The sequence below is a fragment of the Colias eurytheme genome, chromosome 25, assembly GCF_061535395.1.
Source record: "Colias eurytheme isolate Ceu_HAF_F1 chromosome 25, ilColEury1 Martin Lab GWU primary, whole genome shotgun sequence".
Taxonomy (NCBI): Eukaryota; Metazoa; Arthropoda; class Insecta; order Lepidoptera; family Pieridae; genus Colias; species Colias eurytheme.
In genome coordinates this window covers 1,780,114-1,852,202 of record NC_143004.1, presented here as the reverse complement: position 1 = coordinate 1,852,202, position 72,089 = coordinate 1,780,114, and the positions used below count along the sequence as shown (strand labels likewise).

General features: G+C 33.4%; 1 protein-coding gene across 1 annotated transcript; it reads right to left on the bottom strand.

The window, feature by feature from the left end:
* Window positions 1–38,848: 38,848 nt before the first annotated feature.
* Window positions 38,849–71,283, bottom strand: LOC149897454 (facilitated trehalose transporter Tret1-like). Its single transcript, XM_090116459.1, has 7 exons — window positions 70,966–71,283; window positions 60,328–60,533; window positions 53,814–54,125; window positions 51,965–52,097; window positions 40,652–40,860; window positions 39,518–39,706; window positions 38,849–39,107 (listed from the first exon to the last, which is right to left on the bottom strand). Exons 1-7 carry the CDS (start codon window positions 71,042–71,044, stop codon window positions 38,871–38,873), a joined length of 1,365 nt encoding a protein of 454 aa, XP_089972585.1. The 5' UTR covers window positions 71,045–71,283; the 3' UTR covers window positions 38,849–38,870.
* Between the last annotated feature and the right edge of the window lie 806 nt (window positions 71,284–72,089).

Here is a 72,089-nt window from a genome sequence, read left to right as displayed (position 1 = left end):
CATAATACATGTCTCACTCATGTACTTCGTAATAACAACTGCCGATTAAAATATAAAAAGAACGATCAGCCACGACGCTGAATGGTGCGTGACTAAGTGAAACTCGGGCACTTAGCTGAGTTTTTTCTTGCCAAAATAGAGAGCGGGTAACGTACTTATCTAGCTTTTTTATATATGTATCATAGGGTATAATGGTTATTAACCTTTTTGAATCTCAATAAAAATATTTACAATCGACATAACACGCTATACTTCGTTAATCTATACTTAATATTATAAACTGCTGCTTAAGGGCTTGGTCTAGTAGTGCAAACAAATGCATCCTGTCATCCTATATGTAAATAATACAAATGTACTAAGGGAAAGTTGCTCCACTTAATTTTTAAAAATTAAATCATTCGTATAATTTAATATTCGTAATAAGTACCAAAAATGACAATTTGAAACAATTTTCGTGAAAATTACACCGGGTGATTTTTTTTATCAGTACACAAAATTTGCGAATACTTTCTATTGATATCTTCAACTTCATGTTTATATAACTGATCAACTTTTACAAAGAAATTTGGACGAAATATAAAAAAAATAAGCTTTCCATACAAAATGCATAACTCTATACATTTTTTTCGACCTAAGTTTCTTAGTGAAAGTTATTCAGTTTAACTAATAAAACGGATAAACAAATTTTGTATTTAATAAAAAAAATGTAATGTTTGTGTTAAAAAATTATAAAATAGAAAAATACGCACATGAAAACAAAAGATATTTATTACTGACTAGCTTCCGCCCGCGACTCCGTCCGCGCGGATGTCAGTCTTCGCGTCTTCTACAGATTTATTATATTATGTATAATATATAGATTAATATTAATAAACCTAATAAATCTTTTGCTAGCATTCTGATGCTTTATCGGTTGCACTGGATTAATCTCTTTTTTTTCAATCGCTTGAATGATATAGGATGGGTCCTTGATGGGCATCGAATGCTGAAGTCTCGAATCAATCAATTCTGACAGTAGGCAATTTATGTAAAATCTTGATAATGGTCCATCATTTTATTTTGCCTAAACGTTACATACTTTTTTATATATTCTATTTTTAACGAATAATTCACTCCAGTCCAAACAGCAAATAAGCAGACTTCTGCTTCTGCAACGTTTAGTTGTCCCTGAATTTGAAAAAATAGTCATGATTCTTATCTATGACAAAAGTGTTATTTTTTGCATTGTATTTCAAATATTAAATTTTTTTTAACCGCATCTTCCGCATTCATGTCTTTTGCCGGAATCAGACATTTAACTTCTACTAGTCCCATTTTCCCTTTTTGATATGGGAGTGTATGAAGTAAATTTTTTAGATATTTCTCGTTATACTTTTAAAAAGTTATTATTGTCATTTTGCTCATTAGGTAAAGTAATTTCGATATCAGTTTTAAGTTTTTTGATACCTGCAATAATAACGTCATAATCGCCTGCACATACTTATCGATTACACCCTGTATACAATCCACCATCCACATTCATAATGTTTTCCTGTCCTCCTCTCCTTTACGCTGTTCACCGATACATTTTAAATGAGTAAATCTGCTACCACTGAAGGACATTTATCATTGTGATCAGCAAATTTTCACCACTGTTGTCGAATATTTGTTTTTCATTTTTAATCAGCAATTGGGAATTATCAGTTTTGTTTTTTGCAGATTGGTGATGTACCCTAACAATACGTCGAAAAGGGAAAGCATCAACGAATTATCGTTTTCGTCCTCTTTTTTTATTCTTCGCGTCTCTGTTACTTCTGTTTGTTTAGTTCTCAACCCCACTGAATTTTCTATGTTATTGTGATCTTCCATTACATCTGAGTTTTGATGATGTGATGATAATCCATTCGTTTTAATATTGGTACTTAGAGTTGGTAGACTAAACTAGAAATGGTGGACTAAATTTGTCAGCGCGTCTGTAAGATCAGAATATAAAACCAACATCCTGTATTTAAGTTACAAAATTAATAATCAAACAACATGCCGCTACGTTGAAAATGACTAGAAGAAAAAATTAAAACACCTCGGATCAATTTTGGAGTAAACAAATCATTTTCCCCGTATGGGGATTTCCCCGGATGAACTTGGGAAGTTCAAGTTCTCAATACAAGTTTATATTATATTTCGTATTTCTCAAACGAAAAATAAACATTTTTGGAACTTCAAAAAAATTATATTATAAGAAAATTTATGAGCTTACTTTAGTTTTAAAGAAATATACATCCCTTTACTGACACCCCGTAAAATAAAGAAATTGTTACCAATCACCTTTGCAATCTATTTGGTTTCATTAACTTTATGTTCGAAGATAATTTTTTTTCTAGTAGTTACACGCGTATTTTTTTCGTTTATTTTCCATATCGAAATCAAATGTTTAAAAATACGAATATTTGCACAAAACTAAGATAAAAATAATCAATTAACAAAAATATTAAATTTAATGAAGTAGAGCAACTTTCACTTCGGTATGAAGGAAAATCGAGCGTAGAGCACACGTCAGAACGCTCCGGCCCAAGGAGCGCGACTAAAGAAATTCGCTAGGATTTTTACTTATTATTTTAAATATTTTTTTAATATTTAAAGAATTATCAAAATTCAAAAAAAAAATTTTTTAAAGGATTAATACTCATTGGTCTTCAACCAACTCGAATAAATTAATGGAAAAAATAACTTTTAGCAGTATTTATCAATCGATTTTGTAAGGCAAAAAATGGGAAATTTAATGAATTTATAACGTCCTAATTAAGAAAATCATAAGTTTTTCGGCAATTGTATTCAGCAGTTTTTAATAACGACTATATAAGGATAATAATGCGCTGATCAGATTGTGTAAATTGTAATCGGTTGCAACGTAGTGAGTGCACAAACTTAGCTCGAAATGTCTTTGGGGGAAAGAGACTTATCTTTAAGGCCTGATTAAGGTAACATAAAGTTACTTTATAAATGTGAAAAAATTCACGCGCATTGCGTATATAACACTAATTGATAAACAAGAAAAAAAAATTCAGTTTATTATTTCATTAGCCGGGAAAAAATTGTCAAATAACTTGTTGAAAACGCAATTTTGCTAGACTGCAGCCTTAAGCTATACATAAAGTGAAGAAGTTGGTTTTAAATTTATTTAACTGTACCTACAATATTTTGTTTTAAAACATAAAATGTACCTATGTACATGTTTTCTTTGAAAATATATATGAACTTTGTATCGGTTATTGAAACAGCTTGTTATTTCAAGTAGAGCCAATTCATGAAAAAGAAAAATATAAACAAATATTTTTTCACATGAAAAATCTCGACTATTTCTGTATTCCCTTTATTCGTGGAATGCTTCTCGAAAGTTCTAGGTAATTTATAGTATTGATATTGTTATTTTTTATTCAATTACTGTTTTGAATTTCTTCACTGATTGGATAAATAGTGATGTGAATAATCTATACTAATATTAGCTGAAGAGTTTGTTTGTTTGAACGCGCTAATCTCAGGAACTACTGGTCCGATTTGAAAAATTCTTTCGATGTTAGATGTCTCATTTATCGAGGAGGCTATATTATATCATCACGCTAAGACCAACAAAACCGCGGAGCTAGTGTACCTACAGATAAATTAAAAAGCGAATGAAGCCGCGGGCGGAATGCTAGTTAAAAATATTTATTAGCACTAATTTATGTTAATAACTCATTTGTATACTGTATGAATCAGCTTAATGGCTTATCTTAACTTATGTATTAGACTCCTAACTCCTAAGTAGTAGTAAGTAGTAACTATTTAGTAATCTGTGTTAGTAGGTACGTAGACTATTAATAGTATAAGAGTAATCCATACTAATATTATAAATGCGAAAGTAACTCTGTCTGTCTGTCTGTTACTCAATCACGCCTAAACTACTGGACCAATTTGCATGAAATTTGGTATGGAGATATTTTGATACCCGAGAAAGGACATAGGCTACCTTTTATTGCGAAATATGTACCACGGGCGAAGCCGGAGCGGACCTCTAGTGATATATATTTTCATGAACCTATTTTTTTTTATATTTACGTTCATCTCTGTTACTGAAATAACCATTACCTACTTACAATTATTAGTATAAAGTAATTCTTAATTGTTATCGAAAAATTATTAAAATTAACTATTACAAATTACAATACAAAATTATAAATTCAAATAAAAATCTGTTAAAATTGAGTTGTCATAACGGTAAATTGGATTCCCGCCAAAACGAAGTCATATCTCTTCATGTAGGTAATTATTTTTATCTATAATGCGTTCTGAAATATATGAATGTCGTTTTATTTTAATCATTTTATTTAATTGAATATAATATGTTGCAATTATATTTTTCTACACATCATTTTTGATCTGTACTGAATTTAATGAAATTATTGTTGTATGTTATTCATTGCAATGACATAATATAAATTAATATTATAATATTACTAGCGGTCCGCCCCGGCTTCGCCCGTGGTACATATGAAAAATAGATGTTGGCCGATTCTCAGACTTACCCGATATGCACAGAAAATTTCATGAGAATCGGTCCACCCGTTTCGGAGGAGTATGCAGACTAACATTGTGACACGAGAATTTTATATATAAGAAGAAGATGTCATTGCAATTTGCAATGAACACATATTATACAACATAATATTATAAAAGTCAACGTAACTTAAAAAAAAGAACTTCATTTTTTTTTCTCTACATCAAAAGTGTTACTATTTTTGTAATACCTCTTGAATAACTTAACAACATTCGATGATATTTTTAATATCTTCTATCTGTATCCTTTGGTCGAACCTGAAATGATAGTTTTTATCTTGATAAAATCGGAAGAAAAGAAAAATATTGTATAAAGTGGGACTTGTTCAACTTTAATTATAAAAGTTATTAGCAGTTTCACTGAGAGGTAACAATTCAAAGAAGAATACTCTAGAGGTGAGTAAAGATTATAGAATGAACATAAAAATTAACAATCCTCTCTTATGAATTCATAGTTATAATGCTAAACAGTTTGATAAAGCGCATTGTTTCTAGAAACTGCAGTCTCCACAAAGCAAATCTATATTTGAGTTTTTTTTTGTATGGCATTACGACTGATAATTCTAAAAAAAGACAATGAGAAATGTTACATAATGGAAAATAAATATTCATTGAAAAAACAGACGAAATTATGTGTATCAGTCTTATTTAATTTGAGAAAAAACCCGACCTATATATGAGCAGAATTCCCAACTTCAGACTACAGTAGAGTTAAATAATATATGGAAAAACCAATAAAATAAACCGAGATTTGAATAGAACGTAGATCTTAACTAGTCTCACTTGCATGACCTACGGTAGTTTCTGACAGCCAATAAGCCATGCTCCTTCACGCAAAAAACTGCTGAACGGATTTTCATGGAATTTGACACACACAGAGATCATATGTGTGTGTCAAATATGATACAAAAAAAATACATTTTGTAGATAATACAATGCACTAATCTCCACACTAGGCTTCCCTGTGTTGTGGAGAATAGTCTCTTCCAGCTTACATCTATTTACACAGTTTATACAGTAAATTCTTAACTACGAAAATACATACAATATTCTAGTTGAATAAATTTCTGAGAGTGAATGAGATAGGATGGATACCTTGAGTGAGTATGTAGTTTGTAATATGGATGGATTAACACATAATTTTTAAAATTAATTTAATTAATTTTTGAAATTCACTGTTTAACGGGCCTTTGACTACGCGGGCGAAGCTGCGGGCGGAAAGTTAGTATTATAGCGCACGATAGAGCAAAATTGAACTTAAAATCAAAGAACACTAAGTTGAAAATGTATAAAACTCAATCTAACTGTAATTATTGAAAATTGAATCGGACCTATATCGACTCTTACTTTGCTTAAAATTGAATGAAAGGTTATTTGATTTGTGAGAATACGAACGTATAGTCACGGTGTAGGTTTAACCGACTTGTAAGAAAGATATTATTATTTCAGAAGTACGTAAATATTGATACTATAATATAGTTAACTCATCAAGTAATACTTTCACGTATACATACTTAATTTTTACATTAGGTATTCTATGAAATGCATAGTACAAAAGTTAGGTTAAAGAAGGTACTGTAGTAAATAATAGATTATACTACCAATGAATCTTTTATGCATAAGTATTAGTGTTTTTAGATTATGAAAAAATAGTTATAGAGGTATGATAAAATTTTATGGTGTTGACTTAATAGTAACCTATCTAAAAAACACGTGGATTCGACTGTTCTCTCAATGAAAATAATAGAGCTAAAATAAGCTCTATAAAAGGTTAGGATAGCAAATACTATAGTTTAAAAACTTTCATTGTAATCGAGCAGTATCGCATCTTAATCTTAATCTTAATCTAGTCTAGTACTATTATAAAGGCGAAAGTTTGTATGGATGTATGGATGTATGGATGTTTGTTACTCTTTCACGTAAAAACAACTGAACCGATTACAATGAAATTTAGCACACATATAGAGGGTAACTTGGATTAACACATAGGATAGGTTTTGTCCCGGAAATCCCACGGGAACGGGAACTATGCGGGTTTTCCTTTGAAAACGCGGGCGAAGCCGCGGGCGGAAATCCAGTATATTATAAAGGCGAAAGTTTGTAAGGATGTATGGATGTTTGTTACTCTTTCTCGTAAAAACTACTGAACCGATTACAATGAAATTTAACACACATATAGAGGGTAACTTGGATTAACACATAGGATAGGTTTTATTCCGGAAATCCCACGGGAATGGGAACTATGCGGGTTTTCCTTTGAAAACGCGGGCGAAGCCGCGGGCGGAAATCTAGTATTTAATAATTATTATTATGTGCCATCTTATAAACACAGTGCCATAGTCACTACCTACTATTCTTTATTAAAAATCTTTAATATTTCCATCCATATCGTGACTATAAATACGTGCAGCACTCAAGTCTAACACAAAAGAAGAACATCAAAGGGGTTTGAGTAGTACAGTATTTCACAGATTCCTGCATATTTGACGAGAAATCTGGAAAATTCTTAATGCATGTATGTTGTATAGTTTCTTTTGACTTTGAATGATAAAGGTTTATGAAATGCAGTTGAAGTTAGAGACTTTGATTTAAAATTCTGAACAAGTTTGTTTTAATGAGTGTAATTTTTATGAATTAACATTGTATTATGTAATATTTTTTTAATTATATCTAATAAGTCTGCTTAGAAGCGCTTAAACCTATACAAATAAACAATCATGGAATTATAGCTGTTATAATACGTATTCTATTACTAGCTGTGCCCCGCGGTTTCACCCGCATTGCTCCGCTCCTGTTGGTCTTAGCGTGATAATATTTTATAGCCTTATAGCCTTCCTCGATGAGGCTATGTAACACCGAAAGAATTTTTCAAATCGGACCAGTTCCCGAGATTAGCACGTTCAAACAAACAAACAATCAAACTATTCAGCTTTATAATATTATCTATTAGTATATTAGTATAGTGTAGATTTTAGCTGATAGATAACCAAAAAAGAACTTTTCCATACTTATGATTCTAATCGCATTGGACATGCCCTGTAATGACAATGATGTTTGAAATAACTACCTATATAGTCATAATTATATTATTATTAGAAATATTCAGTTGTAAATTGCAGTACTAGTGTTTACTTCTACTGAAGTCTGTTCAGAATTTACGTAACTTATAACATAGCTTAATTAATGTTGAAACTTGAACCGAATCCGTATTTCTAATTACAAATTGTATGTTTAGGATACGAATAGTTTGGTTGACATTGTTTGCAGCTATTCCTTATTGGGATGCTAATTTGGCTGGCTTTTTGAATGAAATGTGATATATTTTGAGAAGTATTCTTACTTAGATTACGTTAAAAGAAATAGCCATATAAAAAGGCAAATTATTGCATGTTTAATCCTATCCTACTTAATATAATAAATGCGAAATTTTGTGAGGATGGATGTATGTGTATGTTTGTTACTTTTTCACGCAAATATCCACTATCTACTGAACTGATTACAATGAAATTTAGTTTCCATATAGAGAGTAACTTGGATTAACACATAGGATAGGTTTTATCCCGGAAATCCCACGGGATCGGGAACTATGCGGGTTTTTCTTTGAAAACGCGAGCGAAAGCGGGGGCGGTTAGCTAGTTGTTATATAAACAAAAAACTAAACCACTTTCAAGCAGACAGAACTGGACAAAATTTAAATTGGGCCAATCGCAAGGCACCAGCTTTCAAATAAAAAAAGTATCTTCAAAATCGATTCATCCAGTCGAAAATTATGAGGTAACAAACCCAAAAATATGCAGATGAATCGAATACCTCCTCTTTTTTTGAAGCCGGTTGAAAAGACGGCAATAAAAATTAAATAATGCATTGGTTATTTACACAACAACAAAAGTAGGCTACATACAATCATGTAAGATCATATAGCTATATATTAGTTATTTCTTTGTTTTATGCCACTGAGGGACGAAAAAAATTAAATGGATCGTAAACTATTTTTACACCCCAAGTGATAAGGGTATCCTTGTAGAACGATGTTTGGCGACCAGATAGTAGAGACCACAGATAATAAATTAATAAATATATAATAGCAAGAGAAATAAATTTTAATGTTTAACAAAATATAAATAAAACCTTTATTAGCATTTAAACATTTTATTTTGATATATATAAATGTGTTACAACTTACAATATTACAACATGTTTAGCTGTTATTAAACAGCATGCAAATTATTTTATAATATACTAGCTGTACCGCGCGGTTTCACCCGCATTGCTCCGATCCTGATAATATATACAATTCCTCGATAAATGGGCTATCTAACGACCGAAATAATTTTTTAAATCGGATCAGTAGTTCCTAAGATTAGCGCGTTCAAACAAACAAACAATCTCTTCAGCTTTATAATATTAAGTATAGATTAAGTGACATTTACAGATATACATAATAAACAAAAATAGAAGCATAGAAGCAGATAATTTAATTCGTAATGCCCATTTAAAACATCCAAAAGAGAAATAATCGTGTAAAAGCGTCGTAAATATTAAACAAAATAACACTGAAGATAAACGAAGTTAAATTTATCAGTTTAGTACCATTAATTCGGCCATTTTGTTTCTTTAACTGAAGAGAAATTGCATTTGCTATCTTTTCCTTGTATTTTTGCGATAAGTACATATTTTTCGAGGTAAGGAAATAAAGTTGTAAAGGATCGACAAGTATCTATTTAAAAATATTAATTTTGATTTTATTTATTTTAAATGTACCTACCTATAAACTAAATTAAAAAAAGAGCTAACGATATGTAGGTACTAGGTACTTTTAATTAATTTAAATAAAACCAAATCATTGCTTGATGTTTGTAATCATTTAGGTATCAATTTATGTGACCACAACTTAATATTGTGATCTGAAAATGTGTTGAACGAACGATAAATCGATGTTTTGGATTTGGAGATATGTATTTGAAATGAAAATAGTTGAAGTAGGGATGAGATTTTTTGCTCTTGGTATGACTCGCGCGCGCGGTTGTAAACGCAGGGCACGGCGAATTTCCATGGGAATTTCCTTAAACTATACGCGGGCGAAGCCACGGTTGGAAAGCTAATATATAAAAACCGGCCAAGTGCGAGTCGGACTCGCGCACCGAGGGTTCCGTACAAATAAGTTTAAAATTATTAAAAAAAAATTATTATGTGATGTAACTAAAAATTTATGGTTTTCGTAATTTTTCCTTTATCTATGCTATAAGACGTTGCTTCGTACCAAATTTCAAGATTCTAAGTTCACGGGAAGCACCCTGTAGGTTTTGATTCCCTGGCAAGTGTCGAAAATTTGCGGCATAAACGGCTGTATCTTTTGATTGCGTTGGCTTAGAAGTTTGATTTTTTCACAGCTTCAAGGGACAGTAGACCTGAGTAATTGATATAAATTTCAGCTTCATACTTCCACGCGTTCCTGAGAAAAAGGGTCTTGACAGACGGACGGACGGACGGACGGACAGACGGACAACAAAGTGATCCTATAAGGGTTCCGTTTTTTTTCTTTTGAGGTACGGAACCCTAAAAATGATCAAATTAGCATGTGATAGCAAAAACAAAAAAAAAACACTACAGTCGAAATGATAACCTAAAAGTCGGTTGATAATGGATGTAAAACTGTCGTCTTATATTATCCTGGTTTCTTCCACAATAACAAAGAGTAAAGATCCAATCAATCATAGGCTTCAAGTCAAACAAATTGATGGTATTTATCAATGGATAGGATGTCTTAACCAAAATTAATCAGTAACTCGAAATTTACGAAGTAATTTACTAGGGAAATTGAATGAGAGCGAAGTTTTGACAAGAGTCCGTGACATTCGCAAGGAATAACGGAAAATACGCATAAAAATATTATTACTTTAAAGGAATCATATAGCGCCATCTAGTTTCTGAAAACTGTAAACTAATTACTTACTTACTTAGAGCTTTAATTAATTTTTGATTATTTTTAAATTCGATCACGAGACCTTGCCGGAGCGGTGAAAGAGACAGATTCTATAAAAAAAGCTTGTGTGTCGAGTACACGTGTCAGAAGTGAAACTTCTTTGGCAAGATTCAAAGGTGCCAAAATCGTCGCCTTACTCCATGACGTGACGGTATTTTCACTTATAAAGTATCGCTTTATATTCGCTTAAACTTATAATTTACTAGCTGTTGCTAGTGCTGTAGCAGCCTCACCTGCGTGGTAAAAATAAATTTTCATAGTACAAACTTTCATTATATTTCATCCCCTTGGGGGTAGAAATGATCAAAATCCTTTCTTAGCGGACGCCTACGTCCTTACATCTGCCTGTTTGCTAAATATATCAGTTAAGCGCGTCACACACGGTGAAGATACTATAATATTTTATCTTAAGATACGGTAATATTTTATATTATAGTATCTTAAGGTATCCGGTATCAGCGTTCTGACCATCATTTTTATTTTTGTCATTGCGTACTAAGACCCCTGTAGAACCGCCATCCTGTTACAAATGACCCACAAAATTTCGGGTCAGTTGTAACAGGATGGCGGTTCTACAGGGGTCTTAGTACGCAATGAAAAAAATAAAAATGATGGTCAGAACGCTGATACCGGATACCGTAAGATACTATAATATAAAATATTACCGTATCTTAAGATAAAATAATATTATAGTACCTTCACCGTGTGTGACGCGCTTTAGTCAGTCAATCACCTTTGAGTTTTATATATATATTTTGATTTTCCATCTAAACATCGATGTTCTATAAGGTATTTAACATACAATTTGTCATGATAAAAACGATGATACGACACAATATTCGGCTTAAAGCCAAAACGCCCCGAATAAATATTTAGCCCTGTAACATTAGCTGAGATAGATCGCGGAGATAAAACACAAATGCCTTCATAATGTGCTTTAGTTTATATTATGTATTTAACTAGTTCTACCCGCGGCTTCTCTCGTGTGTTCGTGTGCACTTATTTATCATTTCACAAAAAAATTATAAGTGGGTATAAGAGAGGCCCTTAAGGGAGGCACATGTCCCAGCAGTGGGAACGTAGATACAGTTGAACGCATATGGGTTGATGATGATTATGATAAAAAAGAACGTGTGTGCCGAGCACATGTGTCATAAGTGAAACTTCTTTGGCAAAATTCAAAGATACTAAAATCGTCGTCGGCCGCGGCGGTATTTTGATGACGAACTTAAAATTTTACTCACAACGCACCTAAAAAGTTTCCTCTTAAAACAGTCAAATTGAGAACCTCTTTCGTTTTTTTGGGAAAGTCGGTTAAAAATACCTACATTGAAATATTAAAATAGATAACCCAAACAATTATTTCCCACCGTACTTATCTTTATAGGATACATTATCTAACAATAAACATTTTCCATAAACAACCCTAATAATTTTAATCACTTTTTACTTATCTGTGCCATCCCTTGAAATAAATAATTACTATATCTTGTATCTTACCCTAATGGTATGTATAATTTGTGACATTTAAAATATGTTTGTTCCTGTTACAATATTATATTCCCGACCCGGCTTCGTTCGTGGTCCACATACATACAGTACTTTTACGGGTTTTACACGTTTACGGCGAAAGTGAAGTCGGAGCGGAATGCTAGTATATATATCCATTATGCTTTAAATTTTTATTATTTAGCCACTTGATCATAAATAAGAAATTGATTGGTATGATTTAGCGTATTTGGTGGGGTGATTCGGGTTGGCCTAATGACCCATTTTTTAAGCATCGGGGTGTGAAAAAATTTATGACCAGATGGATTTTTGTTTGATTACAGAAAATTATATACTTATGGGTAGGTACATTAAAGAGCCTTTTTTTAAATATTCTCTATTTTCAACTTTTACATTAAATTGTAAAGAAACCGCTTATCCTGATTGGAAACAATACTGTGAGTACAACACATATTATAGGTAGGTATGTTGCGAGAAACGAACATATACACTTATAATATTAACATTTTCGAAATAAGTAACTATTGATCACCATAAACTCCCAAATGACTTAAAAAATTGCGTTTATAGGGTACCAAAAACATAGATATCAATCTTTCGTTGTCGATAATTCGCACAAACACCAAACAATGAGATCCTATAAAGAAATAAATAAATGTTAGATTCTTAAGAAAGCTCTTCCATTAAACTAATTAATACAAGTCATTCATGTTGACAAATATAGTGTTGGCTATTTGTAATTAAGGAGGTTCTAATAAGATAATGGCTTTGTCAGATAGAAAGCGTATTAAACGCGCGTCAGAGCGTTGTCACTCTGTTTGACGGCATGTTAAGGGCTCCCGAGACGGTCAAACGGTTTGATTCAAACACGTAGATTTTTTAGTCAAGCTATTATCATCGTTAACAAAGGTGGTTTGAAGCTTGTTTGATGAAAATCCACATTTTAGCTGTGTTTGACGCGCGCTTTGATCCTGTTCTTACACGTCCATACTCTTTTTCAAGAAAATCGCGATCCTCGTTCGAGGGCATCTTGTCTGCGCCACACACAAGTCCAATAATGGCGAAACGTACGAACCTGTCGTCTCGGGACTTGGGTGCCGCGTAATACACATACATTTCGACGTCATAACGCGGCATCGCAATGACGCACACTAAGTTTGCGTTCTATTTGGCAAAGCCATTAAATTCGATTAATTTTTCGACTAAAGACATTTGCCTGTCAAAGAGAAATTATTAAGACTAAATTCGGGCATTCATTTTATGATTGCAAAGTTTGCAGATGGATAAAAATAGAACTACTCTAATGGAGTTTTGAAATGATTGCGAAGAAGAAGCGTTTAGATCTTTAATCTCTTTTAGATATTATCCAAACGCTTCGTAAGCTACAATGTGTGTAGATTTTTACAAAATTAAACTAGCATTGTATTTATATTACTGTTTCTTTGTTCTTTGTTTATCTGTATTTATATTTGCATGACCAGTTTTTAATTGTTGTCCCAAATATGATAGATCTCCTATTCATATAGTTGATATTACCAATCCTACATTTTTTCATGCCATTCCGGAACAAAGACGCGGGTTCGAATCCCGCCTCTTTCTATTCTTTAAAAAAATTATATTTATAAAGCATTTGAATGCCATAAAACCGAAACATTATATAAATTATTTAAAAGCATTTGAATGCCATAAAACCAAAATAATACACTAGACACATAATACAAAGCTTTAAAGTTATTCCATCAAATAATCTTCATTTGACTTATAGTTTAATATACCAAGGGGCAAAGGTCAGACGCATTACACATCTGTTTCACAGATCGATTTACTTTATGGGCAAATAGGCAATCAACTGTGCTCTGTTAGGCTTTTTAATATTCACTTTGGATCAAATCAACGATCTGTAACGATATAACCCTTGAATTGGGTAGTTGTTATTACATAAATTAATTCAGTAGAATTATTTTCCACCTACTATAGCTTGACCAATGACCATCTCCTTGGTACAGTGGATGTCGCGTGAGCGTAGAGCCGAGGGGTCCTGGGTTCGATTCCGATGGAGACGCAGAAAAAAAAATCTCGGTCTGGCAGGACACAGAAAGCTGATCACCTGCTTGTCCCTAAATAAAATCGATCAGTGAAACAGATGTATGCGTAATGCATCTGCCCCTTACCCCACTAGGGGACACGGGACTTCACTTACATCTATTTTGTTACAGAAATAATGACTCCTTGGTGACCCCTGGTGTGATGTTTCCACCACTGCAAGGAGAGAAGAAACATTATAAGAAAATATAGTATATCTAGAAACAAACAGTTGTGACTTAGGATCTATTTTTGAAGTGAAAACTTCTTTAGCGGCGTTGAGCACTTTTTCTGTAATGGGTATAAAATCTTAAACTCGCGTCAGGACACGTGACCTGATCGAAAAAGCGTAAGACGGATGGATATCAAACATGCTCAACGTTAATAATCAAGTTTTCACTTCTGCCGGCACTCCCGGAGTGCAACCCGTCTTTTTTTTATCCCTGCAACGGAACAAGAACAAATATAAGTGATGATAATTTTGTCATAAATATGACGATGTTCAACACTTTCTCATGTAGTGTGTTCGGAATGATGGTAAAAGAAAGGACTTGCTGACGAACTTTAAAATAAATTATATGAATGTTGGTGTATTTCATAGCATTCTAGCTGCACCACACTCTGATGCAGCTAGAATGCTACTCAACTTTAAATTTCAAATATAATATAGATTATTAAGTGTAAAATATTTGTACAAGGTACGATGGGATTGTCGTAGTCGTTTTGGACAAAAATCCCTAAATAAACAAAGATATAAAAAAGTGATGATGATGATGATGATATTTTTTATCCAGCGGTCTCAAGTCAAACCCATGCCCCATTATAAAAGCAGAAAATTGCGACATTCCATCATTTGTCTCCCTCATTTATTAACTCAAAAAGTAATCAGAACAGAAAGAGTTCCCTATTATTTTTCGTTGTTTTCTGACGTTTCATTAAAACGAGTCATTTCATGGTTTTATACAGATATTAAGGGCATATTTATCAGAACTCATCTAACTTTATATGTGCGAGTGGTAACATGTTATGGAAGTTTTTTGGTTGTTTCTTGAGATAAAAATTGTTTAATTAGATTGTGAAATTCTTTAATGTATAAGTATTTTATTTACGAAACTGTTCTTTTCAAGTTTTTTTCTCCGAGGTCTTCTTCGAGAAAAATCTATACATAAATAATATGTTTAGGTTTAAACACTTATTTCTGCTTTACTCCCCTGTTTTATTTTATTTTGATGCTCTTACATTTAGTGACCGATGAAGGATAATAAAAATACTCAGGTAAAAAAATAGGTACTCATTTCTAACGGTCGCTTTAATTCGTTTTCATAAAGTACTGTACATAATATTTTAACCGATGGACGTACCGTAAAGTGCATTTTTTCGAGATCTTGCTGTCAATAATAAAATTCTATAATTAAAATGTAAAATAACCTAGTAGACTTCGGTGTCTGTTTGGCCGCCCGTAATAGTTTAAATTTTCATAGATGATGTTTTTCTGTTGCCGCTACTACAACTACCCAATAATAATAAGAAACAAAGGTAAAGCAACGGTGAATGTGGTTTTAAATTGGATGGGTGATTATTTTGCAGCTGTTGCTTTTTAGCTTATTCGTACCGAACCTTTAGTGTCGCGAGTGTGACTCGCACTTGACCGATTATTTTAATGATGAATACATGGAGTCACACAAAACGTCAATATAGTTCTGTGGTGACAACAATTATATTAGGTACCTATTTTACCACTAGTCAAACTTTCTTAACCCCAAATCCCTGATGAAATCCCTTGTATAATTAAATTATTATAACTTCAATATCGAATTAATTTAACCACGTCCTGCGATCCTTTCACAATGTATCATTTACAAGCTGTGTTCAGCGGTTTTACTCGCAGTGCTCCGCTCCTGCTGGTCTTAGCGTGATGTTAAAAAGCCTCGATAAATTGGCTAACTAACACCGAAATAATTTTTCAAAGTGGACTAGTAGTTCCTGAGATTAGCGCATTCAAACAAACAAACGATTCAGCTTTATCACTATATTGTTTAAAAAACAAAGTCGCTTTCTCTGTCCCTATGTCCCTATGTATGCTTCAATCTTTAAAACTACGCAACGGATTTTGATGCGGTTTTTTTAATAGAACGAGTGATTCAAGAGGAAGGTTTTAGGATATAATTTATTAGGTTTTAGACAAAGCGGGCGAAGCCGCGGGCGGTAAGATAGTAATATTATATAGTAAGTATTCATTAAGAGTTATTGGTTATTTTTGTAGGTAATAATCATGCCTTTGCCATGCCACTCTCTTGAGAAAAAATAAGACATTAGAATATTAATATTTAATGAATAAGTCGTGTTTTAAATCCATTGTCATTAATTATTTAATAATATTTTATTTATTTTCGTTTTTTAATAACTAACGCATACCTATACATATAGTAAAAAAAAATACGAGTTTAAAGTAAGAATATCTAGTATATAATTTAAATTGATTTTCGGGTGAGTGGGAGCCACGCTCTTGTTGGTCTTAGCGTATGATATAATATTATAGCCTTCCTTGTTCGAACAAACAAACAAACTCTTCAGCTATATAATATAAGTATAGATATTAGTATAATTTTCAAATCGGACCAGTAGTTCCTGAGATTAGCACGTTCAAACAAACAAACAAACAAAGAAACTCTTCGGATTTATAATATTAGTATAAATTTTGTCCAATCCATCAAAAGATGAAAATCACAATTCACAATGCCATTCTTACTTCACACTAGAAGACGCTTTAAAATATTATCATTACGGCCAACCAAAATGCGAAAGGCTGGTCACAGTGTGACGTATGACAAGGGTCTCCAATTATAGTGAGCAGCTTTTGATGTGATCCAACATCCTGTTAGTATTCGACACGTATGGGGAAGTCGAAGTTTCAGGGAAATTTGTAGCGGAAGAAAAACATTTATTAATATTCTTTTGTGTTTCTAAACTATGCCTGTTTTAATGCTTGTTCAAATTTCAAAAGACACATTCTGCTACATCTTCTTATATATAAAAATGAATCGCAAAATGTGTTGGTAAGCGCATAACTCGAGAACGGCTGAACCGATTTCGATAATTCTTTTTTTATTATATTCCTTGAAGTACGAGGATGGTTCTTATGTAGAGAAAACGTAAACATGTACCACGGGCGAAGCCGGGGCGGACCGCTAGTATACTATAGGTATAATATTATATATGTCTACCTTAAGGATTATATTGTAGTTGCAAATCATTAATTTAAGAGTATCTTGTAGTTTTATAATAAGCAAGAAGCTTTGACCTCACCTTCAGTAGCTACTTTCAAAATAAGTATGTATTATAGCCGTACCTAAATAATATTATGCATGTTAATTAATTCATAATTCATTCTTTTTATAGGTAGGTATGTTACCTACGAGCATCACAATAAATTATTAATATAAAAAAATAACTTCAATATTTAAAATACTACTCGACCAAGCCAACTAGACCCTTTTCAACTGTGACGTCACCCGCCCATGTCTCGGGTACAGATAGCAAAAAAAAAATATTAATAATATCACTGTTCGCTCTCCGCTATGAATAGTCTTATTTTTCCCCATTTCGAGGGCTGTCTATGAATAACAACACAGTAAAAACTTAAACAAATAACAACGAAAAACTTAACAGTCAACAACAAGCTTTAACGATTAATAATAAAAAGTACAGAAATAACAAGCGATGCGAAACGTACGAATGCGTCGATGCTGCGAACCGTACTAAGGCGAACGCGGTACCTGAGGCGGTAAGCGGGCGGGGAGGCCGCATTCCACCCGAGCGTCTAGTTGGCTTGGTCGAGTAGTACTGTGCAGTATACAATAAAAATCACTTCATCCGGGAGTTTATGTGACGTATCGTAGGTACGGTAAGGTAGGTACTAGGTAGGTACTTTACCTATTAGTTGGTTTAATGCTCTAAGACCTTAGTCTAAGACCTATATTACGTATGTCGTAGGTACTCGCTACGTCGAAAAGAAAAGTGGAATCTTCTTCTTATATATTATAAAATCTTATATATAAAAATGAATCGCAAAATGTGTTGGTAAGCGCATAACTCGAGAACGGCTGAACCGATTTCGATAATTCTTTTTTTTATTATATTCCTTGAAGTACGAGGATGGTTTTTATGTAGAGAAAACGTAAATATGTACCACGGGCGAAGCCGGGGCGGACCGCTAGTCTTATATATAAAAATGAATCACAAAATGTGTTGGTAAGCGCATAACTCGAGAACGGCTGAACCGATTTCGATAATTCTTTTTTTATTATATTCCTTGAAGTACGAGGATGGTTCTTAAATAGAGAAAACGTAAACCACGGGCGAAGCCGGGGCGGACCGCTAGTTTATAATAATTTTAGTCTGTATTCGAATTTGTATTGATCAATCCCAGTTGATCATCTAAACTACACAAATTAATATTCATTAAAAGGTTCCTCAATTTTCATCATCTGCTGCGTGTCATGCCATCCTAATTTCAAAATGGCGCATGCAAACCGCAAAATTTCATATTATCTTCTCAGTTTTTGAACTTATCTCGTTACACTTTCGATATACAATAAATTCAATTTCGTTTCAAGTTAATCCACTAACTTGTCAACTTAAGTGCATTAAAAGTTTACCATAAACGTCTTTACAGCTAACGACAATCTAATCTCTTGGGCGAGAGAAAATTTACAATTTTATTTCGATTGTCTAGAATTTATGTTTATTGATGCTAGGTTTTTCAAATTATTTACTGCCTCACACAAGCTAAAACCACACCCCGGACACTCCATACAAAATTATCGTTTTGACAGTCACACTGTAGAGACTGCAAATGTGTGTGTTAACGCTTTATGGTTGGCACATTTGTGACTAGCTTAAAAAAATTTTCTACGAAAAACGATAATCACAAATCCAAAATAATAAAATTACTATAAGTCAATTGCACGCCTCATAAGCGAAGCGTTGAGGTGGGTACTACTGTCACTTCGCGCAAAACATCTGATTTTTCAAACTTAAAATGTCTTTATGTATCATACATTGCACTTGTAAGATAATACATACACACACATATTAAGAAAAAACACTATTTTTAACGTTCATGATATTTTTGATGTCATTTTTGTTATTTAAACTAGTTAAAAAACAGTTTAAAAAAGTTCTGTCTTGGACGTCCGTGTGTCTGTATGTGCGGATCCTTTTTCTTGTTAACACGATAGCGACCGAAATACTTTACTAATCGAGTCTTTTTTTTTCTCTTACGCTTGAGTATGCTCAGGAATAGAACCCTTTCATTTTTCAGGGTCTGATTCGATGTGGTTTAATTGTTATTAAATAAACAAAAATAATAATTAATAAATATTTATTAAAAAAAAATTATGAGGCGTGCACTTTTGGATTTTCCAAATTATTTGATTAAGGTGATGAATTAATTTTTCTAACATTTACGGCCCTTTTCAAACCTTCGTAATTTTTATATTATTAAAGTTGTCGTGATGAAAATTCTTGACAAGAAAGTTCAATAGTAACACAATACGTCTACCGTTTTAGAAACATGATTCCATGATATTTTCTCGATAGAAAAAAAATACAAAGTTCTCATTGTTATTTTTTTATAATCTCTGGCATCTTCAAAATAACAAACGTAAAGTTACGACTTTTTGGATATTAACTATAAAATATACAACCTATACGTCTACCGATTTAGAATTTTGAAATATGCGATGGTTTTGAAATAAACAAGAAATACTTGAAATTAGCGTGCGACCAGCCAATATAGCGAGAGCCGCCCTGTACCTTCCTACCCCGATCGCTGCACGAGTCATTCCCGCTACGGCCGTCACACGGGGAACTTGTGTCGCTCGCGCAATCGTAAAAAAGGGTGACAACACGATAAGACAAAATGAGACAATTGGGTACAATAAAGAAAATAAGAAGAAGAAACATAAAGGTTGGAGAAAAAAGAATGCTTACAATTGGAACAACTTAATGAAGAAGTTGGTTTTATTTTAAATTTGATGATAATTGTATTATAGACGATGTTTGATATGTACCCCTGTTTTAAGTACATAACGAATGTGTAAGATTTTTTTCATTTATAGCATAGATAATCTTTTCAGAAATCCGGAATCCAGAAGGAAAATAAACCCACTGATTGTTCACAATGTGAACCCACTCCTTCGTAAGTACCTTTATTCAGTCAAAAATGTATGTTATCAACGTTCTACTGGTTTTATCGCATGATTCCATTTTTAGCAAAATGCAACAAAGTGCAAAGAAATAAAAAATCATGGTGAACTTAGTGGAAGTATGGCGGACGTGATATGGAACAGGAGCTCATTGGAGTAGTATTATATTTAAAAAAATACGAAAAAATTTCAAGAATTACATTTCTTAGTAGGTGGTAGATAAGTATGTTGTATAAAGAATTTGATGTTGATATTTATTTCATTTATACTTACTACACCTGTGCGGGAAATTGCTTATTACTAAAACAGGTTTATATTCATATTTACATAGTAATGTGAGTTTTAATTTCGAAAAATTTTGTGTAAGTATATTAAATTGAGTTCCTGGGTGATCTGGAAACACAATTGGGCCCGGAAGATGGCGCTGCAGTCATTCCTCCTAATCACATGAACCGATTTGGATGAATATTTGTGTGCACATTTCATTGTTGTGGGATGATTGGTTGATTCGTTTTCACATTAGCTAATATTATGTATTTTTGTTGTAAACTTAATTTAATGTTTATAATACATTATTATTGGTATAAATAAGCCAGTGTTCGTCTCACATTGCTGTACCTGCCTACCTACCCTACCAGGGCCTAACTTTGTTCTGGCTATTTTATTTTGATTATTTGTAATGAATAATTACAATTATAATAGAGTGCAAAAAATAAATACATGCGTCAATATATTTTGTGTTTTTTTTAAACAATTTTTCTATTTAAAAAAATATCATTCCGACCGCGGCTTTGCCCGCTTGGAATTAGGTTATATCGTGAATCCTGTTTTATCCCACAGAAGTGTTCAGTTCGGATAAAAAGTATCCTATGTGTAAATCCAGGCAATTAGCTATATTTTATCAAAATTGGTAATGTAGTCTTGACGTGATTAAGTAACAACTAACAAAAAAATATACAAATTAACATCCAAAGTTTCGCATCAGTTTTACTGTATTAGTGATATCTTCCACTCTTGACTTTGACTGAGAAGAATTAGGGTTTATAACTTCTTTCAGAAATAGTACCTTTCATTTCTGGGCATGATGTAATATCTACGTCAGCATCAAATTCTATCTAAATCAATTCAGTAGTCCGCGTTATTGATTACCATTTCATTTTTTCAGAGTAACAATATTTTTGTTATTTTAAAGATTATTATTTTATAACCTGTATTATTTTGTAATAAAGTAAACATTACGAAATAATAATAATTATTAATAATGTCTAAGTAGTTGTTGGAAAGAAGATTATTTGTTTATAAGCAAGAAAATAAAACCAATAAATCAACAATTGAATAAATGTATAACAATATTATAACTGTATGACGACTCCATACATGTTTGTCCCGAGTCGGCCAGCGGCAGCGCGGCGAGTTTGCAAGAATGACTTCGCGCACACCCGCGTTCGCGATAGCGAGCTATTAGACTCCGCCCGCCAAGCAGTGGATTTTTTTTTGTGTATCGTCTTAATGTTGTCAATCTTCGTTGCGTGTCGTCCTTGCAGAAAAATGCAGCCCATTTATAGCAAGATCGTGCGGGGTGAGGTAAGTGTTTAATTTTGGCGGGAGGCGGAGAGTGTCCGTTCTGTAGCGTTTAGCTACTATGTATTATGTATTCTGTGCTAAAACTAGTGACCAGTTATAAATAATAAATTGTTTTCATAAACATTCTAGACTCTAGTCCTACAAAAGTTACATGTCTCGCTGTATGATTACGTAAAATGGAACAAGAAAATATTACTTTATCATAACATTTTCTTACATTTCATATTATTATTAGGGTTCCGTACCTAAACAGTAAAACGTATTACTGAGACTTCACTGCCTGTCTATACGGCAGTCTGTCACCAGACTTTATCTCATGAAACGTGAGAGTCAGACAGATGAAAATTTCATGTACCTAATACACTATATGCCGCTACAACAACAAAATATAGTAAAAAAACGAGGTTAAGCACGCCAGCCTTGCGGTCATAAATTAGATGCGTTTGCTGTTTAGCTTATTTGTACGGAACCCTTAGTGTCGCAAGACCGACTCACACTTGACAGATTTTTCTACTTACCTACGTTTATTTCATTGCGTATTCATAAAACTTGAACACGCGAAGTATGTAACATGACGTTATAATTAATTATTTATTTTGTTAACATTAGACATTTTCATGGCATTTTTACCTACACTAAAAATAGTGGGTTGACGCGGCCTCGCCTAGGTAGACTGGGGTAGAAGCCTTTGAAAATAATGAAAAGATAAAAAAAATCGCAGTTGGATGAAACCCATTAGAAAAGGAGGGGAATATCATAAAAATGTAAGGAAAAATAAATTACGGTCAATCCGAGTTCGGGAAGCGGGAGGGGGGAGCTTTTAAGAGAAAAAAATGGTTTCTCTCAATTTCCGACAAAACTACAAGTCCTATAGAAAAAAGTTCTATGGCAAAGTTGTAGGTAATTAAAAGTTCTACAACTTTTGTATTCACAATTTTTTCACATAACCTAAAAATTTAGGTGAAAAATTCAAAAAACCAAGTTTTTGGTCTTTTATTTCTATCTACTTCAAAATTTATTTTTTTTCTACGAAATTTGGTGGAAACTTACTTTATTATGTCCCAAATACACTGTAATTTATTTGATCGAAAATATTTATTTTTTCGCCTTATTTTGAATAAATACCAAAAAAACAACCTAATTTTCAATCGAAAAGTCACCCGTCAAAATATAAGCTTTTTTCAAAAACTTGGGGTGCCTTTTATTTATTGAAATCTCTACTTTCATATGGTGTAAAAAAAATAAACACCACCATAGTAAATGTTCTCAGGAAATGCATACAAACAGTCTGAAAATTAGCTTTTACTAAATCAGGCACAATTCTTGAACTCTATATCTTCTCTTGTATCGGCTTTTCGGTAATATTTCAAAAGAAAAATAATTATCTGTTCTAAGTTTAATATTTTACAGCATATTCAAAAGCAAAATGGTGTCGATAAAAACATTTCAGGTAGTTCGAGAAGTGTGCCTGATTTAGGAAAAGCTAATTTTCAGACTGTTTGTATGCATTTCCTGAGAACATTTACTATGGTGGTGTTTATTTTTTTTACACCATATGAAAGTAGAGATTTCAATGAATAAAAGGCACCCCAAGTTTTTGAAAAAAGCTGATATTTTGACGGGTGACTTTTCGATTGAAAATTAGGTTGTTTTTTTGGTATTAATTCAAAATAAGGCGAAAAAATAAATATTTTCAATCAAATAAATTACAGTGTATTTGGGACATAATAAAGTAAGTTTCCACCAAATTTCGTAGAAAAAAAATAAATTTTGAAGTAGATAAAAATAAAAGACCAAAAACTTGGTTTTTTGAATTTTTCACTTAAATTTTGAGGTTATGTGAAAAAATTGTGAATACAAAAGTTGTAGAACTTTTAATTACCTACAACTTTGCCATTGAACTTTTTTCTATAGGACTTGTAGTTTTGTCGGAAATCGAGAGAAACCATTTTTTTCTCTTAAAAGCTCCCCCCTCCCGCTTCCCGAACTCGGATTGACCGTAATTTATTTTTCCTTACATTTTTATCATATTCCCCTCCTTTTGTAATGGGTTTCATCCGACTGCGATTTCTTTTTGTTTCAAAAATTATCTACTCTAGTCTAAGGTAACTTAGAATAGCAAAAATCTATTCTGTAATAAAAACGTATATAATATAGCTTCTGTTATAACCAATATGGAACTTCGTAATGAAATAATTACATTTGAGAATAGGTTGTGTATTTTTTAAGTTATTGTAATATGTATAGAAAAAAAATCTTTTGAAATATACTTAGTAGTCTGTAGTATAACTAATAAATATGACTCCTGTTAGTTTTTACTAGCAAATAAAACGTTGAGCAAAAATAACTCTATGCTTATTATTTTGTACACTATTTATGTCCTTCTTAGCAGTTTCCTACCTAAGATATTAATATAATAAAAGTTTGTAGGGAGATGAAAAGACTTTCGAATTATACCTTTATGTTTTTGCATTGTATTTTATGTTTTTGCATTGTATTCATTCATATTATTTTATTTTTGTTTCTGTAATAGTGTTAAGGAAGAGCGGAACCTCCTGACACAAGCATTTTATTTGCTTACTAGTTACTAGGAGTGTTCCAATCACAAATTTGTTTAAGACTAATGTAAAGGAAAGAAATAAATAATTTTGAATTTTGAATTTTTTTTGAATACCTACATACTAACCTATTTCAAATTGCTAGTCAATTAGCATAATCCAAAAAGGCAAAAATTCTTTGCGCAGTAAATCTATCCTCTAAAGTCTAAGTAACTAACGTCCTAAGAAAATATAGTTTTGCGAGAATTCCTAACTTTAAGGCCCTTCTCTCATGGAGCTACTCAAAAAGAACTAGTCACAAACTCAAATTACTAACGAGTTGCCTGAGTGTCACAGCCCATACATGTTCTATGGAGATTCGCACACGACGCGACTAGTTACTAACTGGTGAGTAACGCGTTAGCAACAAATCACGCGCGACGCGTCGTGTCGGTCTCCACGATACTGGTTTCCCGAGTTTCTTTGTTTTTTATGATAAAAATGAACGAGCAAACATTGACAAGTGACTGAAACCTTATAACTTGAGTAGCGTTGTATGCGAGATACAATTTGTAACTGGTTTGTAATCGTAATTACTGATTAGTTCAGTCATTTTTGAGTAGCTCCATGAGCGAAGGGCCTAAGTACTTACTGGGTTTTACAAAGAGTAAAATGTTACTAGATTTGGCATTTGATGTAAATGTTCACATAACATTTCTGACCATACAATATTGCTGCCGCCTAAACTTCATAGTTTATAATATAATATCTACTTATACACTATCTTTTAAGGATAATTACGTATTAGTTTTTGCCCGCGGCTTTGCTCGCGTTCTATTTGTAGATCTCGAATCCACCTGAAGATACACAAAAAAAAATCATTGCAATCGGTTGAATCGTTTTCAATGAATTTAGAAGAGTTCAGAGACATACACACGTACGAAGAATAGGTATATAGGTACATCCAAAGTTATATGTACCGGCTACAAAAATTATTTATATTTTGATTAATTATTCTTGTAGCACAGTGCAATAAGGTCTTACCAATAAATTATTATACCTACATAATATAATAAATTAATTTAATAATTTTTCCATATGTATATACTTTGTAGAAAACGTTTAGGTGGTAAAATAATAGGCTAAATAAATAAATTATACAAAAATGTCTTATCTAGACGTTCTATATCCATGCATTCAAACAAATAATTTTAGCATAAGGTCATTTAGAGTTTGTGAAGTTAAACTGTCTTTGACGTCCATGTGTAGGTTATTTGATGTTGGATTTCACATACTGTAGTTTCGGGATTTACCCTGAAATATCTTAATTATTTAGGTTTGATTTATACCTAAGTCTGAATTAGGAATCCATACTAATATTATAAATGCGAATGTAACTCTGTCTGTCTGTCTGTCTGTTACTCAATCACGCCTTAACTACTGAACCAATTTGTATGAAATTTGGTATAGAGATATTTTGATACCCGAGAAAGGACATAGGCTACTTTTTACCCCGGGACATAGGATAGGTTTTATCCCGAAAATCACACGGGAACGGGAACTATGCGGGTTTTTCTTTGACTGCGCGGGCGAAGCCGCGGGCGGAAAGCTAGTATCTTATAATTATCTACTCAATAGTTGAGGCCAAGCTTTTACAGGAATCTTCAGGCAACCTAATAATGATCGTTAACCATCTTATAAGCATCTGAACTTTAATTTTAAAATTATTCATTTCATCAAAAATAACATAATATTATACTCACAAAATAGAGTATTGCGATCTTGTATTCATTTAAAGTTAATTTCATAAAAAAAACAGATATAGAATCGAGGGATGGTATCTTGAACAAAATATTTAAAATAAATATGAAAACATGAAAGTAGCATTAAATGATTTTCTTCCTAATTTTTTATTAGAGAATTGTATTCTTTACGTTACTTTGCCATAATTTCTATCTAGATATACATTTAACAGTATTTTAAACTAATTCTTGCCATGGCTCTACTTGCTCGCTCTATCACATTCTAATTTCTAAAAACTACCGACCCGGCGATCTTCGCTGTGCCAGGACATCATTTTTGAAGTGAAACTTCTTTATCGGGGTTGGAAAAAAAGTTAGTATATCATTTTTTTGTTACGCGTGACATTTTTCGGTTACGCCCCATCTTTTTCTTATCCCTACCATGCGTGATTCGTCGTATTTCTGTAAAGTTGCATACAATGATATTATATATTATGTGTCTTTCTAAAACACACAGCGTTGGTGAAGAAAGCTGTCTATGAATCCTATATATCTCTATGAAAAAGGGTCACCTTACCGAATATCGATGGATCTTTCACCTCACTAGCAAGAGCGCGTCCCTAGTATGTCATCTGTCATCGCCAATTTGACATCACCTTTGAAGCGCTGTCATCTGCCTCTGCCGGCATAGCGTTTATGAATTCGTGCGCAATAACATCGCGCAGAATATAATTATTAGTATTTATCTCTAGTAAAAGTGATCAGATTAAGTTACTTTTACCTGAATAAAACACATAAAGCGTTAAATTTTAGTAGTAATTGGTTTAGGAACGGAATTAGTTCCAATATGAAACACAAAAGACCACGTTGTCGGAAGAAAATTCGAAAACCGGTGCTTTGGTATGTATAATAGTGGCGGGAACTCCTTTTCGTCCTCGGAGGACGAGAGAAGCAATGGTTCGTCACTGCCCAAGAGACCGGGAGACGAGAAATTCCGTAAGTACAATCAGACTTGTCATAACATGTCCGGACTCGTGCATAGAATTCCATGCAACACGTGGCATACATATTTTCACAGTATTTGACACAAATACATCAATATTTAGATGTAGGTAATTAATTATAAAACACAATGCATGCCTATAGTGAGATTTCTATATTATCATCGGGTTTATTTATCATACACAGGCACATTGGTTACTGTGTCAAGTATTGCTTTTAACCAGAATTGTGAGATATCGTTAGGCTACCTAGGTAGAAGGTACTTAGGTTTATGGAATCGACCGTGATCCCCTATGACTAACGAGCCCCAGCAGCTGGTAGTGAGGTATCTCAATCACTTTGACCATTCAATTGTAACTACCTCAACAAAAGTGAGTACCTACTACTTAGTGCCCACTACTACACAATTAGTTCAAAACAATTAAGAGGTACTTATATTTTAGACAGGTACAAAACCTGTCTATCACAATATTCTAAAGAGAAGAAATTGTTAATTAACTATTATAATATAATTTACATATCTATCATGTATCAAACATGTCACATATAGATTTTACATTACTTAAGATATGATATAGAATGTATAATGTGAACAACGGTCTCACACAATTTTCAGTATGAGGTACTGATTACTACAAGTTGAGATTACCTAGTTTATGGTAAATAATTCTTAACATAAAGAGCGTGTTTTCATAGTCAATTGATACCAGAATAAGCTTTGATTCTAGGGGTACTTATTTGAATAAGTATTGAAAAATCATAAGAAATAGACATGGCATATTAGGAGATGTAGATATGTTTATATACGTTATCATCATCAAGGACCCATATTTACCATATCCCCGAACAGTTGAATGATATCATTCTTGCTTATAATGTTACCGATGATAATGATGTTTATCTAGTTCCTTTCTTACTTAAGTGAAAGAGCTTGCCTTAAAATTAACACTCAGGCGTGATAAAGTTTTTATAATATCAACAGTAAAGTAACCAAAATCTTTGTATTTTTTATTTGTATCTTCTACAAAAATATGTACTGAAAATATGTACAAGGCGTCCTTAGCCATGATTAGCTTAGTATGGTTATGCTGAAAGAACTGAGGGTCCAGAAAGACACAGAAAAATATATGCCATACTTACATTCAGATATGCTTCTGGCAATAAGAGCTGATGGCTCTGCCAGGTTGATATTCAATCTGAGACACCTAAACACCTAGGTATTAACCAGGTAATTTTGATACATATCACAGGTTATAACGGTAATTAAATTTTTACAAAGCCAGGATTGGCTTGTAAAATTAGACATCATTGGTAACAGTAATGAGATTCTTCCAAGGCCAGGATTGGCTTGTACAATCAGGCATCATTGGCCTATTTTCTGCCTGCATATTGCAGCCATTTCAAATGGTCGCGGAGACCCTACAAGCTAGAGGTGCCCTCTTTCTGTTTTATTTAAGCTATTAAGTTTGGTCTATTGAGACCGTTACAAAATTAACTTCACAGGTCTTGTAGACTGTGAGGATTTTGGAAAAGCTTGATTGGCACTACAGCCACAAAGTCCATTGCCTTCTGGTTTAGTTGGACAATTATCTTTTGGGTCTACCATGACTAATCCAATTTAACTTCACAGGTCGCGGAGACCATGGAGGTTTTGGTAAAGCCTGATGGGCAGAACTATTCCAATTCAACTTCACAGGTCGCGAAGACCATGGAGATATTGGTAAAGCTTGATTGGCACTCCAATCACAAAAAGGGCCACAGCCCTCTGATTTAGTTAGACTATCAGGATTATTCTAATAATTTAACTTCACAGGTCTCGGAGACCATGGAGATTTTAGTAAAGCCACAGAATGAGCCACAGCCTTCTAGTTAGACAATTATCTTTTTGTCTACAAGGATTGTTCCAATTAACTTTACAGGTCCCGGAGACCATAGAGATTTTGGGAAAGCAGGTTTGGCACATCAATTACAAAATGTACATTGTAAACCTGGATACTTGTGCCTCATGTGTGATAGTATAGAAATGTCTGTGTTATTGCTAGTCCCAAAAGCTTCAAAGATAGAGCATACTGTGGTAGTCATTAAGAGGACCATGTCTTGCACTAAATAAGAGTTGCAGACAGTTCTAGACATCTAACACTGAGAGGACTGTACAGTTGTCGCCTCCAGGTATTTCTCTAGAGTTTCGCGCACAGCAGACCAAGAGAGAAAGGCTTTCCCTCTACATGCTACACAAGACTTACGAGCTGTGGAAAAGACTACATACACAGAAATGTCATAGTCTTTGTAAAAGAACAAGTTTGTCACTTCCTAACTACAGATACCGCGGATGCGGGCTGAGTAGGACATCTGAACAGTACTTACCTGTCAGAGAAATGGAGAGGGAAGCAGGGGACTTGGCCTTAGAATTTCTGACTTATATGTAGTGTACCATAGGTATGCAATAAAAATGCTTCTGAGTAGATTGAAAGGGGCGCACATCCTGTAGCCCAAGCAACCAATCAGACTTTGGTCGCCCACATACAAAGGTTGCTAACTCTCTTAGCCCTCACAACTGAGTAACTGTACCTAGATGAGAAGTTGAGAATAACTCTTGGCACGCTTCCAGGACGCCTAAATGGCTTTTGATTTAGATTGCCTCTCAAGAAATCTACCTGTACCGGAGTGGCTTCTCCTACCTTGTACAACAGGAAATATATTTCGGAGGCTCCTGATATGGTCCATTCCGCTATCCAAAGAGGTGCTTTAGTGCCAGGGCATATTTGCCAAAGCCTGCTTCGAATTATGCGACATCTGCAGTCGTTGATGGAGCTGACGCCTAGGCTGAATATTCCCTTCCAAGGATAATCCTCCAAGTGTACTAGCGCACCTCGCACCCCGGGACCCGGGCAGATACATAGCACCCAAGGGTGGCTTATGGTTAATATAATAAATAATAATAATATACGGGCATTTCTCCGCAACTCGATGTCAAGCGCCTAAAGATGGCTTATGGTTATTGACTATTATGGTTATATATGGTTATTGACCCGGAAGTCAGGAGCACTCAGACCATTGGTGAATGGCCTTACCCCCCAACTGCTCAGTCAGAAAAGGGGGGGGGGGGGGGGGAAAGCCCATTGTAGAGCAAAGGAGAAAGAGCAGTTAGGTAGTGGTGCCCCTCCACAGTGCCAACATATGATCCTCCAAGCAGGAGGTGACTTTCATAATGCAAAAAAAAAAAAAAGAAGAATGCATGTAATCTAGTACACAGAGACTCTATTTATCTAATTAAATTAAATTAATTAATTTTAATTAGCCTAGGTCTATCATAAGCAAGCTGACCCTATTCTCTCAGGAGCTCTTATGCTATTACTGGGGTCAGGCCGAGAAGCTCATGACATGAACATGACTTCTGAAGATCTCAAAATAGAGTTTTTTATCGCAGCAAAATAAGATTATAACCCGACCTGAATTTGGATATAAAATGGATACAACAACATATTATCCATCAGGGGTCGGTTGTGAGGACAACCAGACACATAAATATGCCCAGTGACCCATGTGGAAAGGTTGATTCAAGTAACAAAGGACTGATTTTCAGTCTTAAAAGTAAATAATTGATTCTTATCTATAGAGGGGCGGACCCTTTAAGCTTGCAACACAAACCTTTATGTCTGGCTAGATAAGATCCTTCCAGATCTTAAAGACAGTAGCAACCCTGTCCAGCAGTGGCTTCAAGAAGGTGGTAAGGGCACCAACCTGTTGAGGCAATGGAAGGACCATACGCATACAGTCCTTTATAAAGTTTTACTGTCAATCAGTCAATTTAGCCAGTGCCAGTGAGTCTGGTTTACTTTAAGGTAACCTTAAACTGTTTTATTAAAAATTTAATTAATTGTAATTGATTTAAGATCCAAGTAATGATCAATGTGTAACAAACATGCTTAAAGCTTAAGGTACAGTTGTGTTAACATTGGTATTATAGTTATTTTATATACAGATGTTATTTACTGTAGTATTTAGCCTTAGAGGCTCCATTGTTTATCCTTGATGACATTGATCTTCCTTTGAGTTATAATTTTTAAAATGTTATTTTTATCTTATTATTTGAACTTTGATTTGTTTCAAAGATACAGAGAAATAATAAATCAGTTCTTAAGTTCTAAGACTTAGTTCATTAGTATTGGCTTATGATTATCTGAGGAGAATAATTTAAAATTTAGAGGATATATGGTTAGTTCTTACATGAAAGAAAAACAATTTTTGTTGTTGCTACATAACCCCCTTGTATTGTTTTTAGAATTTAAAATATAACTTTATTTTACAATACAAGAGGTTCATTTAACATTCTGAAAGGAATGAAATTTAAGTTGTTAATACTCTTAGGTATTACAATATTAACAAGATAATTTATTTTCAACATAGCGTTTGTATGTCTTTCTTCACCAGCAGATATCAAACACATCTTCACCAACGCTGTGTGTTTTAGAAAGACACATAATATTGATGTTTTGCATTAAAACAAAACATGTATTATGTGTCGAATAAAACACACAGCGTTGCAGTTTACTGCTTGCTGATGAAGATGCTATGCCGGCAGAGGCAGATGACAGCGCTTCAAAGGTGATGTCAAATTGGCGATGACAGATGACATACTAGGGACGCGCTCTTGCTAGTGAGGTGAAAGATCCATCGATATTCGGTAAGGTGACCCTTTTTCATAGAGATATATAGGATTCATAGACATTAGACAGCTTTCTTCACCAACGCTGTGTGTTTTATTCGACACATAATACATGTTTTGTTTTAATGCAAAACATCAATATTATAGAAACAAGAGGGTTGCATATAGTAAATTATTTTTTGAAAAATAAGGTCATAAAGAAGTTTCGCTTCTTACGTGTGTACACTAGTACATGCACGCACACATTTTTTTGGCTATAAAAATTAGTTTACTACCTATTTACACAACTATTGAATATTATGTAAACAAAGAAAATCATAAAAACTGTTCGTTTTTCGGAGTTGTGTTCTGAAACACTGTGACGCGAGATTTTTAAGCTAATCCATAGCTTTTATCTCAGACTTTGAGCACGGCGACCGAATGTAAAAATTCCGTAACGAAAAAACCTAACACCCCCCACTCCAGCACAGCGATGCGATGCTATGCAATAGCTTTACCGCGGCAGTCCTCGAATGCCACACGTATTTTACACGCTTTATATTAGCTTCACCTGTATCGTATACGTAGTATATTATTATGAGTCTGTGCCTGTATGTTTGTATGTTTGTTACCGACTTCTTTGGGCGCGATTTGGACCCACTTTGAACGGACAAGAACAGATTTCGTTCAAACTTTGTAGATTTATTGAGGACCGATGACAATACACTAATTTGATAAAATTTTCTATTTTTTAGTTCGGTTTTCTATAAAAAGCGTGTTTTTTAGTTTTTTTTTAAACTATTATTATTTACTAGAGGTCCGCCCCGGCTTCGCCCGTGGTACATATTTCGCAATAAAAGGTAGCCTATGTCTTTTCTCGGGTATCAAAATATCTCCATACCAAATTTCATGCAAATTGGTTCAGTAGTTAAGGCGTGATTGAGTAACAGACAGACAGACAGAGTTACTTTCGCATTTATAATATTAGTATGGATTAATATTTCCTCCTTTCAATGTTTGTTTTAGTTACAATAAAGAGGAAAATATGAATCATGAATAATTAATAATTCATGAATTTTGTTTATGAATAATTCAATTGTATAATTTAAAGAGATCATCAGTGAGGGCAATTTTATTTAATGTGACCTAATTTTTATTAAAGTGAAACTTTTATTACATCTTCTCAAACTTTTTGGTCTGTGTAGCGCATGTCGCGTGTATCGCGGCTGCCGAGTAGGTATACCTACTCGGCAGCCGACCGACACGCGACATGCGCTACACAAAGCAGTGTTCGGAACCGTTCGAACAGTTTCACTTTTACCGTGGTTTCATAAAACCACACAACATTTTTTTGTTTTAACATTGTTTCTCCTTGTTTTTATTTCTTAGAAACTTTAATTGAAATTAGTAACAAAATTACTCATCATCATAAAAACAATCAACAATTAGACATTTGAAAGCTAGTATAGTAATTAATTCCGAAATAAAAATCAAGTTCTCATAAACTAATTAACAAAAATATAATTAATAGACGCTCTATAAAATCTTTTAGAACCAAATAATTTCGTTAAATAAAAATAACGTTGAATTCCAAGATCTTTGAGGTATTTTTGTCTCAAAATCCATCAAATGGTGAAGATAGTCAATTCTTGTGGGAGATTCAATTTTATAATTGAATTTCGTTGGAACCAAAAGGACAGATGAACTACGATATAATTTATTCAGATTAGAACCTTTTTGTGGCTAGACATTGGCTGGCTGACGCTCACACCGTTAATTGATTGGCTTTATTTTTAATATGTATTGGATTGTTGTTATAGAAAGTTCGCTTTCGTTTGCGATCAGGTATGTGTTAAGTCTAGAAAATTATGATAGAGTGTGGAAACTGATTGTATTGTGTAATAAAAACCTAGTTTTTCATTTATTCATTTTAATACGTATTCCTTTTAACTAAGCAACATATTCACATCACAACATCCAGACGTGAATACTGAAAAAATCATAAAAAAACATCACAGTAACAGGAATAATTGAAAATAAGCACAATCTGTTCAAATATTATTTTGTCTTTTCACTTATCTTCCAAATATGAACAACTAGCTTTCCGCCCGCGGCTTCGCCCGCGTTTTCAAAGAAAAACCCGTTCCCGTAGGATTTCCGGGATAAAACCTATCCTATGTCCTTTCTCGGGTATCAAAATATCTCTATACCAAATTTCATGCAAATTGGTTCAGTAGTTAAGGCGTGATTGAGTAACAGACAGAGTTACTTTCGCATTTATAATATTAGTATGGATATGACAAATATGATAAACCTGTTCCAAGAAAAAAGTCGCAAGTTTGTAGCGCTAACGAATTCGGTACAATTTTTAAAAAGCAGTTACACTACGGTGTGAGATGCGGTCGAAGCGTGAATCTCACTTCGTGGAGCCAATTTTCAAGCCATTTGCGGAGGTATTTAAATTCATTTTGAACATATTGCCTTCGATGAATACCTTTTAGATAAATTGTTCAGCTATTAGAATGGAAACGAGACGAGTCGAGTTTATTTGAATATTTTATTTGTTTTACTTGAAAAAATGGTAGTTTATGGTTTTCAGAAGGACAATACCTATAGGTACTATCCTACTAGGTACCTACGTAATATTATAAATGCGAAATTTTGTGAGGATGGATGTATGTGTGTGTGTTTGATACTCTGTCACGCAAATACTACTGAACCGATTACAATGAAATTTAGCACACATATAGAGTGTAACTTGGATTTACACATAGGATAGGTTTTATCCCGGAAATCCTACGGGAACGGAAAAAATGTGGGTTATTCTTTGAAAACCCGGGTGAAGTCATAGGCGGAAAGCTAGTACACCATATTTTTGTTAGAAGTAATAAAAAATGTTTATATAAGTTTTCATGGGCAAAGTTTTAGGAGGATGTAAAGCCTATAAAGGATGTAAACATATTATGTATATAAGCCTATGTAAATACACACGTACACACTCGCAAATAATATTCACACACATAATAATATGTGTGTATAATCTATGATATATAAAAAAGCTAGATACGTTACCCGCTCTCTATTTTGGCAAGAAAAAACTCAGCTAAGTGCCCGAGTTTCACTTAGTCACGCACCATTCAGCGTCGTGGCTGGACGTTCTTTTTATATTTTAATCGGCAGTTGTTATTACGAAGTACATGAGTGAGACATGTATTATGTCTCGTGCGTGAGAGTGAAAGAGAGTTGTATGTATTAATTACGCTGTTTTTTAGTGCAATGATGTTGGCGTATGCCGCGTCTACTAGTATAATAGAGTCATTGTGTATAATAGACCAATGAGGTAAAATCTATTCAATTTTATATTTAAACTCCACGGTTTTACCCGCATGGCTCCGCTCCTGTTATTCTTAGCTTGATGATAATTATAGTATAGTCGCCTTCCTCGATAAATGGGCTATCTAACACCGAAATAATTTTTCTAATCGGACCAGTAGTTCCAGAGATTAGCGCGTTCAATCAAACAAACAAACTCTTCAGCTTTATAATATTAGTATATATAAGAATACAAATAAAAGGAAAATAAATAAATGCAACTTGACTGATCTTTATTTTTCTTCAATACTGTAAACATTCAATATGAAAATTGCCATGCAATTTCACTATCTCAGTGACTTCAATAAATATTCCAGTGTATTGAACTTGAATAAAATATCGTTTATTGTGAGAACTTTAGTTTGTTGTACCTATAATTTTCTTGAAATAAAAGCGTGAAATCAAGTGAGAATAATTTGATAATTTGATGGCTTTAAAAAGTGATTTTATAACATTGAGATAATATTAATATGGAGACGACACCGCCTACATCACTTATGTTCCACTCAACATACGCCATGTGGCGTATGTTGAGCGGTTTTTTTTTAATGGTTTTAAAGTGAAAACATCAAATATCGTGTGTGTTACGATATTGCACAAATAATACAAATAATACGGAAAAGTGCAAAGGAATAACTTTCATCGGTAAGTACCTAACTAGATAATAATTTTTAAAACTTAGTTAGAGCAAAAAAATGGCGCACAGATATTGTTCGTGGTGTCTCCTCCATACGTAGTAATATTATCTCAATGTTTTATAAAATCAATCTATTATATTTTAACAACAATAAAAATCCATTAATTATAATATTTTATAGGTACTTGTTTAATATTATAGTGACAAATGCAGGCAAACCAGATCGATGTGATATGTATGTACTATGTACTTAGTCTAATTTGCGCAGTATTATTATTTTGTGTTTATTTTTTTTAGGAAAGCTATCACTTCACTAATAGTACCAAACATCAAAATACTAAAACGTCTTGCAATGGAGCCTAAATATTGCAAAATATAGAGATTTTACCAAAAATGTTAAGCTAGACTTTATTGCGATTTTAAATACCAAACCAAAAAGGTTTTAAATACGTTGAAAAGTAATAAATATTCTAATACGAAAAGTTGAGAATTGATTTTATGATTCAAAGGGCTCATAAAAGAACAATAAAAATAAATTGAAATCTATTCCAAATGTCATACGTTTCATATTTTACACCCGACAGGTTTATCAAAGGGATTTTATTGCTTTTATGAATATTAAATCGAAAATATTATTTACTGAAGTTCATAAATTATAGATACTGGAATTTTCTGCACTAAAAATATAAAGACAAGCCTCTTACCCGGCTCCGTCCGTGTTAACAAAGATTAGAAAAATAATAATAACCTATAATACTTGAACTAGATAATATAGTTTTTGAAGTGAAACTTCGGCGTCTTGAGAGTAAAATTTCGATACCGTCATTCGTAAGGTCGCGTCATTGCAATACCGTCATGTCATGGAGTAAGGCGACAATTTTGGTATATTTGAATCTTGCTAATCAAGTTTCAATTCTGACACGTGTGCTCGGCAAACACGGTCTTGTTTTAATTGCTAAATATATTTTAAAATCGGTCCCGTATAGTCTGAATTTTATTGTGATTATCAAACCGCATTTAATTTTTATTTAAAAAAGGTTATTTCCAAAAGTAAAATGTAGGGAAGTAAAGTGGGTAAACAGTCAATTTCCTTCAGTCTCATACATAACTTTTACTGTATAATCTTATATGTATTATGTACTAAATAGTTACTATATACCTACTTATATAACGAAAATTTCCACTTAGTAAATCTAATAACAGAACGCATAAGCGATAGTTCTAAGCAAGCTCTAAATACCATGATATCACATATCTATGTACACAGTAAAACCACAGTAGATATGAATCAGTAATAAATAAATAAATAAAAAAATCTTTATTGACATAATAATACAGGTAAAATAGTGCGTTCTTCGGCTCTTTCGGCTTCAGTATGGTAAGCCTAGTCGTAAAATAAACAGCTATGCACTGTAGAACTAGTAGAGTTAATAATTTGGAGGTGGGTATTTAAATAGTATCATGTAAGTATCTACAGTGAAAGAAGCGATAAGACAAACAATCTCTTCGGCTTTATACCTATTATTGACTAGCTGTTCCGCGCGGTTTCACCCGTATTTCTCCGCTCTTGTTGGTCTTAGCGTGATGATATAATATAGCCTTCCTCGATAAATGGGCTATCTAACACTGAAAGAATTTTTCAAATCGGACCAGTAGTTCCTGAGATTAGCGCGTTCAAACAAACAAACAAACTCTTCAGCTTTATAATATTTTTAGTATAGATGACGCGTATCGAACGTTTTATAGTAATTTACCATACCGCTCCACATTTATACTGTGGTAAAACAGCTCAAGATCTTTAGTCGGCATGCGAATATTTCCTCACGTCTTATGAGACGGGATAAATTAATTACGGCGAAGCTCTTGATGAGATTTAGACAAATTGAATCTTAGGGAATCGACTTCGAACACTATTATTAATTGGATTATAATGGCTTCGGGCATTAGCCACCTTTATGTGAGCGAACCTAAATTTGGGTAGTGATTAAAAAGATGATTTTAATCTTTAGCTGTGACTTTTTTTTGGGTTTTAGTTTTATAAAGTAGTAGATATTGTAGTTATTATAGTCATATTTGTAAAGCTTTTGCTCTTTGAATAAACATACAAAAGAGTTTATGATAGGGCTCTTAGACTATAATACGAGATTATATTATAGTCTATGGTCTATTCAAGTAATATTAATTAATAATTAAATATCTTTGTGAAAAAACTATCCAGTTTAATTAAGCGTATTCCGTAGCGTAAAAAATACTAACCTAATTTGGTTAAAATGTAGTAAAATTATAATAAAACATAAACGTTATACTTTTTGACGTAAATTAAAACTCGTATTCAATAAATTGTCTTTGAAGCTTAAATATTTATCAACTATTTTATCATGAAAAATCTTTTATAAAATTGTTTTTCAAACTATACAACTAATAATCTGTTAAAACGTTAAAAAATAGAACAATATTTTATTTTAGACATAAAAAAATATCACAAAAAGTCGTCACCTGGCGGCTCGTAAAATTTTTTACTCATAAATTGAATTTGTGAGAGTAAATTTATATTTTCTCCAAAATTAAAATATCATTTTGTGATATATTTTTGCAAGTTCTTAATTAGGATGTGACATGAATTCAGTTCTTTAAATAACACGTAATTATCCTTCAATTTCGTCTGTTAAACGAAGAACAATAGAGTGCCTAATTAATAAATTAAAGTACAATATTGGGATATGGAAAGAAAACATGCCTATTTCTTGAAAAAAATTGTGTGTAAAAAGTTATTAGATAGGTAGTGAAAATGTTTGTCATCCCTGTAAAAAAATGTAACGTTACGAAATCGCTTACTTTGTCCCTATGTGTGCTTAAATCTTTTAAACTACGCAACGGATTTTGATTCTCAAGGAAAGTTTTAGTATATAATTTATTAGGTTTTAGACAAAGCGGGTGAAGCCGCGGGCAGAAAGCTAACAAAATAAATAACAAGTCCACAGATCAAATTGTTTATTTCATAACTTCAATATCGGAACTCTTTTTAACTGCCTCTCTATCTGCTTCACATTTTTATCCTTAATATACGGAATGGCCATTGCACTGTACACCGCACCCAATAAGTTTATACCAGCGAAAACGTAGAATAGTGCATACAATCCCATGAGATTCTCGAAGTATTTAAAAGTGTGGATGTGCGTCAACCTTATGATTTGGGAAAAGGTGTACACGATGCTTATAATTGTTGCTCTGATCTGAAATATAAATATAAGTTTTAGTACTTATAAGTAGAAAACAAAAGATACGTTTTTAAGTCAGCAATGTCTTAGTATTATAATGTACCTACAGTACGTTTGAATATTGAGAATACTAGTTGTTGAATGTATTTATGTTTCTTCTGTTGAAAATTGTTACTGTGTTGAGTCCTTGCATTATTTTATTTTGAGTTCAATTAACTTGCTATTTCCAAACCAAAGCTTTTTCGAAATAAGTTGTTTCACAACTTTAAACAACTAAGAACTGTATTACATTATATAGATGTAAAAAAGTTACTCTTCATTTATGTCTACTTCTATAAGATATTATAAATTTATAAAGAATAGAAAAAAATACTATAAGATATTGTAAAGAAAAGTAACCTATATTCATTTACTAAAAAACTAACCTCAAAATTCAGCATTTCCACCATTATAACCGTGGGTAGAGCCCAGGACATGCCATACGCGAACACTAGTACACCTAGTGACGTCACTGGCAGCCATCTTAGTGACGTCACAGTCAGATCAGCCTGCGTAAATACAGCCAGCACACCCATTGATAATAGCATGAGGGAATAGCTGAATGTGAGATGCCACTGAAAGAAAACATTAATGAGTAAAAAGTCTGATTAAAAATCATAAAGAAATATTAGAATTACCATGATATCATCAAGCCGTATCAATTCCAGCGAGGGAAAGAGATGCCGCTAGATATCCTATATAGCTCTATCGTTTTTAACACTGCAATTAATATTGTTTGAAGATATCATAGAAATCACTGGTATGACAAAGATGCTAAAAATTTGATGACAACAACCAGTAAGTAATTAGTTAACCAGTGTGGATTATGGTTTAAACCGTAATAAGAGAATTGTTTATTTTTTTAAATGCACATGAACAGCAAAGGAAAAAATATAACAAAATTCAAACATAATAATATATCTAAATTTAATGAATTTAACTATAAATTTAATGTTTAGGCCGCATTATCTTTCAGATTTGTTTGCTATAAGAACACAATAATTACGCAGAACAAAACTTGTAATTAGGTAATCTTTAGTGGACACGGGAAGTTGAGCGCATACTTGCCCGTAAAGAAGATCGATCAGTGAAACAGGTGTTAAAAGTATCTGCCCTAATAATTTGTCTCTACAAGGAAATAGTTTATTATCCAAAGTGCTTTCTATAGAGACACCCTGAACCTATCTATTATTTATTATTTGACCACCTATATTAAAGGTTGTTTGTTTGATTGATCGCTTTATCTCAGGAACTACGGGTCCGAACTCCGATTTGAAAAATTATTATAGTGTTATAGTCCATTCATCGAGGAAAGCTATATATTACCCGCAGTGCTCCATTATATAGCCTGTAGCCTTCCTCGATAAATGGGCTATCGAACACCGAAAGAATTTTTCAAATCGGACCAGTAGTTCCCAAGATTAGCGCGTTCAAACAATCAAACAAACAAACTCTTCAGCTTCATAATATTAGTATAGATTTAACAAGTAAGTAATTCAATTTTACTTACATATACTCACTTTTCTATCCAGGAACCTGACAAGGACTACTCCAGCGACGCCACCAGCAAGTAAACATAAGGGAACCATCATTCTATCTGGATCTAGGTTGGTCCTCAATTGAGCTAACGTCTTCTCCTGGTCTAGGAAGATAATGCTTCCACTTAGGACAGTCACGGAGTAGAGAACGAAGCCTATTTTCATTGTATCTCGCCATATTCTGTTTCTAACTAAAACAGAAAATTATATTTAAACGTAAGAAGAAATTGTTTCAGATACCAAATTCGTCGTCATACTCCATGACGTGACGGTATTGCCATGACGGGACCTTGAAAATTTACTCTCAACGCGCCTAAAGAAGTTTCTCTTCAAAAACGTTTCAAAGGAGCTTGGTTACTGTATGTGTTTATAAATGTGGGTCGATCAACTTTTAATGGTCCGACGGTATACGCATCATGTCCCTGAACGATAATTAATAAACATGAAATCATAAAGAGTTAAATTGGTTTTAATTATATTCTTTTTAATATTTTCTAACATTATTGTAAACAATATTTTACTTGTTTTATTAATTTGTGCGTAGTTTCATGGTTGTCCAGAGACTAAATGCAATTTTCCAGTACTATCACATTTGTCCCCAAGCTACAATGCATTAAAAAACTTCGCATCACGAACACATACTATCACGACCATAAATACCAAATACACTTCTTGTTTCAGTTAATGATTATTGACATAAAAACATACAAATAATTTTTTTTTATTGGATATAATACGATTTTCAGGCATTTTACTTATGTCCCCATAAATCATCTACATGGCACAGGTCTCACAGACAACCGTAATTTAGTTATGGAAACAAAACACAGGGTGCGCGGTAGATTCCTAAACAACAAGCTAAACACAATAATTAACTGTCGGGCTCAAACGCCATTTTGATTTGTATAAAATCACGGCAACAGTCGTCCGAGCAACGTTGGTGAGTGTGGGGTGGCTTTATTGTCAGTCCGTCAGACAACTGTGATTAAAACAAAAGTACTTGATGCATTGTTATCAATTATACTACACGAGATGCGCTTTCGTCTATAATTTAGTGTGAGCTGAGATTAATATATAAAATAACAATAGTATTTGCTTGGCGGGTCAAAATTTTAAAAATGTCCCGCGGACAACCAGTCACTTGGCCAACAAAAGTGGTTGTACCATGGACAATTTGGTTGTCCCTGGGACAATAATTATATAAAACTTATACTTTAACAGTTAAATAGTTCATGTTTTGTTTATTACTCGGCTGTTTCGGGAACACATTTTTATTACGCGACTTTATGTCTAGTTTAATTGTAATTTTAACATTTCAAAAATCAAGACGACTAAGATGTCCCCATATGAAAATCAAATTATACTTGATTCATTCAGTTATATCGAGAATCAGTTCATTTTAATTAAGTAAAATCAATAATACGATACGTAACAACCTCGCCTTAATAGTTTTTTTGTAAAAAATATCACTATTTCCGCTTTACTGAAACTTTTTTATATATGAAACATTGTTTGGTTGTTCAAAAGACATCATTCGTTTCAATTTTAATAAAAATATTTCGTATTTTGGGTGTAAATAGAACAAATATCAAAATATTATTTATTATTTAATATTAGAAGAATTTATTTTAATTCTGAAGGGAATTTAACATTTAAAAAAGTACTATTGTGTAAGTTGTCCAAAGGACATTATTTCCCGTGAATAGATCGGTTCGTGAAGTTAAATCCACAAATGTATGTAATCAACATCACTGCTGCCTATATAATCTTAATCTACGAGGAATTATCTTCTAAATGAAATAGTAAAATGCTGAAAATTAAGTTAAAAAAAAAAATACGAGAAAATTATGATCGGGACCTTTAAAAATTGATTGACCCATGTTTAGTTTTCACCATATTCCGTATAAAAAATACAAAGCATTTACACCTAAAATAAACGATTTAATTACAAAGCCAAGCCAAATAACCATAGGCAATGTAGTAAATTTACTGCAAATACAGCAGCCAACGTAACCGAATTCCTCAAGAGATGGTATCTAACCAAATTATTAAGATGTGTTTTGTAATAATAGAGCTCTACAGGGTTAGTTTTCAATGACCAGCCAAAATTTAAAATTAAGATCTAGATATTAAACCAAAGGTACATTTGAAATATTATTGAATAAAAAAAAATAAAAATAGCATTCATTTGAAAATGTCTTAAAAATTTCCTAAATACGCGATAAGCTTATTGAGAATCAATGCACTTGTGTGCGTGCGCGCATCGCCAAATTTATGTGTGTGCTAACTTCTACCTATCTAGGTTGTTGAACTCAATTGTGCTTTTGTAATGTCCACACGTTTGCTTTTTAGTGGCGGACAGGATTGAAATCTAATTAAAAAAAACCTTTTTTTGTTCATTAGATCGAAAATGTTATCTATTCTGAACCATTTCTGAAAATTTGGCCGGTCATTGAAAACTAACCCTGTATAACTAAACTAGCCAGTTGTCCTGTCTTTATCCGGGTCAGCCCGACAAAAAATAGTCTGTGTTACTCATTAAAGTTATAGGCAGGTTTCTTTTTTTTAATGTTTATACATAATTTGATAAGTTCAAAATTTTAACCCGATTTCGAATTTAAATCGAAGAAAATATAAAACCACCAAACCAAAATGGTTAATTAAGACGATACACAAAAAAAAATCTACTGCTTGGCGGGCGGAGTCTAATAGCTCGCTATCGCGAACGCGGGTGTGCGCGAAGTCATTCTTGCAAACTCGCCGCGCTGCCGCTGGTCGACTCGGGACAAACATGTATGGAGTCGTCATACAGTTATAATATTCTTATACATATATTTAATTGTTGATTTATTGGTTTTATTTTCTTGCTTATAAACAAATAATCTTCTTTTTAACAACTACTTAGACATTATTAATAATTATTATTATTTCGTAATGTTTACTTTATTACAAAATAATACAGGTTATAAATAATCTTTAAAATAACAAAAAATATTGTTACTCTGAAAAAATGAAATGGTACTCAATAACGCGGACTACTGAATGGATTTAGATAGAATTTGATGCTGACGTAGATATTACGTCATGCCCAGAAATGAAAGGTAATATTTCTGAAAGAAGTTATAAACCCTAATTCTTCTCAGTCAAAGTCAAGAGTGGAAGATATCACTAATACAGTAAAACTGATGCGAAACTTTGGATGTTAATTTGTATATTTTTTTGTTAGTTGTTACTTAATCACGTCAAGACTACATTACCAATTTTGATAAAATATAGCTAATTGCCTGGATTTACACAAAGGATACTTTTTATCCGAACTGAACACTTCTGTGGGATAAGACAGGATTCACGATATAATCTAATTCCACGCGGGCAAAGCCGCGGTCGGAATGATATTTTTTTAAATAAAAAAATTGTTTAAAAGAAACACAAAATATATTGACGCATGTATTTATTTTTTGCACTCTATTATAATTGTAATTATTCATTACAAATAATCAAAATAAAATAGCCAGAACAAAGTTAGGCCCTGGTAGGGTAGGTAGGCAGGTACAGCAATGTGAGACGAACACTGGCTTATTTATACCAATAATAATGTATTATAAACATTAAATTAAGTTTACTTTCTAACAACAAAAATACATAATATTATAAATTTTATAAAGAATAGAAAAAATTCGATCACGAGGCGGGACTCGAACCCGCATCCTTCGCGCCATTCCGGGGCGGATGCCTCACCAACTCAGCCACTCGTGACCCGCCCGAGTGATCGAATTTATTCTATTCTTTCAGTTTTATGTGTCTGAAGGGACACACCGCGCGCCATCTATTGAGATGATTAACAACCATTTCAACCAATATGAAGCACTTTTCAGTGAATACAATATTGTAACGATGGAACACGACCTTTTTTTTTGTTGAATTTATATTTTTGGTTTTATGGCATTCAAATGCTTTATAAATATAAATTTATAAAGAATAGAAAAAATTCGATCACGAGGCGGGACTCGAACCCGCATCCTTCGCGCCATTCCGGGGCGGATGCCTCACCAACTCAGCCACTCGTGACCCGCCCGAGTGATCGAATTTATTCTATTCTTTCAGTTTTATGTGTCTGAAGGGACACACCGCGCGCCATCTATTGAGATGATTAACAACCATTTCAACCAATATGAAGCACTTTTCAGTAAATACAATATTGTAACGATGGAACACGACCTTTTTTTTTGTTGAATTTATATTTTTGGTTTTATGGCATTCAAATGCTTTATAAATATAAATTTATAAAGAATAGAAAAAATTCGATCACGAGGCGGGACTCGAACCCGCATCCTTCGCGCCATTCCGGGGCGGATGCCTCACCAACTCAGCCACTCGTGACCCGCCCGAGTGATCGAATTTATTCTATTCTTTCAGTTTTATGTGTCTGAAGGGACACACCGCGCGCCATCTATTGAGATGATTAACAACCATTTCAACCAATATGAAGCACTTTTCAGTGAATACAATATTGTAACGATGGAACACGACCTTTTTTTTGTTGAATTTATATTTTTGGTTTTATGGCATTCAAATGCTTTATAAATATAAATTTATAAAGAATAGAAAAAATTCGATCACGAGGCGGGACTCGAACCCGCATCCTTCGCGCCATTCCGGGGCGGATGCCTCACCAACTCAGCCACTCGTGACCCGCCCGAGTGATCGAATTTATTCTATTCTTTCAGTTTTATGTGTCTGAAGGGACACACCGCGCGCCATCTATTGAGATGATTAACAACCATTTCAACCAATATGAAGCACTTTTCAGTGAATACAATATTGTAACGATGGAACACGACCTTTTTTTTTTGTTGAATTCTATTTTTGGTTTTATGGCATTCAAATGCTTTATAAATATAAATTTATAAAGAATAGAAAAAATTCGATCACGAGGCGGGACTCGAACCCGCATCCTTCGCGCCATTCCGGGGCGGATGCCTCACCAACTCAGCCACTCGTGACCCGCCCGAGTGATCGAATTTATTCTATTCTTTCAGTTTTATGTGTCTGAAGGGACACACCGCGCGCCATCTATTGAGATGATTAACAACCATTTCAACCAATATGAAGCACTTTTCAGTAAATACAATATTGTAACGATGGAACACGACCTTTTTTTTTGTTGAATTTATATTTTTGGTTTTATGGCATTCAAATGCTTTATAAATATAAATTTATAAAGAATAGAAAAAATTCGATCACGAGGCGGGACTCGAACCCGCATCCTTCGCGCCATTCCGGGGCGGATGCCTCACCAACTCAGCCACTCGTGACCCGCCCGAGTGATCGAATTTATTCTATTCTTTCAGTTTTATGTGTCTGAAGGGACACACCGCGCGCCATCTATTGAGATGATTAACAACCATTTCAACCAATATGAAGCACTTTTCAGTGAATACAATATTGTAACGATGGAACACGACCTTTTTTTTTGTTGAATTTATATTTTTGGTTTTATGGCATTCAAATGCTTTATAAATATAAATTTATAAAGAATAGAAAAAATTCGATCACGAGGCGGGACTCGAACCCGCATCCTTCGCGCCATTCCGGGGCGGATGCCTCACCAACTCAGCCACTCGTGACCCGCCCGAGTGATCGAATTTATTCTATTCTTTCAGTTTTATGTGTCTGAAGGGACACACCGCGCGCCATCTATTGAGATGATTAACAACCATTTCAACCAATATGAAGCACTTTTCAGTGAATACAATATTGTAACGATGGAACACGACCTTTTTTTTTGTTGAATTTATATTTTTGGTTTTATGGCATTCAAATGCTTTATAAATATAAATTTATAAAGAATAGAAAAAATTCGATCACGAGGCGGGCGCGAAGGATGCGGGTTCGAGTCCCGCCTCGTGATCGAATTTTTTCTATTCTTTATAAATTTATATTTATAAAGCATTTGAATGCCATAAAACCAAAAATATAAATTCAACAAAAAAAAAGGTCGTGTTCCATCGTTACAATATTGTATTCACTGAAAAGTGCTTCATATTGGTTGAAATGGTTGTTAATCATCTCAATAGATGGCGCGCGGTGTGTCCCTTCAGACACATAAAACTGAAAGAATAGAATAAATTCGATCACTCGGGCGGGTCACGAGTGGCTGAGTTGGTGAGGCATCCGCCCCGGAATGGCGCGAAGGATGCGGGTTCGAGTCCCGCCTCGTGATCGAATTTTTTCTATTCTTTATAAATTTATATTTATAAAGCATTTGAATGCCATAAAACCAAAAATATAAATTCAACAAAAAAAAAGGTCGTGTTCCATCGTTACAATATTGTATTCACTGAAAAGTGCTTCATATTGGTTGAAATGGTTGTTAATCATCTCAATAGATGGCGCGCGGTGTGTCCCTTCAGACACATAAAACTGAAAGAATAGAATAAATTCGATCACTCGGGCGGGTCACGAGTGGCTGAGTTGGTGAGGCATCCGCCCCGGAATGGCGCGAAGGATGCGGGTTCGAGTCCCGCCTCGTGATCGAATTTTTTCTATTCTTTATAAATTTATATTTATAAAGCATTTGAATGCCATAAAACCAAAAATATAAATTCTACATAATATTAGCTAATGTGAAAGCGAATCAACCAATCATCACACAAAAATGAAATGTGCACACAAATATTCATCCAAATCGGTTCATGTCATTAGGAGGAGTGACTGCAGCGCCATCTTCCGGACCCAATTGTGTTTCCAGATCATCCAGGAACTCAATTTAATATACTTACACAAAATTTTTCGAAATGAAAACTCACATTACTATGTAAATATGAATATAAACCTGTTTTATTACTAAGCAATTTCCCGCACAGGTGTAGTAAGTATAAATGAAATAAATATCAACATCAAATTCTTTATACAACATACTTATCTACCACCTTCTAAGAAATGTAATTCTTGAAATTATTTCGTATTTTTTTTAAATATAATACTACTCCAATGAGCTCCTGTTCCATATTATGTCCGCCATACTTCCACTAAGTTCACCATGATTTTTTATTTCTTTGCACTTTGTTGCTTTTTGCTAAAAATGGAATCATGCGATAAAACCAGTAGAGCTTTGATAACATACATTTTTGACTGAATAAAGGTACTTTCGAAGGAGTGGATTCACATTGTGAACAATCAGTGCGTTTATTTTCCTTCTGGATTCCGGATTTCTGAAAAGATTATTTATGCTATCAATGAAAAAATCTTACACATTCGTTATGTACTTAAAACAGGGGTACATATCAAACATCGTCTATAACACAATTATCATCAAATTTAAAATAAAACCAACTTACTTCATTAATTTGTTCCAATTGTAATCATTCTTTTTCCTCCAACCTTTATGTTTTTTCTTCTTATTTTCTTTATTGTCCCCATTTGTCTCATTTTGTCTTATCGTGTTGTCACCCTTTTTTACGATTGCGCGAGCGACACAAGTTCCCCGTGTGACAGCCGTAGCGGGAATGACTCGTGCAGCGATCGGGGTAGGAAGGTACAGGGCGGCTCTCGCTATATTGGCTGGTCGCGCGCTAATTTCAAGTATTTCTTGTTTATTTCAAAACCATCGCATATTTCAAAATTCTAACACGGTAGACGTATAGGTTGTATATTTTATAGTTAATATCCAAAAAGTCGTAACTTTACGTTTGTTATTTTGAAGATGCCAGAGATTAAAAAAAAAAATAACAATGATAACTTTGTATTTTTTTTCTATCGAGAAAATATCATGGAATCATGTTTCTAAAACGGTAGACGTATTGTGTTACTATTGAACTTTCTTGTCAAGAATTTTCATCACGACAACTTTAATAATATAAAAATTAGGAAGGTTTGAAAAGGGCCGTAAATGTTAGAAAAATTAATTCATCACCTTAACATTAAATTCTAACCGTAGTTATTTATAGTTCAATTTGCCACAAATTATATAAATATAATTAATTTATATTCAACGCAAAGGCCGAAAGATTTAAATCAGGGCAAGCTGATTCATTGCTTCGTAGTTCTAATTAACTTGTTATACCCCCGACTTTGTCTAAGTTGTATGAGGTAAAGTATCTTTATATCTAGCCAGTTGTATAAATGAAACCCCGTTTCGCGTTGTCACGGCATGACGCGTGAACGGGTGGACCGATTTCGATAATTCTTTTTTTATTATATTCCTTGAAGTACGAGGATGGTTCTTATGTAGAGAAAACGTAAATATGTACCACGGGCGAAGCCGGGGCTGACCGCTAGTAACTTATATTATACCTTAGAAACTCCAATAACATACAACAAAAAATGAGTGTTGGTTATGATGTTATTATTGTGTTAATAGCACTTAATATAAAATCAAATAATGAGCATATTATATTACAGTGCAACCTTAATATAACGTACCTCAATATAACAATATATTTCCTTGATTTAACAAATTTTTCGTAATCCCCTTGAATTGTCCATAAGATTCAATATAAAATATCCCTTTACATTACGAACATTTTTTGCGAACGACCTCTTTATAACGAATTTTTAACTATCAAGAAAAGTATAAATACCTCTAATTAACGGATTTCGTCAACCTTTATATAAAGTTCCAACCAATGTAATGATTTTTAATCTCATAGTATGTGATCAGGGCATGCAGAACCGGATCCGGTTCCAAGTTTTTGAAACCCGGTTCCAAATCGAGCTCAGAACCGGGTAGAACCGGGTTACCCGGTTCTTTTATAATACTTCGGAAAAAATACGAAATTAAACAAAAGTAACTGTAAAAGTACCTGATATGCCTTTATTTTACGCGGCTTATTTTATTAAATTAATAAAGAAACAAAATTTCAATACTTCTCTTTATTTATCAGTCTTATAAAAGTACCTTGGCCCTTAGTCAAACGTCAGTATCGCCGAGGAATAGAAATTGCTAACGCTAATTATTGACATAAGCATTAAGCTCATGATATTTTGGTAATGGTTCGGTCACACTACCAACGACGATGACGACCACGACCAAAATTCAAATCTTGCCAAAATTTATTCAAAATAAAATATTTAAATCTCCCGTCATTACGGTACTCGGAAAAAAATTAATTCGAGGTCAATTAATAAAAAAATAGTTTTTTTTTGCGATTTTCGCCGAGACCGTAAGTTTATCATACAATCACCTGGAACCAAAATTGTACATCATAAAATTATCTATAAAAAAGGTTAAATACATTTTTTTCTAGGAGCTACCGTTTCTACGAAAAACCTATTTTTTTATCAATTGATCTCGAAAAAATTTTTTTAATTGTGTTTTGCACAATTTATTTAATTTCGACTGGATGAAAATTTTGTTCGTGGTTGTCGTCGTCGTTGGTAGTGTGACCGAATCCTTAGGCAAAACATCATACGCTTATATCATGTATCGATAGCGTACCTATTCTATTCCTTAGCGTTTTGACCACAGTTTTGACGGTTGTCTCGGCGCTCTTGTTATCATAATATCACATAAAAACATGAAAAGTACCCAGCTGTAGGTTTTGAGTCCCATGCGAATGTCGAAATTTTCGAAAATTTTCAGCATTTACGGCTGTATCTTTTGATGCGTTAGCTTGTGAGTTCGACTTTTTCACATAAAAGGGACCGAAGACTTGAGTACCTATTCGATATAAATTTCAGCTTGATACCAAAAACAAAAACATGACTGGATCATTAAATATGAATCAGTAAAATTAACAGCTTTTCAAATTCACGAGAAATCTAATAAAAATATTTCTGTAGCCTAATTTTTGTCATTTTCGAAGCCTAATTTTTTTTTTGGTAATACAATGAATGAATGAATGAAAACGCTTTATTGTACACCATTACAAACAGGAAAAAGACATACATATACAGAAGAGAGACATGCACAAATGGCGGCCTTATGGCTTTAGTAGTAGTACGGGAGCCAGGAACAGATTTTATGACCAAGTTCCTCTCAAGCGGTAATTAGTAAAATGCATCAAAGTATAGTATTATGAAGCCTCGTGAACGTCAGCTGGAGCTCGGTTGGGGGGAAGAGCGGTTGTAGCCTCCCGTATCAGCTGACGGTTTTTCCACCAAGATACAGCCAGCTGACATATATATTTATCCACAGTTACATATAAGCTATCATCAGGTAAATTTTTGTTTGAGAGGAAATAACGGAAAATAAATTTTTCCTTAAATTTAACTTTCATGTTCGAGACACCAGCTGACGTATAATACACCATGTTGTAACCAGCTGACTATTTTTTTTCGTTGAGATATTGGGTTAGCTACAATTTGACAAATTTTTAGCTGAGAGGAAATGAATGAATGAATGTATGTTTTTTTATGTGCGTGGGAGGCTACAACCGCTCACCCCCCCAACCGAGCGCCAGCTGACGTTCACGAGGCTTTATAATACTATACTCTGATGCTTCTGACGAATTATCTCTTGAGAGGAAATAATGAACCCAATTTGCACCTGGCTCCCTAACCATAGTCATCATACAACCGTAGGAAACTTATAGCATCTAAGGTTAGACAACCAATCGGAGCCACGTTTGAGGCGTGGCACGAAAATTCGCGATGCACGGGAGTCTGACGTTGCCAGATACAATAAATTTGTTAAAATAATGCAGCAAAATATAAATAATACTTTATATTTTAATATTTTGGTCGGAACCGGGAGAACCGGGTTTCATACTATTCAGACCCGGTTCTCAAGATCATCAAAAAACCCGGGTTTACCCGGGTTTTTCGGAACCGGGTAAACCCGGGTGCATGCCCTATATGTGATTCATGTCGCGATGCTTTTGTTCGTAAAACGATCATTTTTATTTAATTTAAATTGGAAAGTAATGTAAACACTGCTGCTCGTCACTATTGTTAAAGATTCAAGTTGAAATGTATCAGAAACGTAAAAGACCTCTTTATAACGAATTTTAGACCAACCTAACCTCAACATAACGAACCTCAGTTCAACGAATTACTTGATATAACGAATATTTATTTGTTCCCTTCAGATTTGTTATATCGAGGTTGCACTGTATTATAATTAGAAACATAATATTATTGTAATAATTTTAAAATAAGTTTCTAATCTATGATAGCTAATATTAGAAATGCGGTAAAAGGTTAGTAGGTATGTGTGGATTTTTATTAGGTACTCTATCACATAATAAAAGGAAAGCGATATTCATTAAAAATATTAGTTTATCATATAATAAGCTGTATGATTAATTTATAAAAGTTGAATAAATAATTAATATTAGTTCTGGTCATACTCACAAATATCGATTAATTTCAATTTGCCTCTGGGATTGGCTCGTTCACTTTCATTTTGTAGCCTCAGCATTTCATTCGCTACATAGTTGTCTTCTTCAGAAATACATTTTAATTTTGCTATGTTCCTCTTTGCACGCTGAAAACGGAAGAAATTTGAATCAATTCTTCTATATGAATATACTAGTGGTCCGCCCCGGCTTCGCCCGTGGTACCTACATGTTTAAACTATCCTATCTCTCAAGTTGGATCGAACTGCACATGGTATGCGAATTTTATTATAATCGGTTAAGTGGTTTAGGAGTCCATTGAGGACAAACATTGTGACACGAGATTTATAAATATATTATAAGATAAGATAAGATAAGATAATAATACAGAAAAACACGACTAAAAAACTACAAAATAAAATAATACAATCACGAGCGGTGTGATTCAAAACTACACTAATTTTGTTCAATCAATCCATACTATAATATTATAAATGCGAAAGTAACTCTGTCTGTCTGTCTGTTACTCAATCACGCCTAAACTACTGAACCAATTTGCATGAAATTTGGTATGGAGATATTTTGATACCCGAGAAAGGACATAGGCTACCTTTTATTGCGAAATATGTACCACGGGCGAAGCCGGTGCGGACCTCTAGTATAAGATATTATATTTCGCCATTCTATTCTTAGATATACAGCTTAATAGCTACGAATGTAAATAATATTATGTCAAAAAATATGCAGGGCTGATTTTTCAATCCTTGGTTAATTAATACTTATTCTTCGAATAACGTATTAAACTACCATTTCAAAAATGTAATTAATTGTCCGTATTTGACAGTCACATTTTAATATGTTCGTGTAATACTTTATTGGATGGATAAATTTTAACCAAGGATTTAAAAATCGGATCTTATTAAACTAATTGATGATCTATAAAAATACTAACTTGAAAAAACATGATTTAACAATGCGCTTTCCTCTAACGTAGCTGGCTCTACGCGGAAAAGGAAGTTAAAAATAAAGTTTTGAAAATCATCCCTAAAAGTAAGGGTATAAAACTCTTTGAGTATTACAATAATAATACTATTAAACATATATGAGAACTAACTATTAACAGATTCTTTAACTATATCTATACGACCATAATATAAACATTAAAATTTAAACGCTGTTATTGTAATAAGTTTTGCAAACGATATTTTCCGCTGAATAAAGTTTCTGCTTCTCTTGACTTTCTTTATTCTTTTGAAATCGTCCCATAATGTTATGCAGTTTCAGTAAATATACATCTTCAAAGAATATCGTTATTTTATTTACATTAAAATTAATGTAAATTTGTTGTACTATTTTTAATGTAAGCGCATCGTTAGGTCGTATTTATCCATCTTAAAAATAATAAAACGTTAAAATGAGGATTGTATGCTACCTTTAATCTATATGCATTTAGAAACAAATAAATAATTATTGCTTATTTCTTTCATTGTCTTAACGTGTAAATAATACGCTCATTGGCCAAAAATGCTCATAGAATAAAAAAATCATAACGCGTCGTGGTCAGAGTAAGGATATAATATGTATTATTACAACGAATGTACTCCTATTTTGAATATTTACTATAACTGTGTACCTGTTGGATCATATAAACATAATAATTTAGATTATAATATTATTATAATATTATTATAATCTGTCAAAGGTGAATTTTGATTGACTTATCTATTATAAACGATTTTTGGTTCACTCCTCGTAAGCTGTATTGTTATTCGCTGAATAAAGCAACTTATAACATTCCTAACAATCTTTTATTTTTCATCCTTTAACCCATAATTTTCCACCGTAAATAAAACATAAAAACCCACCTCAAAATTCCTATCCTTCACCAGATAACTCGGTGATTCGATCACCAGGAACACACACACAAACTCCGCCATCACCAGCCCAGCCATAACGTACATTATTGTCTCTTCACCCATCACCAATCGTGATAAATAGCCGATTGGTGTCATGATCATCAACAGAGATACCAGGGAGCCTCGGGAGGATGGTGGTGATATCTCCATGATGTAAATGGGGATGATCGTGAAGAGACCGGCTGATGAGACGCCGGCTAGAAAGTGAAGGAGGACATATGATATGTCGCTTGGCGGGAGGAGGAGGGGGACACAGCATATCTGTAACAATAAAAGAATATGTTATTAATAAGATTTTTAAGAAATAAGTTTGTCATTGCAGCTTTCTTTCAAGTATTGGTCATTTTTTTTTTCAATTCAATTTGTTTTTTCACGTTGCATTTTTAAAAATTTGTTGCATTTTGAGTAGCATGTAGAATCTATTTCTTATTTATAGACCAATGCCTGGAAAACGCGTCTTCACTCGTGTTATACCCAAATAATAAATAAAATTCATATCCAGAATAAAATTCACCTATCTTTGTACCTACCTTTCTTACAGATCTACTATTTTTGTGAGATAGAGAAACAAACATCCATCCAACTTAAATCTATACTAGTATTATAAAGCTGAAGAGTTTGTTTGTTTGAACGCGCTAATCTCAGGAACTACTGGTCCGAATTGAAAAATTATTTCGGTGTTAGATAGCCCATTTATCGAGGAAGGCTATGGGCTATATATCATCACGCTAAGACCAACTCGCCTCGCAGGTGAAACCGCGGGGCGCAGCTAGCATCACACCCCGGACACTCCATACAAAATTATCGTTTTGACAGTCACACTGTAGAGACTGCAAATGTGTGTGTTAACGCTTTATGGTTGGCACATTTTTGACTAGCGTAAAAAAAAAATCGCGTTTTTCTGATGAAATACATCCGTAAACAGCACAATATCTAACCATTTTCTACGAAAAACGATAATCACAAATCCAAAATAATAAAATTACTTTAAGTCAATTTGATTAATGTTGTCAATATTCGTTGCGTATCGTCCCTGTAGAAAATTATGGACCATTTTTAGACTGATCGTGCGGGGGAGGTAAGTGTTTAATTTTGGCGGGAGGCGGAGAGTGTCCGTTCTGTAGCGTTTAGCTACTATTATGTATTCTGTGCTAGCATATTACATAATATATGACTAAGAACTAATTAACTCTTTAGCTAAAATAAACTTCAAACAATCATAGAAAAACAAACTGACATTGAACATAATATTATTGTTATATTGTTCTAGGATTGGACGTTTGACATGTATGCATGTGGGAGTAAATTTGCACAAACCACGTGACAAATATATTTGCTGACTGTTATGTGCTGTTAGCAGTTAACGTTATATCGTGACGACATTAAGGTCGTTTATCACTTATAATACCACAAGAGCTTCAAAATTATCGGGTATTTTCCGATAGGTTCGTTGCAAACAAATGAAGGAGTCAAGTTTTTAGTCAAGGTTAAAAAATCACGAGCGCGAAGCGCGAGTGATTTTTCCTGAAAAACTTGACGACTTTATTTGTTTGCAGGGAACCTTGAGGGAAATGCCAGATAATTTTGAAGCTCGTGTGGTATTCGGGGGATTATTTTTCCGTCCCAAATGTCGGCCAATAATTTCACAATTGAATTCAACCTGTCAGTTTGACGTCAACGACCAGAGAAAATTTTCAAAAAATTATCAGTATAATACCATGTAGGTTGTACCACGTGACGTCGAATGGTGCAATTCTATTGGTCGATATTTGGGTCGGAAAAATAATCTATACTAATAATATTATAAAAGTGATGTTTTGAACGCGTTAATTTGAAAATGATTTTTGAAATCAGTGCAGAAAGCACTGATTTCAAAAATTATTTCGCCATATTTAATTCCTGATTGCTATATGCTATGCATGTACCACGGACGAAGGCAGGGCGGACCGCTTGTATTATCCTATTATTATTATAAATGCGAAAGTTTGCAAGTATGGATCTTTGTAGATACGAACGTACCGTTGTTATTTTTCACGGGGAAACCTCTGAACTGATTTTGGTAAAACTTGTCAGTGATGTAGCTTATGTACTACCACAATTATATATAGGTACTTGATTTTTCTCGCTATTTTGTCCGCGGGCGAAACTACGCAGCACAACTAGTTATTTATAAGTAAAACACTTTTTAAGCGTAATAATTTTATATTAATTATTATTAATGAAATATTAATTTCATTAATCATGCCATTAGTAGTCTCAATCAAAGCAAACTGTTCAAATGATATTTTTATTTCGCTGATTCTTTTGTAAATAAGTTATAAAGTTTAAGCACTTTAATAAATTAAATATTTACTGTAATATATTTTTTAAATTATTCTTAAAGCTAAAACCTTATGTTTATTGCTTCTTTTGAATTTTGGACTCTCATTATAACATTAATAGCTTTCCGCCCGCGGCTTCGCCCGCGTTTCAAAGAAAAACCCGCATAGTTCCCGTCCCCGTGGGATTTCCGGGATAAAACCTATTCTATCTGTTAATCCAAGTGACCCTCTATATGTGTGCTTAATTTCATTGTAATCGGTTCATTAGTATTTGCGTGAAAGAGTAACAAACACACACATACACATCCATCCTCACAAACTTTCGCATTTATAATATTAGTAGGAAGGAAGTAAAGGTGCGTACAGATTATATAGCATTGTGTTATAACATTGTGATATAAAACGTCAAAATGTACTGAAAAATGTTATAAAACAATGTAATATTGTTATACTTAACAATTTTTCTGTACATTTTGTAGTGATATATAACACAATGTTATACAGGGTGTAATCGTTAAGTGTGCACAAGCGATTATTCCGTAACTATTGCAGATATCAAAAAACTTTAAACTGATATCGAAAGTACTTAACCTAATGAGTAAAATGGCCATAATAAATTTTTAAAAATAAAACGAGAAATAACCAAAAATGTTACATTAAACGCTCCCATACAATTTATTTCCCATACATTTTGTATTCATAGTAGATTTTCGAAGTGACGTCCTTATTGTGCAATACAATGAGGAGGTCTATTTACAGTTTCTAAATGAACTTCCCTCCAAATTTGCGAAGTAATTAAAGCAGAAAACCAAAAAAAAACAAAAAAAAGCTAAAATCTTTCATATTAAATGTATAGGTTGATCCAAAAGTAATGATAATTGGGTATTTCCTGTGCACATAAAAATATAAAATAAATGTTTTATGCTTGCTCATGTAATCACTAAGTTATCACAAAAAAATTATATCTACAGGCCACGTTTCCAAGTATTAACATTAATTTTAATGTGAACAGTGCGAGCCAGAATGTTTCCCGACGAAAAGAAGAAACAACGATTCGACATTTAGAGGGTGAATTTATAAATTTTTAATGAGATCAGGATAATTTTTTGTCACGATTTGTGACCATGGGCGTTACCTGGGTACACCATGTTTATGCTGAAACCAAGAAACAATCAATGGCCTGGATGCGAGCTTCCAAAGTGACGGTGAAGATTTTCAAAGTGAAAATTAGTGGGATAGATTAAAGCCGTAGTTTTTTGGGACGCTGAAGAAATGTGGAATATTTTAAGAAGGTAGCCACTACTACACAGGGCTCTTACTACACAGACCAAATTAAAAGATTGCGGGTAGGTTAGTAAGAAAAAGAGACATGGCAAACTTCAGTCTTGAATGTTGGTTCACCAAGACAACGCACCAGATCACAAAGCGTCAGTTGCGATGGCTGCCAATCAAAAATCGGCATTGAAAATGCTTGAACACCCACCCTGTTTGTAAGATCTAGCTCCTAGTTAATTCTATCTCTTACCTCGGCACAAGAAACACCGTCGATACAAGAAATTTTAAGACGACAGCGAAGTGATGGCCGATTTTGAGGGGTTTTTGTAGATGAAATCAAAGTTTTTTTTTCTAAGTTAAGAAAAAAAAAATATCGAAGTATATTATCTAGTTAGAAGACTATCTAGAGAAATACATAATTATTTTAACTGTAATGACCTTGTTTAATATTGATTATCATTACTTTTGGATCAACCCATGTACATGGGATATTCATATCTCATACTAAATGTATGGGAGGGTTTAAAGTTAATTTTTTAGATATTTCTCGTATTATTTTTAAAAATTTATTTTGGCCATTTTACTCATTAGGTTAAGTACTTTCGATATCAGTTTAAAGTTTTTTGATATCTGTAATAGTTACGGAATAATCGCCTGTGCACACTTAACGATTACACCCTGTATAATCTGTACGCACCTTAAGATTCATCTATAACATTTATAAGAATTAACATTTCTTTCTATTGAATTTCATGCAGCTGATAAAAGCTAGATTCATTGAATTGTTATTGAAAAACATTCTGATCAATCTAGGTCAAAGTCCTTCACGTGAATGAAACTACTACAGGGTGAGCATTTACAGTGTCTCTACTCTCTTTTAAAACAAACAAAATATGTCTTTATTTTTATAACCTATTCAATTTTTTATTTATAAATATTGTTGCATGTATTGTATATTTGAGAAGCTGTTATTTAGATATATGGATATTATGTTTGAAATAAACATCTATTTATTTACCTATTTATTTAATGTAGTTATTAATTTAACATATTTTTTTAAAGACTAGAAGAAAGCAGATTGTTGGAGCTGCTTCACTACGGCAAAGGAAGAGACGATTCGAAAGAAAATTCTATTCCCGCCCCACGATATATATTTTGAAGTGAAACTTCTTTAGGCTCGTTAAGAGTAAACTTTAAGGTCGCGTCATGGCAATACGATCACGTCATGGCGTAAGGCCACGATTTTAGTATCTTTGAATCTTGCCAAAGAAGTTTCACTTCTGATACGTGAGCTCGGCACACACGCTCTTTTTTGTCCTTTAATTTATTTTCAAATATAAGCAAAACTGTTAAACTACCGTCACGACATAATCAAAACATCTCTAGTTAACTTGGTGCTTATTGGTTTGGAAACATCAGATTAATGCATCCATTTCCTTCCATGCAGCAGGCTGAATTTCCAATCAAGCTTCTTAGTGCTGTATATGATTTAGGTGGATTCGTCATAAGCTGTGTGTATTCGACTTAGATTATTTATATTTTCATCATTTGAAAAATCAGTCAAATGTAACAAACAGTTTATTTTACACAGACTTTTAATGTATTCTATTTTTTTCCTCGTGATACCCGGTTGAATCGTTAAATTAAACCGATTTTTCTTTTGTTGTTAAAAATTAAGAATTTTCTTATACACAAGGAAACAGATACAATGCAATATGCTTTATGCAATATGCTTAATGCACTTTTGTAATTTCAGACGAATCTATTCATAAATTTTTTCTAATCAATTTTTTTTTTGCAGTTGACACCCATTCAAACTTTGTAACGATTTTAAGTACTAACGACTAATATTCCAAGGACTACGACTATTTTCATATCGGGCGTATTCAGAAAGAAAGCTTGAAACTTATAAGCGCTTATAGGCGCTTATCGGCGCTTATAAGCGCTGGTAACCCGCGCAGGAAAATATATGAACATGCGCTTATAAGCGCCGACAAGTTTCAACAAGTTTCAACAAACTTGTCGGCGCCGATCAGCGCTTATAAGCGCATATTCATATATTTTCCTGCGCGGGTTACCAGCGCTTATAAGCGCCGATAAGCGCTTATAAGTTTCAAGCTTTCTTTCTGAATACGCCCTATGTATGAGTAACTATATATTATATTTTAAATTTTAATTGATCTAAATCCATCTGAGAACAATGATCAATTCAAATTCAAGGCGAGACGACTAGCGTGAAAAAATAAACAGACTTTTGAGCTTATTTCCACATCAAACTACTTCAATCAGCGAAGGAAATAATGATGAGAAAACTAGTATTTTCAAGATCAGAAACGATCCCACTACGTATAACATCTGCTACGCATTTGGTCAGAGTAGTGAATAACATTTATTGGAGCTCTATTTACATATTATGTAGGACAAGGAGGTAGAAATAAAAAGCTACTCATTGGTTATCGTGACCTTATATTTAAATACAAAATTATTGATGAAACCTTAGGATGCCCTGTGATGACTAATCTTTACTAATATTATAAATCTGTTTGTTTGTTTGAACGCACTAATCCCGGGAACCACTGGTCCGATTTGAAAAATTCTTTCGGTGTTAAGGCTGTAAATCATCTCGCTAAGATCAAACCCCGCGGAGCACGCCTAGTATTATAATATGTATGTATGTTATTCTTTCTCGCACAAACCACATTATTTTTTATGATAATTGGCAGTGTTGTAGCTTTTCATTCAAAATAACACATATCTAGAAATGCTTGCTTTTCCACGGGTAAAACCGCGCACAGCTAGTAAGTAGATTAATAGTTCGCCCTATCTTTAGACCTAGGCTAATAAATCTCAAAGCAATTGCTACTTACCCCTTGCAACAAAATAATGATATATATCCCAAACTTTCGCCCCAGTTTGTCCACAGTGGCGCACAGCACTGGCGCAGAGACACCTGACCCTAACAACAGCATAGTGGTGCTGAGTGGTACCCCATAGTGCTGTGTGAAATGGCCGGAGTGGGATGTGATGGTGAGGTTGTTGCTCTCTATCCCATGGGTTATGAGGGGCAGACTCACTGGAAATAAAGGTTCAGTCATAAGCTGCTAATATTTGTCTCGGGAAGAAAAAACGATTATATAATGGTAACTGCTCGTCGCAGCTCTACGATAGTAGAGCTTATTTATTTTCCTCGTCTTTTCTGGGTTGTCTAGTAGAGATCGCTGCCAGCGATAAGGCCGCCCACTGTGCATTGTTATATTATAATATTGTTAAGTTTGTAAAATGTATTCATCCATTCATTCATAGTCGAAAAAGATAACATAATTAGTAAAAACTTAGTAGTCAATACTGGTCCTGACTCCGTGATTGACTCAGGATAAAAACGAAGATAGTAAAGCATATATACAAGGTGGGCCAAAAGAAATCACCCTATTGGAAGATGCTCTCATTTTTGCAAATGGCCGCCAATGTCAAATCTGTTTTGACATTTGTGTACTGGACAGATGTAGAATACAAGTGAACAAGCCATGGAGCGATACAGTACCCATTAACTTGGAATAATCCTGTCAACTTTTTTGCGTAACAATTCGTCGCCGATTCCCCGGCCGTCCGACACTGACTGCGCAAACACTGCGCCGTTTGGCCACCAACCTTGAAGAGTATGGGACCACACGAGACGTTGCCAAGAGTGGCCGGCCCCGGAGCACCCGTTCTGCCGAGAATATCGCCGCTGTCGCCGGAAACATGCTACGGGCACGGTGCACGCTATAGAGCCATGTTGACTGAGTTTTTTTCTGCCGCAATTGGACGAATTAGGACTGGAGAATATGAGGTTCCAACAGGACGGAGCAACGGCACACACTGCGCGAGCCACAACCGATATTCTGAGGGCGGCTTTCCCGGGTCGCCTCATCTCTCGTTTTAGCGATTTGCACTGGCCCGAAAGATCGCCCGATTTAACCGTTCCAGACTTTTTTGTGGGGTTTTTTTGTTTACATGAACAAGGCTGAGACCTTGGAAGCCCTCAAGGACAACATTAGACACGAGTGCGAGAATTTGTCGCCCGAAGTTCTCGCTGAAGTGATGAGAAATGCCATAAAACGAGCCCGTATGGCAATCAATTGTGACGGCGCCCATTTGGCCGATATCATCTTCTCGACTTAACCAATAAAATTTTAAAGGTTCAAATAAACATAATCAAAAAACAGAATCGAAGTTTTTAATTTAGAAAAAAAATGAGAGCCAAACAACATCGGATGACTTCTTTTGGTCCACCTTGTACAAATTTCTCTACAGGTGGTGAAGGAAGATTTAGAATCGGTCATGTAGTTTCTTGTAATTTACACACATGAAGTTATTTAGATATAAAGCACTCACTTTAAAAAGTATTACTTAAATAAGGACATATTAAAAGTTAAAAATTGACAAGTGCGTGCTATTATTTTTTTTTACAAAAATAAACTTTGCACTTTAAGTTAGATAAGTTTTCCGAGATCTTGACTCTATATCGAAGGAGAGCTTTCCTTTTTACAATACCTACTACTAACATTGGACGACAATACGTTCCTTTCAATATAATGTCGTTAAATTCAACTATAAAATCGTAATTATTAGACCAAGGGGCCTTATAGTCCATTGAATAAAAAGTTCTAGAGTGCGTGAGTTAGTAACGTAAGATGTTTTTTCGGAAACATGTCAAGAGTCCCTAGGTAATAAACATACTAAAACCCCGGGACACTAGGAGGAGCCCCGGAGTGGGGGGAGGGGGGAAATGGGTCCATTTTTTCATTTTTCGCTTAAATCTCAAAAACGGTACATGTTAGAGAAAAACTTTCAAGGAAAAGTTGAAAGGCCATAAAATTAACTACAAGTTGTACCTAAATCATTTTTTCCTATATCCTACCGTTTCTGAGTTATACGCAGTAAAAAATGATTTTCGCTCAAACAATTTCCCCATACTACACATCAATCGATCAAAAAATATTTCTTTCTTCCAAAGAACTCAAATGTGCAACTTGTGACCGGTACTGATAGATTGCTCTTAATTAGGTCTATAATTGGTAAAATAAACACATTCCTCCATGGAAGCCTTTAGGAGGAATCGATTGTCAAAATATTATATTAGGGCATTTTGAGTTACTGAACTTGATCTTTTTATTTTTTTCTTCCAAAAAACTCAAAAGTGCAACTTGTGACCGTTACAGATAGATTGCTCATAATTAGGTCTATCATTGATAAAAATACCAGATTCCACGACGGAGGCGTTTACGGGGAATTGAATTTTGATTAGGGTAGTTACTGAACTTGATCTTTTTATTTTTTTCTTCCAAAAAACTCAAAAGTGCAACTTGTGACAGGTACTGATAGATTACTCTTAATTAGGTCTATAATTGGTAAAATAAACACATTCCTCCATGGAAGCCTTTAGGAGGAATCGATTGTTAAAATATTATATTAGGGTAGTTTGAGTTACTGAACTTGATCTTTTTATTTTTTTCTTCCAAAAAACTCAAATGTGCAACTTGTGACCGGTACTGATAGATTGCTCATAATTAGGTCTATAATTGGTAAAATAAACACATTCCTCCATGGAAGCCTTTAGGAGGAATCGATTGTCAAAATATTATATTAGGGCAGTTTGAGTTACTGAACTTGATCTTTTTATTTTTTTCTTCCAAAAAACTCAAAAGTGCAACTTGTGACCGTTACAGATAGATTGCTCATAATTAGGTCTATCATTGATAAAAATACTAGATTCCACCACGGAGGCGTTTACGGGGAATTGAATTTTATTAGGGTAGTTACGATACTTGAACTTTTTATTTTTTTTCTTCCAAAAAACTCAAAAGTGCAACTTGTGACCGGTACCGATAGATTGCTCATAATTTGGTCTATCATTGATAAAAAAACCAGATTCCACCATGGAGGCGTTTACGGGGAATTGAATTTTATTAGTGTAGTTAGTTAAAAAGTTCAAGTATCGTAACTACCCTAATAAAATTCAATACCTCCTAAACGCCTCCATGGTGGAATCTGGTTTTTTTATCAATGATAGACCTAATTATGAGCAATCTATCGGTGTCGGTCACAAGTTGCACTTTTGAGTTTTTTCGAAGAAAAAAAAAAAAGTTCAAGTATCGTAACTACCCCAATAAAATTCAATTCCCCGTAAACGCCTCCGAGGTGGAATTTAGTATTTTTATCAATGATAGACCTAATTATGAGCAATTTATCTGTACCGGTCACAAGTTGCACTTTTGAGTTTTTTGGAAGAAAAAAATAAAAAGATCAAGTTCATTAACTCAAACTACCCTAATATAATATTTTGACAATCGATTCCTCCTAAAGGCTTCCATGGAGGAATGTGTTTATTTTACCAATTATAGACCTAATTAAGAGCAATCTATCAGTACCGGTCACAAGTTGCACATTTGAGTTTTTTGGAAGAAAGAAATATTTTTTGATCGATTGATGTGTAGTATGGGGAAATTGTTTGAGCCAAAATCATTTTTTACTGCGTATAACTCAGAAACGGTAGGATATAGGAAAAAATGATTTAGGTACAACTTGTAGATAATTTTATGGCCTTTCAACTTTTCCTTGAAAGTTTTTCTCTAACATGTACCGTTTTTGAGATTTAAGCGAAAAATGAAAAAATGGACCCATTTCCCCCCTCCCCCCACTCCGGGGCTCCTCCTAGTGTCCCGGGGTTTTAGTATGTTTATTACCTAGGGACTCTTGACATGTTTCCGAAGAAACATCTTACGTTACTAACTCACGCACTCTAGACCCCCCTTGGAGGGACTCATTCAATGGACTATTAGACAAAATAACAATTAAAAAACGATAACGAAGTTAGAAAAGGCAAAAATGTATGGGATTGACATTAGATAGACCACGTGATCTAACGCGGCGTATGTCAATCCCTGATCCCATACATTTTTGCCTTTTCTAACTTCGCTATCGTTTTTTAATTGTTACTTTGTCTAAGGCCCATAAGATGCATTTCAAACACAGAATAATAAAAATACAGTCGATAACTCAATAAAAATCAATCAATTTGCAACCCCAAACCTACAAATGCATATACAACATACATCCCTATTTGAAAAGTTAAAACTGGTTAAAACCTATAGTTTACATATAATAAATCTTTTGGAAAGCATCTTTATAACGTCAAGATGAAAGTATAATGAATAAATCGCGTTTAAAATCCGTTACAATCTTTAATTTCTAAAAGCATCCATATATTTAGTATAAATACTAAATTATTAAGGAAATTTCCTTTACAAAACGTTTGTCATATGAGCATGACATCGTCAATAATTGTTGTTCGACCTTTGTTGACAAATTAAGATCAATCTAGATGTAGCGTCTGGAAGAGAACTTTGCTTATGTCAGGGTATTTCGGTAATGTATCTTATTATTGTATATTGATTTTGAAATCCATACTATTAATATTATAAATGCGAAAGTAACTCTGTCTGTTACTCAATCACGCCTAAACTGCTGAACCAATTTTCATAAAATTTGGTATGGAGATATTTTGATACCCGAGAAAGGACATAGGCTACTTTTTATCCCGGGAAAATGACGCAATCCCGGAAATCCCACGGGAACGGGAACTATGCGGGTTTTTCTTTGACTGCGCGGGCGAAGCCGCGGGCGGAAAGCTAGTTTAATATAACTATATATACATTAATTGTATCTGCAAGAATTATATTTTTCTGCTAATTATAAAAAAAAGTGTGGAATACTTGTTTTGGTAGGTACCTAATATATGTTTTTCATTCTTCATTTTGTTTTATTTATTCTGGGCACTACGAACGGGCATGATATCTATCTACCGTCTACGAATAATACAAATAAATAAAAATGAAAGATTTCTTGTACTTATTCTCTAAATACACTCCAAATCAACTAAACCTATTTTGATAATTCTTCTCAGCAGAAAAATTTACTAGCTTTACATTATTAGAACAGATTCATTTTTATACCGGGAAATCGCAAGCAAAGCCACGAAGATCCTATAGTATTATAAAGCTTAATGCTGATCATCTACTCATCAATATTTGTACGAAAATAACGTATAATTTTATTTTATTTATTTATTTATTTATGTAAAGGTACCTTACAGCTAAACTTACACTAGGTATTACATTAACAATTCAATACGCCAATTAAAAGGTACACCAATAACAATACATAATACTGTGAGTGAGCAAAGTATAAAGATAAAGAACGATATTAACAATTACAAACCCTATATTATATATTATATATAATTATAGTTAAATAAAAAGGTAACAATAAACATGAGTGAGTACAAGTGCGATTGTAAGTGTGTGTGAGTGTGAGTGTGTGTGTGTGTGTGTGTGTGTGTGTTGTTTGTGAATTTCTTTACAAATTTTGGTCAATAAGCTGTAGTATTAGTTTTTTAAACTTAGAGCGAGATAATTGAAAGGGATCTGCCAAGGAGAATTTATTATTATAATTATTCGGAATTCTCAGAAAGGGTGAATGTTTGAGGTAATTAGTAGAGGTTGCTGGGACATTAAAGAGAGGCGTATGACGAGTACGTTGTGATGGCGCACGATATTGTAAGTATTCTAAAGCAACAGGAAAATCAAAGTTATTATTAACAATATCATACAATAACATAAGGTCGATTACATCTCTACGATCCTCCAAGGTATTGATTTTATAGTGAGAGCAAGCTTGTGAATAGGTTAAATCATGTTGTTTATTTTTATATTTCATTCTATTTACAAATACCTTTTGAAGCTTTTCCAATTTAGTTATATGACATTTATAACTTGGACGCCAAATAACGCTGGCAAACTCAAGAATACTACGTACATACGCGTAGTACAAAACTTTCAAACATGCAGAATCATCAAAGGGTTCCGCTTGCCTCAAAACAAATCCTAAATTTTTGTAGGCTTTTTGAGATATTAATTCAATGTGCATGCGGTAACTAAGTTTGTCGTCGAGGATCACACCTAGGTCCCTTACTGACGTAACGGATGGAATAATTTCGTTGCTAATTTTATAGTCAAAACATATAATTTTAGTAGCCTTATTTCGAGAAAAGGTTATTTTTTGGCATTTATTTGTGTTTACTGATATTTTGTTTAATTTATAATAATTGGTAAGCCTATTAAGATCGTCCTGAAGCAAGAGGCAGTCCTGAGGAGTTGAAATTTTTCTAAAAATTTTCTTGTCATCTGCATAAAGCAGAAATTTTGAATTTTTGAAACAAGTATCAATATCAAATAAATAAATGTTGTACAATAAGGGACCGAGGTGCGAGCCTTGGGGGACTCCGGAAGTGACATCAACAAAGTCAGATCTATAGCCTCCCAAGATAACAGACTGACTACGATTTCGAATGTACGATTCCAACCACCTAAGGAGATTCCCTCTGATGCCAACCGCGTATAGCTTGCGAATTAATATATTATAACTGACTCTATCGAATGCTTTCTCAAAATCCGTATAAAGCACGTCCACCTGCACTCCTTCATTCATGCTACTATTCACAAATTGTGTTAATTCTAATAAATTCGTTGTGACATTACGCGACTTAACAAAGCCATGTTGGTTGGAAGGGATGCAATTAATTGTTGAGCTATATAAGTGTTTATGTACAATTTTTTCTAACATTTTCGCAAATATGTTAAGTAAAGATATACCTCTATAATTCGTTATTTCATTTTTAGATTCTTTTTTGTGTATGGGTATGATTAAAGCTTCCTTCCAGCATTTAGGAAAGACTCCTTCGTTTAAAGAACGCTGGAAGAGTAAACGTAAGGGTATAACTAAACTAGACTGACATTTTTTGACAAAAATTGCAGGTATTCCATCAGACCCAGCACCCTTCCGACCATCAAGCTCTCTGAATAATGCTTTTATTTCCTTGTCAGTAATCAATATAGAACAAATACAGTCGGCAAGATTTGACTCAACAATAGGATTCACAAGATCAGAAGAAACATCTGGTCGAAAAACAGATTGAAAGAAATCGCTAAATGCCGAACACATATCTTTTCCCGAAGTTAACATATGTCCACGATAAGACATACAACATGGATAGCTAGAATTCATACGTTTGTTCTTGATATAAGTCCAAAATTCCTTAGGAGAAGATTTAATAGAATTTTGACATCGTAAGAGATAATTTGAGTGTGCTTCTACTTTTAATTCTTTTACTCTAGCTCTGAGTAGTGAAAAGGTTGAATAATCGATAGGATTCTTGAATTTTTTCCATTTAGAGTGAAATTTAAATTTTTCTTTTATGATATTTATTAAAGCCGGAGTGTACCATTTAGGATAACGCCGACGCGAAGAAATACGAACTGAAGGCACGTATCTATCTATTAATGAGCTTAAAATAGTATAAAAATTACTGGTAGCATCATCAACTGAACCAGAATTTAAAATTTCATCCCAGTTAAATTTCCATAATTCTAAGTTGATAGCATCGTAATCCGCTTTAAAAAACTTTTTTATTCTACCAAACTGCGGTCGTAACGGCTTATTATTAATGTCGTAAATTGTAATGAATAGTGGACTATGATATCTATCCATGTTGATTAAGAAATTAGAAGTAATGCCCTGACAGTTAATACTTAAATTAGAAAAAACTAGATCCAAAATATTTCCACAACAGTTAGGTGTATTGTTAAACTGACCCATACCCATTAAATTAGTTAGATTTAAAAAACCCAAAGTGGCTTCTAAAAGATCTGAATTGCAATAATTGTTAATGTTGTAGTTAAATCTATCCACCCAAGAAATAAATGGTAAATTAAAATCACCAATAACTAAATAATTATCATTGGGGTAATTGTCATAAATTGAAAGCAACGTAGAACTGAGAGATCTTAAGAGATTAGGCAGATCTGACGAAGGAGGCAGGTAAGCGGCAACAATGTGAAGATCCACCTTACCCTCAAACGTCTCACACGACATTGAGAGCCATACACTTTCTACATTACCACACTGAACATTTTGAGTGATGAGAGCGTTGTAATTTCTTTTAATGCAGATTAATACGCCACCGCCTTTCCTATTGTGTTCTCTATCGCATCTAAAAACCTCGTAGCGAGAATCGCAAATTTCCGAGTCTAAGATTCCGTCGCATAACCAACTTTCTGTGATTATAATTAGATCATAATTGTTCAACAAAATGTTTCTGTGCAACTCCGGTAATTTAGTACGTAAACCACGAGCGTTTTGATAATAAATAATTATATCCTTATTTCTGGAAGCCATTGAAATAGAATGAAATAAACAAAATAACAAACGATCTTAATAAATGCAACTATATGATCAATTAAAACTTTAATTACAATAGAAACAAATAACTCGGTAATGTAAAACATATTGATTACTAACACGGCTTTTATTATAATATACGAGTAATAACTAATTAAAAATTCGCGACAAAGAAATGCAAGATCGTTACAAAAAATATTAAAAGTCTCGCGGGCAGTTCTAAAAAATGTCGTCAAGGTCAATGTCCATTGCGCACGAACAGAGTAAATCAGCGGAGAGAAACCTTTTAAAGATCGGAAGTAAACATGGTTATGCAAAATTATGGAGTTATGAATAATTGATAATTGATCGAACAACACTTTAATATTAAAAACTGGAGTCAAATTAGGTCGATAAGTTAAATATGTATGAGATTTATGATTAGTTTTTAAGTGTAAATATAAGTTTGGATTTGTATAAAACTGTGAATATGTGTAATAAGGGGTAAGTTTTAACTTGTAAATTGTAAACAAAAACAAATAGAAAATTTCTACAAATTGGTATGTAAAAGTATGTTTAAATCTATTAGATAAATAAATAAAATTATTATAATATGTATGATTAATTTTTATGTGTAAATATGAGAGTGGATTTGTGTTAAGTTGTGAATATGTGTTATATAGGGTAAGTTCTAAAATTAAAATTTTAAACATAAACAAACAGAAATTTTCTACAATTTGGAATAATGTACGCAAGAGAAACCGTGGGTGGAAACCTAGTTTAATGTTTAAATGTTAATTAGTTTGTATAATGATGTCATTAGCTTAAGTAATTAAATAATTAATAATTATCGATAAAATTAGCAATTATCAAAATCCTGACTAAATGTCATAAATTATGCGACAGTAACTCTTTTGTCTGTCTATCTCTTCTTCACGTCTCAAACACTGAACTGATTTGGATGAAATTTGATACAAGTATAGTTTGAGACCTCAGAAAGTAGGATAGTTTTTATCACGGAAAACCAACGGGAACAAGAACTATGCGGGATTTCCTTTAACTATGCGGGCAAAGCCGCGGGCGGAATGCTAGTTAAATATAAAATTATTATTAAATACGATATTTCAGACACTAGATATCATTGTATTTTTCTTTTAGACCTTACTGACTAGGTCATTAACCTCTGCATCAGATCTTACATAATACAAGATATCGCGTTCATTCTTGATACAAATTTTCTTTTATCCTTTATTTTCCTATATACCTTATAGGCTGTTATTATTAAAAGTATAAAAATTTAAGTTTATCAAAGTTTAAAATATGGTTTGATGGATGTCTCGATTGGAGAGATTGCTTTAGTCGTAGTTTGAACCAGTATCATAATATTACCTATCTCTGGTTTAAACGCAAACGTTACTTTTTCCCTGAAATCTCAATATCTTAAAATCATAAAAACTTGCCACATTGCTTTGTAGAGTTTGCCAAAGTATATTATTTAGCATAAACTAAGAATTTTTGAAGTGAAACTTATCAGGGTTGGAAAAAAATGTAGTGTAACATTTTTTCGTTACGCGCCATCTTTGATTCGACGTACTTCTGTAAAGTTGCATATAGTAAATTACTTTTAGAAAAATAAGGTCATAAAGAAGTTTCACTTCTTACGTGTGTACACTAGTACAACGCAAACATTTTTTTTGCATATATTCATTAAGACTAATAGGTAAAATACTTAAAAAGTTATAATTATTCATTGATAAAGAAAGTAAATTCAAGTTTTTATCAAAAGAACATTGCCTAATATTTACATCATTACATTACTAAAACTGGGACGGAATTATGTTGCGTGTATGTTTATATCTTTTTATTTACATACTACTTTTTCCTCTGATTCTACTCGCACTTAAGATTTTCATGCTGTGGCTAATTCACATGTGATTTCATCTCTATTTCATAAAAGTGTTGCTTCGTCAACAAAAGAAACAAAAGTTTCTCGAACCTTTCTTTGAGCTAAAATTAATTTCAAACGATTCAGTCTTTTGGACAGTGAGAGTTGATTAAAAAGTACACTATTAAATCAAATAAATATAGATGATCTATTGAAAACCATGCTTAATAATTCAAAACAAACTAAAAAAAAAACACATTTCCATCTACATGTTAATACTCTATAAACACTTCTAGTTGCACTTCCTAAAATAACAAACATTAAAGAACTAAAAAAAACAACAAAAAAGAAAAACGAATCATACCAACAAAAGGCAAGAAAAACTCCTTCCAAGAGCACCTCTTTTCTTCCACGTTTTCACACTTCGTAATTGTATAAACCATTTTAACAAGTTATTTTAACAAAAACAAAAAAACGACTGAACCTTCTTATTACTTATCACATACATTTAAATGTGTTACACAACACTGTGAAATAAACCGTATGTTTATTGAGTTAAGGCACATTTTATATCGTGAACTAATTTAAATATTTACTAAGTGTAATAAAAGATGAATAGATTTAAATTGTGAGTAATAAATGGAATAAACACACTGTACGTGAGAGGAGACTCGTCTGTTGACTGAGGAATGATTTTACATTGTGCCTCGTTTGCACTGATTAGCTACTGGCGCTAGTTGTTAAGATTATGCTGCGTTTACATTCAATCAATGAGACTGCTCATAGAAGCACTTTTAAACTATTACGTCGTTAAAAAAACTTATGAAAAAATAAATATATTTAACTCGTATACAGGTATAATTAATTGTTTAAAATGAAAGAGAATGGTGAATATTTTTTAAGCTATTGCGTAGCTTCTATCGCGGGCCTTAAGCGCGGGGACCGAATCCAGAAATTTAGTAACGAAAAACCTCACGCTCCCCACTCCGACGGGCGCGGAGGTGTGGCTTGAAGGCATAGCATGCAATAGCTTTACCGCGGCAGTCCCCGAGTGACACACGTCTTTTTTTATTTAGCTTTAAACGACCACCCTTTGGTCAAAAAGAATCTCTTCACCTCACGTTTCAGTGCAAAAGTCGTATAGATAGTCGTTGTTAAAATGTTCATTTTATTTTCATTATTTCTATAACAGTGTAACATACATAAAAAATCAAATAATATATGCTAGTAGACAATTAAGTACTTTTCTTATTTAGTAGTCAAATCCATTTAATCACAAACAAAAATCGCTGAGATAAAACTTTTATCAGTCTGAAAAAGATAAAACATATCTTTGATAAACATGCTTGCTGAAACAATACTTTAAAATTAAACGACAAAGAGTTTAAATTCGATTGTATATCCACAACAAAGAATTATCTTAGGAACTACCGAAACATTATTTCATAAAAAGTTAAATTCAAATTCAAAACAAATAATAGGCTTTGA

Bases quoted from the DNA above. Each gene is read 5' to 3' on its own strand.
- LOC149897454 (XM_090116459.1), bottom strand. From the start codon at position 71,044: ATGGTTTATACAATTACGAAGTGTGAAAACGTGGAAGAAAAGAGGTGC. The intron at 60,534-70,965 runs GTATGATTCGTT...CTTTATTTCCAG, and splicing joins GTTTTTCTTGCCTTTTGTTG to TGAGTCTGCCCCTCATAACC. The intron at 39,108-39,517 runs GTTAGTTTTTTA...TTTATATTTCAG, and splicing joins TGGAAATGCTGAATTTTGAG to ATCAGAGCAACAATTATAAG.